Source organism: Podarcis gaigeae, assembly GCF_964106915.1.
Source record: "Podarcis gaigeae genome assembly, chromosome: 14".
In the NCBI taxonomy this organism is placed as follows: Eukaryota; Metazoa; Chordata; class Lepidosauria; order Squamata; family Lacertidae; genus Podarcis; species Podarcis gaigeae.
In genome coordinates this window covers 50,822,891-50,883,838 of record NC_139690.1, presented here as the reverse complement: position 1 = coordinate 50,883,838, position 60,948 = coordinate 50,822,891, and the positions used below count along the sequence as shown (strand labels likewise).

Here is a 60,948-nt window from a genome sequence, read left to right as displayed (position 1 = left end):
CACCCCAACTTGCCACAAGAGGTGATGGCTAGAAGGAAGAGCCTAAATCTCAGGGAGCACACACGTCCGGGCATCACAGCAGCATTGCATGCTTCCACACAGCGGTGGAGCTAGCCACTCGGGCACCCAGCCATGCACCCAGGGGGTGGCGCGATTGGTATCCAGGGGGACGATGGGTGCGGCAATAGGCGTCAAGGGCAGTGATTGGCGCCCAGGGGCACGAGGCGGTGATCCGCCTAGGGGTATTTTGTCACCTGCCCTCAGGGATGACAGCCCGCCCACCTTCCTACACCCCTGCACCCACATATTATACCATGGGTAGGCAAACTAAGGCCCGGGGGCCAGATCCGGCCCAATCACCTTCCCAGTCCGGCCCGCGGATGGACCAGGAATCAGCATGCTCTTACATTAGAAGGTGTGCTTTTATTTAAAATGCATCTCTGGGTTATTTGTGGGGCATAGGAATTCGTTCATTTCCCCCCAAAAAAATATAGTCCGGCCCCCCACAAGGTCTGAGGGACAGTCGACCGGCCCCCTGCTGAAAAAGTTTGCTGACCCCTGTATTATACAGACAAGTGTCGCAGAAAAACCAGGACATCCTATTTCTCCCTGCGAGAGCATGGCAGCCGTTTTGCACATTATGGTCTTGCGCAATTATGTGCTATCTCAACCTTTTGGGACCCACAATCTTGCACGGTGCCCCAAAACACACAGTTTTGATCACTGCAACAGCATGGCCTCGAGAAAAGCACGTCTTTTGGGCTCCATGCGGGTCACATGGTTTTGTTACTCAACATGTTGGAGGGAATGTTCTTTGAACAGCATGGGTAACCCAGAGCCCACTGAAATCGTTTTAGGGCTGGATTTGGGCACCACACTTGCCCACCCATGCTTTAAAACCATGCTTTGCCTACCAACCTCCAACTGCAACTCCAATTGGTCCAAGCCAACTTAGTGGGAGCTGTAACCCCAAACTTGTGGAGGGACCAGGCTGGGGGAAGGATCCTTGAAAACATTTGTAGAGTAAGAGCATAGGAAAAGCCTGCTGGGTCAGGACCACAGCACATCTAATCCAGCATCCTGTTCTCACAGTGGCCCACAGCGCCAGATTTACGTATAAGCTAAACAAGCTATAGCTTAGGGCCCCACTCTCTTGGGGACCCCCCAAAAAAAATTAAAGGAAAAAACTGGATGTACATTTCCAAAATATAAGATAAAAAACAAACAAAATCTACATACAGCAACAGTGTTTTGTGTTGTGTAGGCTCCTCTGATGTAAGTCATGAGCCCCGCCTGCTAGCCTGCTCCCTCAAATATTGCTCCTTTCTATATATAGGCTGCCTACATTCTGCATTGACTGGTTGTGTTTCAGTTCAACAATTACTTTGATACAATACATATTTTATGTGCAAATGGCTTTGGATACCTATTAGGTCCAGAAATTACCATACAGTATATATTCAACACAAAAAACCAGCGACAATTTGTTGTTGACAAAGGACAGCTGGACATCTAAAGGGTTAATAATAATAATAAATTTTATTTATATCCCGCCCTCCCCGGCCAAAGCCAGGCTCAGGGCGGTTAACAACACTAAAACAGTGCAACATTATAAAACCATTATAAAAATTAATTAAAATCAAAATTGATGGCAACCATAAACTAAAGTTTTGTAAAGATTGCCAAGGAGGCAGTCAGGCTGCGCCCTGACCAAAGATCTGGTGGAACAGCTCTGTCTTGCAGGCCCTGCGGAAAGATGTCAAGTCCTGCAGGGCCCTTGTCTCTTGTGACAGAGCGTTCCACCAGGTTGGAGCCGCAGCTGAGAAGGCCCTGGCTCTAGTTGAGGCCAGCCTAACCTCCCTGTGGCCTGGGACCTTCAAGATGTTTTTATTTGAAGACCGTAAGTTCCTCTGTGGGGCATACCAGGAGAGGCGGTCCCGTAGGTACGAGGGTCCTAGGCCGTATAGGGCCTAGGGTTCCGTATAGGGTTCCATTACCTTCAGCAGCTGAGGGCCGCATCAAACCTAAATCTGGCCCTGGTGGCCCACCAGATGCCTGTGGGAAACCTGCCAGTGGGATGGGAGCAACTCTCTTCTCCTGTGGCTTCAAGAACTTCCATTTCTGCCGTGGAGGCAGAGCAAAGCCACCATGGCCAGAAGCCATTGAAGCTGGACGAAGTACCGTATTTTTCGCTCCATAAGATGCACTTTTTTCTTCCTAAAAAGTGAGGGGAAATGTCTGTGTGTCTTATGGAGCAAATGCATGGTCCCTGGAGCCGAATTGCCCAGGGGCTAAAAGCAGATAATGCTTTTTTTAAAAAATGAAATAAAAAAGAGGGAAGTGGGTGTGGAAACAAAGCCGCTAATTGGCAAGCGGTTGGGGAGGGAGGTAAGGAATGCTAGCAATAAAGGAGGCTGCCTGGGAGAGGGGAGGTAAAGACAGCAAACTTGCAAAGGGGGAAATTTAGGAAGACTAAATCAATGAGGAAAGAAAATAGAAGAAAAGGAGGAGCAAAAAAAATCCTCCAGCTAAGGAAAAGACACTAAGGCAAACAAGAGGGAAGGGAGTGTTGAAAGGAAGCAGCTGATCGGTGGGATCTGGAGAGAGATAAGGGACGCTAGCAGAGGCTGCCTGGGAGGGGGGAGGCAAAATCCCATGGATCCTCAGGATTTTTGCATTGGGTCACCCCAAATTCACCATCAGATCACATAGCATGTCCATGGCTACAGCCTGCACCCAAAAAATCATACATCCATTGTTTCGTTCATAATATTTCTTCTTCTTTTCATCCTCTAAAAACTAGGTGCGTCTTATGGTAAGGTGGTACTTCCTTTCCCCTGCCTTGCATCTTCCGACATTCAGCTTCTCTGGCTGTTATGAGAAGGGAGGGGGGAAACTTTTCTTTCTCCATGCCCTGCATAATTTGACAAACTTCCCTAAGGCCTCTCGCTAGCCTTTTCTCCAAACTATGAAGTCCATCTGTTTCCCATCCTTGTGGACCCCGCCATGTTCAAAGGTGCAGAGCCACTGAAGTGCACCGCATCCGGCCATCGCTCACACCTGCTCCCATCCCCACACCTGTCGAGGTTCTCCAGATCCTTCATTTGCATGGTGGGCCTCAACCTTGGCTATGCAAATCGCCGAGCCCAGCTCCTTACTCATTTCCTCTGTGTAACCGGCAAGGGCCTTGTTGCAGAACGTCGATGGGAGAGCCATACATCAGGTTCAAAAACATATTCAGCATCTTTCAAGAATTAATAATTTGAAGAGTAGTTGGAGGTGCCGTGTTCCGAAAGTAAACTAACTGTTTGGCAGCCCTGGCTCGGAATGCTAATGAAGGCGAACAGTCGTTCCTCTAAGAATTATGGAATGGGTGAAGATTAATTGACAAAGGAGCCATGACACACATATTTTAGTATTTATATTCCATCCCCCTTGGGGAGCAGGAAGAAGACTATGTGAGGAAAATGAAAATTAAATGTGGCACACCTGACCTAAATTAATAATGGAAAGAGACTGACGTTGACCCCGGAAGCCTAGCAGGCTTTTACATAATATGCAGCGCATATGAACCAATGTTAGCAGGGTGCATGATGGGAAATTACGCTGGAGCAGAGGGGTTGCAATGTTTCAACTCTGGCGTAATGTTATGCACAGCGCAGGGCAGCCACTCACTTCGTCAGTGGGGCTAAATGAGCGCTTCAAAGTACTTATTGCAACCAGAATATAAGCATGGATATCTTGTCATGTGCTTTTAATTACATTAAGCAGGACCCAGCCAGAGCTAAGCATTTTTAAGTCCCATTGATGCCACTGGGAAAGTCAAACATATGCTTAACTGTCTCTGCCAGAGAAATTAATAGGATGTTCTGAGCATAGACCAATCCTGGCCTGAGCACTGGCTGCCAATTACATATTGCTTAAGGTTCCTGATTTAAGCAAGACATCCAGGAATCATAGAAGCCGTTAAAAGCTTCTGACTGGATCCGGGAACATCCCATCTTTGGGTCCGGCACTTTGGCACGAGTCAGCTGCCTTGCACCAGAGCGCTGAACCCAAAAACGAGCACAATCCAGATAAAACCGTTTCATGGGCATTCCTTTGGGATGAAGGGAAGGGAAACGTCAGCAAGGCTTCTCAGGTCCCCTTTCCCTGCATCAAAGAGCTGCTTGCACCCCTATCCTCTCAGCCACTCAGAGCAAAAACATGCCTCACTTCCTGTTAAGTTGTGGGTGAACATATCAGACAACACAGTGATTCTTCAAACAGCTCTTGTTTATTCACAGGCCAGAACAGAACTGAGCTGAAGGGTTCAGCCAACCTGCTTATATAGAGCTCAACTACAAAGCAACAGTAACAACTTTCTGTAACTATCCAATCACTGAACGTCACTTTCAATTCCTTATTTGCATATGTCGACCTGAGTGAAAACCATCTACAGTATCCCCCTGCTGGCCCAGGGTGAGAACTTCAGTACATAACACTTCCTGTCTCATCAACAACAGCAACAAGAAAAAACTGAGGTTAGATTTCATTCCATGGGGCCAAGAGAATGAGGAGGATAATTGCTACAGCAAAACGAGGCTTCCCCTTTGTTTTGTATTCCGTGGTCTGTGTTTGCCTGAGCTTGAGTCTGCACTAAGGATTCTGAGCCCTTGTATTCTGATTCGATACATGCTATCCAATCACAGAACATTTCAGGATTTGGGCCTCTGCCATTGGCCCTTAAACTCTGACTTACGATTCGCAGCTTGGACGTTTAGACAGCCAATCCCGTTGGGAGTGGAAGTGGCCCAGGCCTTCAGAAATGTATATAAGCAGTTGCTTTGCCCCTGTTGTCCAGTTCTGTTTGTTCAATAAAGGTTCTTACTGTTATCACTGTGTCTTGCCTCGTTGGAACCCATCTACATTTCACCCTTAGCCAGTCAGCCACCTTCCTGTGACAGAGGAAACTCCCTGGACTGTGGGAGCACAGCTCCCGCATTCTCATATGCCCCCACCTGTTCCACTCACCACGTTGCCAGTGCCCAGTGGATGTGCAAACGTGCACAGGGTTTTCTTTTCTTCCGTCTTTCTTTCCCCTTTGGAGATGTTCCCCTTTGCTCTAGCCATGTAGAAGGAAATGGGGTGATCTTTAAAGCACAGTCCTCGCAAGGACCCTGATTTGGATCAGTCAGATGTTGTAATGCAATTAGTTTCTAGGTAAAGGTAAAGGGACCCCTGACCATTAGGTCCAATCGTGACCGACTCTGGGGTTGCGGAGCTCGTCTCGCTTTATTGGCCAAGGGAGCCGGCGTACAGCTTCCGGGTCATGTGACCAGCATGACTAAGCCGCTTCTGGCGAACCAGAGCAGCACACGGAAACACTGTTTACCTTCCCGCTGGAGCGGTACCTATTTATCTACTTGCACTTTGACGTGCTTTCGAACTGCTAGGTTGGCAGGAGCAGGGACCAAGCAACAGGAGCTCACCCCGTCGCGGGGATTCAAACCACCAACCTTCTGATCGGCAAGTCCTAGGCTCTATGGTTTAACCCACAGCGCCACCCGCATCCAATTAGTTTCTAGGCCTGATTCAAAGTCCTGGCTTGGACCTATCAAGTATTTAATGGCTCAAGACTGCAATACCTCAAGGTCTGCCTGTCTCCATATGAATTGAACCAGACCCAGCAATCCTCATGCAAGACCTTTCTTTGTGTGCCTCCTCCACAAGAGGTCTGGAGGGTGGCAACATGAAAACGGGCCTTTTCTGCGATGGCTCCCCATCTGTGGAATGCTCTCCCCAAGTGAAGTTTGTCTGGCATCTTCATTATAAATCTTTAGGTGCCAGATGAAAACATTCCTTTTCAACTAGACCTTGGACTGATTAGTAGTCTATGTCTTTTTAGATGTGTTTGTGGAAGAGGTGGGGTTTGTTGGGTTGGTTTGTTCTTCTTTTTATTATGTATTTTGTATTTTTATTTTGCATTTTTGTGATGATAATTTGAAAAGCATTTAATTTGGGCTCAATTTCATTTATTAATAGATTTGGAAACCAGGTCTCTCATGCCTAATGGCCGCTATACATATAGCACGATCCTATGTATGTTTACTTGGAAGTAAGGACAGGTGCAGGGATTTTGAAATGGCAGATGCTCCCACCTTGGATCACCCAGTGCTGCCAAGGTCATGTGCCCAGTCAGCAACCCAACTGCTGGGTGAGAGGAGAAGGGTGTAGGATAAGGTTGCCAGATGTTTTTCAATGAATCCGGTGACACTTTTCAATTTCAGTAGGAAGGATAGGATTTTGTAAATCCAGGGGCTCTCCCCGGGAAACGGGGACGTCTGGTAACATTAGTTGTTGTTGTTTAGTCGTTTAGTCATGTCCGACTCTTCATGACCCCCTGAACCAGAGCACGCCAGGCACTCCTGTCTTCCACTGCCTCCTGCAGTTTAGTCAAACTCATGCTGGGAGCTTTGAGAACACTGTCCAACCATCTTGTCCTCTGTCGTCCCCTTCTCCTTGTGCCCTCCATCTTTCCCAACATCAGGGTCTTTTCCAGGGAGTCTTCTCTTCTCATGAGGGGGCCAAAGTATTGGAGTCTCAGCTTCATGATCTGTCCTTGCAGTGAGCACTTAGGGCTGATTTCCTTCAGAATGGATAGGTTTGATCTTCTTGCAGTCCATGGGACTCTCAAGAGTCTCCTCCAGCACCGGAATTCAAAAGCATCCATTCTTCGGCGATCAGCCTTCTTTATGGTCCAGCTCTCACTTCCATACATCACTACTGGGAAAACCATAGCTTTAACTCTACGGACCTTTAGCTTTAACTCTTTAGCTTTAACTATGCTAGATCTGGCCAAAGGCCAGTCTAAACCATTATTCTGAAGCCAGCCAGCTGCTTCAGACACAGCCAGCCTCCGACAATGGAGGCAGAGCCCAGACATTGTGGTCAGCAGCCACTGATGAGGTTTGTTTTCATCTATAATAAACAGGTGTAATAGAACGACCAAAAGCATTGGCAACAAGAAATCAGGGGATGCAGAATGGGAATGAGTACTTTAAAAATTGGAGAGCAGTGTCACCTAGCGGCTTTGGGCTGTCACTACCCACCCGAAGAAGTCATGAGGAAACAATTGGTGGTTAATGATCAGGGGTCAGTAAACCTTTTCAGCAGAGAGCCGGTCCACTGTTCCTCAGACCTTGTGGGGGGCGGGCTATATTTGGGGGGGAATGAATGAATTTCTATGCCCCACAAATAACCCAGAGATGCATTTTAAATAAAAGCACACATTCTACTTGTGTAAAAACACGCTGATTCCTGGACCGTCCACTGGCCGGATTTTGAAGGCGATTGGGCCTGATCCGGCCCTTGGGCCTTAGTTTGCCTACCTATGTTATTGATGAAGCCTACAGAAACATTACCGTTTCGTATACAGGACTGGTCATGTGTGAAGAGACATGAATGCAGGATGTTTGAATTTTTTAAAAAAATGAGTTGTCCCTAGCAAAGAAGGGAGGCAGCATTTGAGCTGCTCTTTAGGTAGCAAATATATATTGGGCTCACATTCTTCATACAGGATTTTTATTTTTATATATATATATATTTGGCATGTTGTTACAACAGGCATCTTACCAAGCAGAAAGGGTGGATCTAAATGGTCTGCATCTTCCAGGCGTGCCTGGAGTTGTTCAGCGACCACCCGCTCAATTACTTTGCCCAAGAATGGAAGATTTGAGACTGGGTGATAACTGGCCATAATGGTCAGGTCCAAAGATGTTCTTTAAGAAGCGGTTTAATAATCACTTCTTTAAGGGAGTCTGGGAAGGCTCCCTCACAGAGGGAAGCATCCACCACCCCACAAAGCCCTTTGCCCAAGCCCTACCTGGATCGCTTTTATGAGCCAGGATGGGCAAGGATCAAGAAGACAGGTAGTCGGTTTCACTCATACAAGCAGCCTGTCCACATCCTCAGAGGTAACAGGTTGGAATTGACCCCATACAACCTAGCTAGGCAGAGCTCTGACACTTGCCCAGTCCAGCCCTGCCCCCACAGTGGAGTTTACCTTCTTCCAAAGCTGAGCTATTTTATCTGCAAAGAACTTTGTAAAGTCATTACAGGAGATTTTGGAGTCCTCACCAGACTATGAACCACCTGAAAGAGTCTCCTGGTACTGTTTGAAAGAGATTTACCTAGAAATCTTGTGCTGCTGGGCACTGCCACCACATATGGTGATAGCTTCCTCTTCTCTTACATCCGCTCCATCTGGCATTTAAACAATACAATTTGGCAGGTGTATAATCTATATTTGAAATTTAATGCCATCTCTCTATTTTTGAAGGAGATCGTTTTCCTTGGGGGCTTAGACTATAACAAAATCCATCTATTTTCAGAGATTTCATCATCTCGTTACTTTTGCATAAAAATTCATTCAGCTCGAAGATGGTTGGAGACACAAGGGCTGTAGAAACCTTCAGCTACCAAAGAAGAGGGGTGAAGGAATGGAATAATTATAAAAGAAAAATAGAAGGATTCACAGTATTGTAAGACACAGCCCCCAGTTTTTCTGGGTATTTAACCCCCTACAGTTCCAACAATCCTCTCTTCTCTCTCTCTCTCTCTCTCTCTCTCTCTCTCTCTCTCTCTCTTGGCTAAACCAAAGTGTAGCATCACACAATGTGTAATCTGCCTATGGAATCCATTGCCACAAGATGCAGAGTGGCCATCTCTGTGTCTCATGCCAATGGATTCCACAGATGAATCACACGCCATGTGAATAATAGCTTTTGTTTGTCTGCCCAAATCTACTGTTAATAAGTTTCACTGGGTGAGCTTCAGTTCTGGAATCACGAGAGGATGAAATATGTCCCTCTGCTTCTTGTGTTTATTTCTACCTATTTCGTGCCCCACTTGGTTGCTTCTCCCCCCCCCCAAAAAAAAACCCCTTAAAAGTCTCAAATGTTTCAGCCTTTATTTTCAGGGAAGATCCTTGAATCCTCTGGGCATTTGGGCTGCTCTTTTTTGAACAGAGTGATGGCACAACTTCAATATATTTGCTCATTATACAGGTTTACCAGGTTCTCTGTGCAGAGATCTTTCATTACACTAGCACTAGTGCGAAAGAACTTTTCCATATATAAAATGCTGCTTTGGAGTGCTCTTTGCTCCTGGATATAAGGGTGTATTTTGTTTCCAGATGTCTTCATCTTTTTTTTTTCCTACAGAAATTGTGGCACCTGACAGATGAGATGGTAGATTTCTAGGGATACTGGAGGAGGCAGCATGCATTGTACATGACCACAAAGGGAGACTGCCTTGAAAGAGTTTATTGTGTGTTAAAGAGACAGAAAGCTTTCTGCATGCCATTTTTGGAGCACATTTCTCTTCCTGCATGGAGATTCCCTGTTCGGGGTGGGGGTGGGGGGGACTTACATAGAAAGCAACACACCGTGGTTGACAAAATACTACCTGCTCTTCAAGCAGGCATCAAAATATCACACTCCATTATTCTGGATTAGCTAATCAGGGGGTGAATATGTTCCTTAGCCCCATATTCATAACCACCAACATGGATTAGAACATATTTATTGTTTGTTGAATTTCTATGCCAAACCCAGATGAAGACAAAAGGGTCTGATTAACTTGGCTGGGAAACAGGGAACTGAATATATCTCTTTTGTTACACTTGATGGGTGTTTGGTGGAGGGCAAGGGGAGGAATGTGGCAGGGTCCAAGATGCTCAGATTACTGCCACCAGACCTCCCCTTTCATGATGTAACCATGATGTATTAGTGATGTAGTTTGGGGAGGTGTGACATGGGAATTAGCAGCTAATGAAATTTTGGGTTCACTTTTGTACGGGGCTTCTATCTTGTCCCACCTTGTGGCAGGCGGGAGTCCTGTCGTGACAGTCTTCAGTAAAGACCAAGCGTACTGGCTGCTGTTTTGCTCTGGTATTCTTGGCTGGTGCCCTTCTTTCCTGTCCAAGGGAGCCCTCAGATTTATCCATTAACAAAGTGGAGATTTGAACCCAGGCCTTCGGTTTTCCCAGTAGTAATGTATGGAAGTGAGAGCTGGACCATAAAGAAGCTGATTGCCGAAGAATTGATGCTTTTGAATTCTGGTGCTGAAGGAGACTCTTGAGAGTCCCATGGACTGCAAGAAGATCAAACCTATCCATTCTGAAGGAAATCAGCCCTGAGTGCTCACTGGAAGGACAGATCCTGAAGCTGAGGCTCCAAGACTTTGGCCACCTCCTGAGAAGAGAAGACTCCCTGGAAAAGACCCTGATGTTGGGGAAGATGGAGGGCACAAGGAGAAGGGGACGACAGAGGACGAGATGGTTGGATAGTGTTCTCGAAGCTACCAACATGAGTTTGACCAAACTGTGGGAGGCAATGGAAGACAGGAGTGCCTGGTGTGGTCTCGTCCATGGGGTCATGAAGAGTCGGACACGACTAAACGACTAAACAACAACTTCCAGCTGATAGCGCAGCACTCTAACCATTACACCACACAGGCTCCCTTGGACTACAGCTCACAGGAACCCTAGCTGTAGCCCGAAACATCTGGAAGGGCAGCAGGTGTTGAAGGCGGCCCTGTAGATTTGGATGCTTCCTATATCATTGCTGTGTTCATTTATAACCTGTCTTTTTCCCTGAAAGGGGCTCAAGGCATCTTACAGCTAAAATAGAAACAGATATAATAAAACATTTGGGGGTGGGGGACGTGGCAGTCATCACCACCTGTCAGGGATGCTTTAGTAGTCATTCCAGGGGGTTGGACCAGATGGCCCTTGGTATGCCTCTACAATTCTAGGATTAAAAAGCAAGGAAACATTGGTACAATGTGTGTGTGTGTGATTTATTATTCTTATTTATTAAATTTGTATGTCGCCCTTTATCCATAGATCTCAAGGTAGTTCACATCATAAAAACACAATATAAAAAAACACGTGCTTATATAGGCATGAGATTTATTAAAACATACAGATCATTACAACTTCATGCCCTATATTCCAGAAGACGCCGGACAGACATCTCTAGAGGCTGCCCTTGCTCTGCATTTCCTGTCTCTTAGCAAAGGGTTGCTATCCCCGCCCCCTCGAACCCATCTCTCTACGAGCACCGCCCTCTTCCTCTTTTCCCATTCATGATTTCCCCGACTGACGTCACTCCAACGCCCCATCCAATGAGCGAAGCCGTCAGCCTCCCTGCCATTCTCAGCATGGGAAAACTCCTCCCACTACCTCTCCCTTGAAGGGGCGGAGCTCCTCCTCCTGTCTCCTCTTTTTTTTTTTAACCCCTCCTGGACTAATCCCCTTCCCCCTCACTTCCCTCGCCACGGCTCTTATTGGTCGGCGGGGGCGTCTAACCCCGCCTCTTCCCCCCCCACATAAATCTCTCAGGGTTTTTCTTTACAAAGTCCCCGCCCCGCAGTCCAGAGCGAGCTCACTCGACAGGGGTAAAAAAAAAAAAAAAAACCACCGACCGGCTTGGAGCGACATACGTCTCTCCCAATGAGAGGCTACTTTGCGAGAGATGCTTCTCTCCCATTGAGCTGAGAGAGGGCGTCCGCCCGCCCCCCCCCCCGCTGCCTGGCCCCGCCCCTCCGCCTGGTGGGCGTGCGGAAGAAAGTGGGCGGGGCGGGCGAGAGTCTGCGGCGGCGGCTAGTCGGGCGGTGGGAGCGAAGGCAGAGCGAGTCGCCCCGCTGTTTGCCCCCCCCGCCCCTCCCTCCTGAGGGAAGACCAACGGCCGGAAAGTGACGGTTGAGGGTTCAGGGGCGCGCGAGGGGCTCCTTTTCCCGCCCTTTTCTGACGGGTGGGGGGGGGAGGGGAAAGAAGCCTTTTTCTGAGGGGAATCGCTGAGGCGGCGGCGGCGGCGGCGGCCGGTTCCTCCCTCCGCCAACCGCGGCGGGCCGCGCCCTCAGCTCCGCCGCCGGGTGAGGAGGGGCGATGGGCGGGCCGGTGGTCTCCTAGCTCCGCCGCCGCCGTCGTGGCCCGCCGCCCGCTCCGAGGCCCGAGAGCGGCCCCCGCGGCTCCCCTGCCTGACGCCTCCTCAGCCCGCCGCCCTCTGTCGTCGTCGTCCTCCTCTCTCCGCGGCCTGCCATGTCCGGGGTGGTGCGGACCCTGAGCCGCTGCCTCCTGTCGGCCGACGCGGCGTCGGGCCGGGGCGAGAGGCCGCCGCCGCCGGGCGAAGCGGGGAAGGAAGGCGGGCGGGACGCGGAGCGCGAGGCCCGGCGCCGCAGCCGCGAGATCGACGCGATGCTGGCCCGCGAGCGGCGCTCGGTGCGGCGCCTGGTCAAGATCCTGCTGCTGGGCGCCGGCGAGAGCGGCAAGTCCACCTTCCTCAAGCAGATGCGCATCATCCACGGCCGCGAGTTCGACCAGAAGGCGCTGCTGGAGTTCAGGGCCACCATCTACGAGAACGCCCTCAAGGTGAGCGGGCGAAGGAGGAGAAAGATTTAAAAAGGGGGGGGGGGTAAGCTTCAAAAAATGGCATATGCTTAGGAGGGAGTGGCTTTGCTTTTCCTCATCCCTCCTCGCCCCCTTTTTCCTTTCATGATGTGTCTTGAGCCTTCAGGGCAAGGGGGTCCCTTTCGAAACCGCTGGGCTGGTTTGCTTGCTGGCTTGCCTGCCCCCTCTGTATCCCAGCTTCCCTCTCAATGGGGTGTGCAGGGTCCCCTCAAAAGAACCCCCGGAAGTAGGTTTAGGTTGACAGGAAGACGATGACAGGGCCGAGATCACCCAGCGTGCTTCACAGCCGAGTCAGGATTTGAACCCTGGCCTCCCACGTCCTGGTTGTTACACTGCCGGACGTTGGGAGAGTCGGGTCAAATTCTTCATGTGACGCATTGGCAGCCTACAGAACTCACCCCCACTGCAGCCAGAGATGGCCACCAATTTGCCTGGCTTTAAAAGTGGTTTAGACAAATCAGTGGAGGAGGAAAGGGCTGTCAGTGGCTCCTGGCCATGATGGCTATGCTTTGGCTGCACAGTCCTTGAGGGAGCAGAGCTTATGAATACCAGTTTCTGGAAAACACAGGAGGGGAGTGGGCTCTTGTGCTCAGGTTCTGCTTGCATGTTTGCCATCGGGGCATCTGGTTGGCTGCTGGGAGAAGAGGATCCTGGACTAGCTGGGCCCTTGGCCTGATGTTGATGATGATTCGATTTTCAGCAAGGCTTTTCTAATGCCAGCATGGGCAATAGGTATGGATGATAAGAGTTGGAGTCCAGCAACATCTGGAGGTCCAAAGGTTTGCATTGACTTAGGAATGCTGTTTTGAGTGGTGTACAGAATGCCCTGAATAAGTAGGTTGAAATAAAATGGGAGTGTAAGGCATACTGAAGCAGATGACTGGGGAAAACAGTGCCAGCACTTCTCATACAATTGTATAAACCCTACTACAACCCTGTGAGATGGAGCCAGACGATGGGTGGAATGAGTGTGGTGAGGCTGTTATGCATTCTGTTTAGTGTGCATTGATTCTGGGGGAAAGTAGTGTGTTTTGTATTCCCTCAGTTACAGTGTATAACACTGTAAGGTAGGAGATGAGAAGCAAGCAGCTGGCGGTGGAATTGTGTGTTGCTTTGAATGGTTTGATTAATAACTAGAAACTGTGCTGTAAGTATATTTAATAAAATAAACTGGAGGAATATATGGAAGGCAGCCTGTCAAGTCATAATAATAAAATGATTATTACAGTGGTACCTCGGGTTACATACGTTTCGGGTTACAGATTCCACTAACCCAGAAATAGTGCTTCAGGTTTAGTACTTTGCTTCAGGATAAAAACAGAAATCGGGTTCCGGTGGTGCGGCGGCAGCAGGAGGCCCCATTAGTTAAAGTAGTACTTCAGGTTAAGAACAGTTTCAGGTTAAGAACGGACCTCCAGAACGAATTAAGTACTTAACCCGAGGTACCACTGTGTGCTACTTTCCCTCACACGTCCATGTATGTGCTTCATATACATCCAGTTCAACTTTACAATGATCCTGTAAGGTAGGAGAGCTAGGCAATGGGTGGAGTTGTGTAAGGGGGAGGTGATACCAGAGATGGGCTGTCAGTGTTATGCTAGGTGGCATCATCTTGCTTTTCCTAAGTAGTCTGTTTTCTATAATTTATTTGAATTATTCTTGGAACAGTATTCTTGCTACCACTGTACTTGGAATCATAGAATTATAGAGTTAGAAGGGACCCAAAGAGTAATCTAGTCCATCCCCTGCAATGCTTCATACAACTTTGTACCCATTGGGTTGGTTGACACAAAAGGATAAGCCGAACCATATCTTACCAGGACTGCATAAACATATGGACTCCCAGGGAGAAGCTCACAGCTGCTTTACTCCTCACAGAGCTAAGCATGTCATCCAAACCGGGACTTATGGTTAAGCTCTCTCATTGCTAGCCATGGTTTATTGTTGGCTGCAGCTCATGGTTAGTGAGAAAGAGAGCATAACCATAAGTCCCGGTTTGGATAACATGGTAAACCAAACCATTACTTAGTTCAGAGTAGGAACAAAAAAGGACTGGGGAAGGAGCAAAGAAAAACTGCAAGGTCTCTGAAAGGCCATGTATTTGTGCGGTCCCAGTGAGCCACAGTTTAGCTTACTGTGTTGTGCAAACCGTTCTTGAAATAGTCCTGTAAGACCAATATTTGGAAGCCAACTGAAGACTGTACCTCAGACAATATAGATGATCTCACAAAATTCATACTACTTAAATGTTGAAAGCCAGGATAAGGAAATGTATCTCCCGCAAATGGCTATATAATGACAATCCTTGGCATACCTCTATGGGGAAGGAGTTGCATATTTTAGGAGTTGTGACAGTCAGTGTCCTCTTCCAGCATCCGTGTTTCCAAGAGTGACAGAATGTGGAATATTGGCTGCTTTCTTATTCTTTGCTTTGTCATTGACATGGATCAAAATCCACAGGTCACCATTAATGTACGTGTTGAAATGAAATAGATGAAAATTCCCCATCTCTGTTTAGAGTTGAATGAAAATGCACGTGTGTGGCTAAAGTGAGCTAAGGAGTTATTAATCTGGGCAGAGTTACACCTGTGCCTGTCCAGTTTTTAACCATGGGAAAGTAAGCTTATTTATCTCTCCTCTTATGTGAGAACTCCCTCTCCCTTCTATTTTTTGAGCTTAGCTCTGCTTAGAATTGTATATGTACCAGACTTCTTGCTGATTGTGCAATGCTCTAAATTACAGTTTGCAAACCTGGTTAGAAGGGTCACTGAAGTTGACCTTGGTAATTGCAATGTATTAAAATGACATCTAGAATAACAGGTGTTGAACCTATGGTATGTGGACTCAGTATGTCCACACTGGCCACCTCAGAACAAATTCAACTCAACTCAAATCTAGCCATTTGCACATATTGCTGTCTTAGAATATATACTAGTAAGTAAAGAGGGTAGGTGCAGAGTTGGAGGAACAAGGAACTCAGCAAGATATGCACACCCTGCCAACTGCACAGACTTGTTTTTAGATATTGCTCCCCAGCCTTCAGGGTTAAAAACTTTCCTTTAAAAATACCAGGAATCCACATTTTCTGTTGTACAAACAATATAAACCTGAATATTGCAAGCAGGTTCTAGGCTATTGGTTTTGACAACTATACTGTAATGCTTCCGAAGAGATGCATTATTTGTTAGGTTCATTTAAAAAAGCTCTGCTGCCGTACACAACCAATTCTTTATAGTATGAGCTTTCATTGCCAAGAACCTCCTTTATCAGATGTTCTTCTCTACAAACTAATACAATAATAAACATGTTAGTTTTTATGGTGTTACAGAAGTTGGTTTTCTTCTTCTTTGCCACAATATTACTAGTATGTTTGTGGTAATGCTCACAGTGTTCTTGAATGTTACACAGCCCTTGAAAAACAAGCCCCTACTTGGAAATAAGGATATAAATTTGCTCTGAGAAATGTGTTCATAATCTTATTGTGGGCAAATTGTATCTGAAACCAAGTAATCACAATAAGCTGCATAATGGGTGGTTCATTGACTGAAGGAGGTTATAAAGGAGGTTATAAATGGGAAGAAGACCTTATGAAGGACTGGCATAAACTAGAAATAATACTCAGCTTTTTAAAACCCATCAACATAGTTTAGCTGTAAGAAATAAGAGGATGAGGACTGAACAGTTGAAGAGGAAACAGGGAAAAGGTAAAATGAAAGAAGGTGCATTCATGCTCAGATATAGCAGTGGACTGAAGGGTAGCTTTAAATGAGTGGATTTAGAAACCCTTCAGTAGGACAAGGAGGGAGAAGTTGTCATCCTGGAGTTAATGAAGGCGGTACCCTTTGGTACAGGCACATCTTGATCTTCTCACATCACCTTGTATTATTGTCTGCTTGTGACTTAGGCACAGAAATGTGAGGAGCTGTGGATGTGGCACTGAATTTCTGCTGGTAACATGCAAGTGGATAGGAGTATAGTATCTTTCCACAAGACAATTTGTGTTAATGAAGTCATGTGCAAGAGCATTATCAGGTTGTGAGCTATTGTATTGGTATTATAAAAGCAAAAATTGTGTATTCTGACTTGGTGTGATGTAGTGTTTGCCTTTTAAGACTGTGCTGATGACAATGAACATTGGAGTTCTGTAGTTTCATATGAGAATTGTTATTTTTTATAAGACCACTGGCTCAAGTGGCAAGTGTGATACATTTTTCAGTTGCTCTTAGAACATACAAGTGTGTGCTGACTAATGGGATTTGGATGTGTTCACTGTCCTAAGCGAACATGTAACTGAGCATTTATTGTTATTTTTTAATGGCTCTTTTTAAAAGAAAAGAAAAAACCTATGTGGTTCTGTTGCTGACACTCTGCATTTTTACTGAATTCACTGAACTATTAATCAATATTGTCCCTAACATTAAACCCTAGAAGAGAACCTGTGATGTATTTCACTTTAGCAAGCAGTACAGTAGCATTTAGGCCTTCTAGGGAAATTTCATTTTCATTTACCTCATTAAGATTAATTACTCAATTATTTATTGTGATATTTTAATGACTTTGTGTAAAGAAGATAGGTGTTTGTATTATGCTCTTCAGGGTTTGAAAATAGTTGCTGTTTCTGTTATAAAAATGCAGCCTTTTTGAATTGAATGGCCATCTGTCATTTTCAAAGAAAATATTGCTGTTCTAGTACTTTCACAGATTTTATATGTGCTTCCATTTGACAGCCAAGAAGAGGGTTTGTAATCTTGAGGTTAGGAAAAGTGATGAAATGTGTATCCATATAGAGAAAACATAACTTAAAAGTGAGTGGATGGATTGATTTAAATCACAAAAAGAAAAAACCCAGTTTAAATCCAGTTGCCCACTTATAAATTCACACTTCCCTAACAAGCATATGTTTTGCCTGGTTACTGTAACAATTAGACTGTATTAGTTTTTAGCCAAATAGAGCCATTATGTAACCCTTCAGCAAAATTCTTATGTACTATAGAATTATGTTTGCTTACAGATAAGGTGTATGCACATGAAAGAATTCTAAGCAAGAATGCTTACTTGAAAGCTAAGTTTTGAATCCTGTGCATTCTTATTTGGCAACCAGTCCCACCAAACAAATTAGAACTCCCTTCCAGGAAAATATGCATAAAATAGGGCGGTAACATGTCTTAGGTGTTAAATACAGATTATAGAAATGCATTCATACACCAAGGTAATACTTGTTGTAGAAGGGAGTGGTGATGGATATGGAACAAAACAGTGTTATTCCACTTTATGGTAAATTAATGTCCATACTACATATAGTTTCAGAATTGAACACAACACAGAGCTCAGGTAACTGGGCACAAAACAGAAATGCAAGATAATTTGCATGAACTCAGTGGATGATCCTGGTGAGATAGAAGATATCGTCACCTGAATTCTAGTGCTTAAAATGACTTGCTAATTGATGCACAGTATCAAACCATAATATATGAACTCTTGTACTGTACTTGTACCCATGTAATGACTAGTAGCACCTTAGAGACCAACTAAGTTTGTTCTTGGTTTTGTTTTGTTTTTTGTATTTTTTTATATATTTCGACTGTTTCATGCCAACACGGCTACCAACCTAAACTTGTAATGACTGATGAAGATGTTTTCTTCCTCATTCTTTCTCTTCAAAGAAAAGCACTATTTCATGAAGGGATCATAAATTCAGTTTCATGACATTATAAAATTGAATTTAAGTTCATATTAAACCAGGTTTCTTTTTAGAAGAGAAACATATTAAGCTAAGCTTAAAAATTAAATCAAATTCAATTTTTTATGTTACCATTTTAGAACATCATTTTTTATCATGAGTAACCAATTATTGAAACCTTCCCTATTTCTTAGGTGTTAAATACAGATTATAGAAATGCATTCATACGCCAAGGTAATACTTGCAATTGGTAAACAATGGAAATACTTGCATATCATTTAGATTATTTTTGTTTTTGAAACTCTTCTGGTATCATCCTGTCTTTTTAAAATCTTTCTATTACAGAGAAGACACACAGTTAACAAAATGCTGAATGTAAGCCCCTAATCCAAAATTTACTTTTCCATTTAGCGCAGGCAATGGTTTAGAGTCGTAGCTTTTCCTAGCATTTTATGGGGCAGGCTTCCCAAACATCAGTTTTGCTTTGGCTTAAGTAAATAGTCATTGGTTAATGATGGTTTTGCTTGTTAACCAAGGCTAAGCTTCAGGGCAGTTTTTTATGAGAAGCACTAGTGTTGGGAATACACAGACTCTATTAGTTCAGTATATCCACCTGGAATAGAAAAGTATATAAAACACCTAAATTAGCACATCTGACAATCACATGACTCATGCAGTACTATTGTATAAATGGTTAGTTGGAAGTAAATCCCTCTGTGTTCAATGGACCTTACTCTCCAGTGCAGTTTTAAAGTTGACTTTAATTTAACTTGCTAGATCAAAGTCATCAGCAAATGCAGCCTTTGGACTAACAAAAGTCAGCTGCTGTTGCTTTGGTGGTCAGCTGGCAGTGTGTAACCTTAGGAGCTGAAATCTGGTTTATTTCCATATGGGTTTATCATCATGTGTGTAGTGTTCTTGGTAAGGACTGCACTGTTCCTCTGAAATGCCTGAACTTGTAGAGCCATAAATTTCCACAAGAATTGCCACAGTCTGAAGAATTCCTCAACTACTTCTGCATACCCAAGAGCCAAGACAATCCTTCTCTATTTTCCTTAGTAGCCCCTTCCTTTCCACCCCCACCCTATCCTGCATAATAGTTAGCTTTGAATAATTTCAGTAATTTCCAAATGGTTTGTCATGAAACATGAGGAACTTCCCTTTTGAAGAGAAAACAGTCAAACCTCACTGTGTGAACATGAGTCATTATTATTATTATTATTATTATTATTATTACTATTCTATTAAAACACAAAATGCATTATGACATATGCTAATGAATACAATCACCATTTAGTAATAAATAATTCTTTCTTCATAGTAAAATAGCAATATGTATAAAACATAGTTCTTAGCATTCATAAGACTGTAAGACTTAACTATTGTTACAAAACACTCCTTGAAGATACACAATGGGTCTTGATGTCTTCCAGATGAACTCTTGCTTTTAAAAAATTGACTCTTTCCTTGGTAGAGCGATGGTTGTGAGATGATGCTTAATAATGCTTTCCTCTGATGTTCTGGGATAGAGGCTAGGCTGGAAAACCTGTAAGATCCTGACTTGTTCCTCGCATCCTTTCTTTAAAAAAGATGCTACCTTGGCAGGTACAGTCTTCTAGAAATCTGGTAATGAGGTTGATGTTTTTGCAGGTTATAGCTCTCTTAGTTAACTAGAATTGATTTTTTAATTGCAAATTTATTAAAGAAAGGGGGGACAAAAGAAGAAAAAACAGCTCACATTCACAATACAACAAACATCAATACATCCATCTTAATCTATACTTGCAGATTGATATATGTCCAAATAGGTATCCCAATGTTAATGTTTGTAGAAAAGTTTCCCACCCCTGCTGCCAGGTGTTTAAGAGTAAGAAGTGTAACTCTAACCTGGGAAAGTTTAATATGCTTTGGAAGCTAAATATTCAGTGTTTTTTCTCTCTTAAAGTAAGGCATTTCTAAGGTCTTTTCTAGTCCTGCAATTTCAGTCTGAACACTTTAACAACTATTGCACAAATTCTGTGTTGGATCTATTCAGTTGTAATACAATGTAATATTGATTATAATCCTGATCATGGATGTTTGGGGGACTCCCAATAAGTAGCTCTAATCAGTTTGCATCTCCCAGAGTCCAACCATCATTTTTTTGTTTGCATTAAGACAACTCTCAAAATCCCTTCTCCCTTTCATTGGATTTACTTGGAGACAGAGAGTCGTATTATAGTTTACAGACATAACTGCAGTTACAAATACAAAGATTGGGTTGTTAAGTTCCTGTAGCCTAAGTAAAGGGCATTGTATTTTGTTCATGTGTTTAGTCTTTTAACTCTGTATACAAATCTTGATGTTTACACTACTCACCTGGGGAATAGCAGCATTTGAATGAATGATGAAATATATAGAAATATTTAAGATTCTTTGCTTTGATTTTGTGTTTGCAAGACACATAAAGGCCGGATGATGTATGTTTGAAGTGTGTTGGACAGGTTTCCTCAGGCAGCAAAATGGAACCATTTTAGTTACTTTTCTCCCATGCCAATAAGGTTAAGAATTTCTACTAGCCTCCTAAAAATCATAGTAGAACATGCATCTTGGATGCTGCGATATGACAATATTTTCATTAACGATATTAATGCATCCAGGCTGCTGCCCAGCACTAAATATAGGGTTTGTAATATATAAACACTATATTCTCCCGTGTTCCAAATCTCTAGGCTCTTCTTCCCATAATCTTGTCAAATGTGATGCAAATGTTTAGGAGAAACTGTTAGCATATCTTAAAAGGTCTGTATTTTTAAAATATTCATGTTATTTTATTAATATTTAGTGCTGAAGTTGGTGGTGACTTTGGAGCTCAAGAGTAGCACATGAAATAATCTGCCATGAGAGTATTATGCTGATAAAATGCATGTTTTTAGAGAAGCAGTTGGGTGGGTTTTTTCTATAATACCTGCAGTTGGCATCTGTCTTAAGAGATAATGGAAGAGTGTGCCATCAGGGGTAAAGTCAAACCACTGAAGAGTTACAGCACCTGCTGCAGCTGTAGAGACCAATATAGATGAGACATGCTTTATTGCAGCTGGGGCAGATGAAGGTACAGTAGAACCTCTACTTACAACCGCCTCAGTTTACAAACGCTTCAGGTTACTCCGCTAACCTGGAAGAGTTACTTCGAGTTGAGAACTTTGCCCCAGGATAAGAACAAAAATCGTGCACCGGTGGCGTAGCAGCAGCAAGAAGCCCCATTAGCGAAAGCACGCCTCTAGTTAAGAACAGTTTCAGGTTAAGAATGAACCTCCAGAACAAATTAAGTTCGTATCCAGTTTCATTGGTACAGATGCACCATGGGATTTCTTCACTCCTCCCAATGGTCATTTCTCCACTGGTCATTGCTGTGGATACACAACCTGACTGACTTGTCTCCAGGCACTGTGGTTGTCTGCAATGGACTCCCACATGGCGGGATTAATGTTGCCAGCCTTCATGTCAAGTTTGCAGACATCTTCTTAATACAAAGTTTGCAGATATTTTCTTAATACGTACCTAGTTACTAGTTCTTTTTTCTGCCTATTCCAAAGGTCAGGTTGAGTTATGGAATCTTACCCTATTTTTAATCCCCATACTGGCTCTGAAGCATGAGAGTCAGAGAAAGTGGTTTGCTTTTAAATGAGCAGAAATTCTAACTAAAATTGGTCACTGTACACATATATCAGTTTACTGTGTTTATTATTATTTACTAAAAAAAAATTGCTGCTGTTCAGTCAAGGATCACATCCAAGCATATTTACAATATAAAAACACAAAAATGTATACACAACATAGTAACAAACACACACCCTAGTTTAAAATACTGTTGGTTGATTGTTTAATTAGCCAAAGGCCTGAGACAGAAGGAATATTTGCCTGGAGCCTAAAGATATGTAACAAAGGCATCAGGCAAGCATTCCAAAAATGGGGAGCCATGACAGAAAAGGCCAGTTCTCTTGTTTTCACTCTCCAGACCTTTTGTGGAGGTTCAGGGCAGCCAAAGTTGTTGAGCTTCTTTGAGGGGAGCCAGTGATCTACCATTCACCTTAAACTGGATTTGCTTGTCATTCCCCTTGTGGTACATGACCATAAGCACCACAGAGTATGCATCAACAGAAGAACAACGTATTATATATATTTCTATATCCTGCCTTTCTGTCTGATAGCAGACTGACCCCAAGACAACTTACAGTAAGGGAAAAATAAATAAATAATATTTTTTAAAAAAGACACTGATGACTTACAAATGTTATGGGTAGCAGAATGAGAAACGTTAGCCACTGTCCAGTCCTTATGTTTATGTGAATGTGATTGTTAATCTACTGTATATTTAGAAAGTGGTTTGTATGTCTGTCTGTTCTATACATTTGGACACCTCAGGAGATACCTTTGCCAAACACAGCATTAGGGGTTTTTTTGGGTGGGAGCAGCAGTCTTCAGTGATGTTTGGATGCCAGGTGCCATTTTGAATCAAGTTGGCAGACCAAAACATAACACTAGATTCCCCAGTTTTTGGCATAACAGGTCCAAAGTCACAGATTCCACTTTTTAAAATTTTAATACAAAAGCTTTATTTTTGTTTCTATAAATACCTAGACACTGCTGGGCACTCCCCATTAGTACTATATCAAACTTTAAAATCTGCCAGTACAGATTTGTGTAGGCAAGTTGTGAACAAGTTGCCAGAATACTAGCAGTGGTTGCTCAGGAAAGCTTTGATTTAGGGACTAGGATTAGTTTTGTGTGAAATGTAAGGCAACAAGTAGGTGTTGAATGCACGTCATCCTTTTGTTCTGTGTACACATTCATAAAATTTAGGAATTGCTGATTGATGGACACTGGATTTAAATCCCCAAAGTAATATTGTAACTCTTAGAAGCACTATTTATAGCATTGTACTTAAATAAGTCAAAATACCATTATTCCCTATTGGTCGTAAAATGACTACCTGGGAGTTATACTTCTCTTTACCACTTATTGGAAATAATTTTGAAGAGGGGTGAAATAAAAAAGAGCAGCCACTCCATGAGAACAAGCACCACAGAAGAAGAGAACGAGTATGGTTCTGATAGGAAACTATTATGATCTCATTCCCCAGTGTAGGAAATCTTTCAGGCAAGGGCTGCAGCTGTGCAATGGTAACCATTTGAAAGCTGCTGGAGTGAAACAAGACTGCATCTAGATGAGTTTAAAGAACTTTAGAACACTGGAGCCTTAGCAGGTGAAAGGTCAGAGCTAGCTTGTATGGGCAGGGATGACGCATACATATTTGCAACCCAATTTAAGAGGCAAGTGGAAGATAATAGGCTGTAGCAAGCACAATATGGCTACAATATTAATAGCTTTCTTGCAATTGTTCTATTGTTTTACATACCATTCTACAAACTGGATACAAATGTATGTAATGCAAAATATCTTCAGATACTCATTTGTACTGTTCATTAACGTTGTAGCAAAGAATGCTCTGGAAGAGTAAAATGGGAGTTTCATAGCTTGATTAGCCTTTTAACATTTCTTTTAAATCTCTTTCATTCTGGTAATGCATCTTACCCATAATAGAAACTTCTATGCGGTGGGCATTGGGATAAGGTTTAACTCCTTAAAATGACCTCACAATTTAAAATTGCTTTTTGTCTGTATCATTTCACCTTTGATTTATTCTTAAATGGAAAACCCCAGCTAAAGCAGTAAACGTTGTTGGCAAACCAAATACTTGAGAATGGGAGCAGGTTTTTTAAACTCTTAGTTGCAGTTCAGTGAAAAAGAATGTTAACTGCATTCCTTGAGTTCATAGCTTCCTTTTTACAGGCTTTTAATAATTGTACTATGCTTTGTGTTGAATGCATGCTCTTTGAACAGTTTATCTGAAGGATTAAATTGTATGGAGATGAAGTAATAGTCATTCAGGGTGGCTCAGTGTTTACATTAGAGAAACTGCATTAGAAAGAGTCCAACCTGATAATGGATAGTTGAAAAATTTTAATTAGCTGCCCTTTTGCTGGAATACTGGAGAAGCTGCAACTCTCCTACATTGCTAAATCTAGCAGCCTTGAACCTGCTTCTTCATGATATTTTACTGCTAAATCTTGCACTGAAGCTTGTTTCTTACCCTTGATCTTCAGCATTAAAGTTCTTGGGTATACTCCTTAACTGTAGGAATAAATTCTGAGGTTGATGCTTGGCAGGTAGGATAAAAGAGCTCCTGAATAAGTATCATCATGTAAAATTTTAAAAAGTAAATATGGGTAGGGCAATGCTTACTGTTATAATCCTTGTGTGGTTACAGCAGACAAGCCTACATTTTAGAAAATGACATTAGTCATAATGAACAGAAGTTGCAACTAAGGATTCTATAGTTGGGCTTCCTTTGTCTCCCTGCTTTCCAAAAGCAAAGAAATGGGAGAAAATTAATGCCTGTGAAGCTTGGATAAAAAGAAAATATTTAGTTAAAGCTTTCTAATCAGCCCCCTTATTCAATCTTCTTTAGAAGATTGAAGTCTGGTATGGATGTTTGAAATCTGAGGTTAAATGTGCTTAATGCAAGTCTTCTATAGATAGAAGGCAACAAAACAAATTTTGATGTTAACTGATCATATCAACTCAGATCTGTGATAAGTACTGTGCTCTTTGACTAAGGGTCCATAATGAGAGTATTTTTAAGGAATTGCACAGTATGAAAGAATTGCATTGTTTCTAGGGGATACTAAATGAGGATGCTTTGCCTCTGTATACAAAATTGTTCATTGCATGTTCTAGCAAGTTGGCAGTGTTTCTCATGGTTTTTATTTTCATGGCTTGATCTATTACAAGGAGAAATAGATTGGTTTCGGGACTTGTGAACTCTTACTGCTTGGAATGCTGTTACTGTATGTGATCCAAATACATTTTATTGGGGGTTGCATTTGTGGTAACTAGTAAAGAAGAAAACCTTATTGAAGTGACTGGTCAGAAATCACATAACTGCACACTGCTAGAAGATTCCATAATTCAGACCTTTCCTGAAGCTTGCCAGAACACCACAGAGGCCTCTTCCCTCTATCCTCAGCAAAAGCTAAGGTCTTGGTTAGAGTCCTGACTCAAGAGTTCGTATAACCTATGTAAGGGGCCGTTTACTTTTCACAAAATTCTGGCACCTAATGTGAGTGTGCACAGAGTTTTTCCTTTTCAGGGATGCCAATAGTTGAAAAATGGCTAGTAGGACAGGCTAGGGTGTGTAGATAAACTGGAAAAGAGGGTAGAAGCTGAAGGTGAAGCAGATAGAGATGCTTCTAAATGTTCCTGACTCCTCCTGCAAGATGAGCAGGTAAGGAGCCCTCACTTCTGCCATTACTATTAGCTAATGTGATGTTACAGCACAAAGACAGACTGCCACTTAAATAAAGGTGTTTTAACTTCATCTCATATTTTATCACAGCCAGATATATATATTTTTAAAAAATGATTGGTTTTAAGTGTCATTTCAATTCTTCATTTTATATAGTTCTTTCCTTCAATGTAATAGTTTTTTCTTTGGTCACTAAGTGTATTTATCTGTTCCTCTAGGGCTGCAGGGTTCTAGTCGATGCACGGGACAAACTAGGGATCCCTTGGCAGTATACAGAGAATGAGAAGCATGGAATGTTTCTAATGGCCTTTGAAAATAAAGCTGGGGTGCCCATTGAGCCTTCTACGTTCCAGTTGTATGTACCTGCCCTGACTTGCCTGTGGAAGGATGCGGGGATCAAGGAGGCGTTTAGCCGTCGAAGTGAATATCAGCTGGTGAGTATGCCAAACAGAACTTTGTTACCAGTTCATGGTGAAAGTGGGCTAAAGTATTATTGCCACCATCCATTTTCAACTCTCAGCTCCACCCAACATGACAATTGATATGGATTCATTTGTATCATATAGCATGAGCATAATTTGGCCATAAAGCAGTGGTAGTAGCCTAGTGAGTATCTTTAGTTTTAAAGGGCTTTCTAGAATTTTATGTAGCAAATATTCGGTAGAATGGTAGGTTTGACTCAGAGCAAGTTTTAAGTTTATCTAAAGCAGTGGTTTTCAAACTTTTTTCTCTGCACCACAGAATAAAAATTTGCTCACACCACACCATTTTTAAAATAAGAAATACATTAGAAAACAAAAAGAAACACCACCTAACAGTGGTTGATTTAGAACATAGAACACAACTACTTCATAATATGATCATGGGACATCCAGAAACTATAAAACTATGTAGCCACATAAGAACAGGAATCATTCTCAAAATATAATATTGTCTGTCACTGAATCTTCCCACCACACATGCCATCCTCTCCTGCCACAGGTGTTTTAGTTACTCTGCCAAAGATGACACAGACCTGACAATGTAGCTGATATACACAATGAAGCTTTTGTCACCCTTTTAAGAACCACTGGTCTAAAGGTAAGAATTGAAGCACAGGTTATTTAACCAAAGGCATAGTTCACACATCCCAGTAAGCTCTAGTTAATAGTTTACTGTGGTCACAGCTTTATGGTCTGTTTCACTGTTCTCCCCTAGCCGGAGGATGAGACAAATGCAATCTCTGCCTTTGTGTTGTGTCTCATCCATGGATTCTGGTTTGTTTGGCTCACAACAAACTACAGTTTGTAGCCAAGGTTTGCTCTTGGCTTACTGGTTGGGGCTTTTTGGAGTGAAGCAAATTGCAATCCCTTGTTCTAATATAATGCTAAATTGGGGGTTGTGAACTTGTGTGTGCTAATGATAGGGAAACAAACAGCTCAGGAGGCACATCATGGCAGCCATGAATTATGGTTTACTGTGACTTGTGAATTGAGGCAAAGTGCAAAGTTTCATTAACAGCATCAAGTTTATGGTGACAGTACATTGCTCTCTCAGAACCTCCTCCTAATCCAAATTGGGAAGTATCCTGGCAATAATATGAATTAGTATGACTTTATTGAATTGAATTAATGGTTTTGATGAATTTGTAGTTTTCCTTATATGCTATTGTGTTTGATATAGTGATTGCAATATTTGTTGTTTTTTAATGCTACTGTGATTATTGTGAGCTACTTTGAGCTCAACATTTTTGTTGTTGGAAAAGCGGGATGCAAATATTAAACAAATCAAATTGCCTAATGGAAAGAGTCTAGGACCACAGGAGCGCTGTCTAAGCGCTTGAGGCACTCTACTTTTATAGACAGTGCATCAAGTTTCTGGCTGTGAATCCTTGCCTGGGACCTTGAGCCTTTAGCACTGTGTGGGTGGATAGTACAAAAGCGGTATTTTCTCTGCTTCCCTCTTTCTCCCTTAAAGCACACTAAGTAGCTTCCTCCCATCTGTGTCTCATGGTAAGTCCCACTGTCTGTATTATGGAAGCAAGTCTTTGGGTGACAAAAGCTTCATTGTGTATATCAGCCACATTGTCAGGTCTGTGTCATATTTGGCAGAGTAACTATAGAATAAGAATTCTTTGATAATTGGTATGTGCCCCCCCCTTGGATATGAAAGGAATATATTGCTTTCTCTGCAGATCCTGTAATTTCTACTTTCTTTGGCATTTTTTGTATCAACCCAAATGGTAGAGGCTTAGGAGTAGAGGGTTTGTAAGAAGTTGGGACCAAATTTCATGTTTGTTAGTACTGCTAATAGTTACCGGTATTTCCATTCTAAGCAATCAAAAGCTTTGAGGATGTCTAGGGACGTAATTGTCAGTGGGAGTTTAGTTGCCTTGTGGTGTTCAATCAGATTCAGTAGTTCCTGATGGGATCTGTTATATTGCGACCAGGGTATGAAGCCAGTCTGGTCTGGGGCTAATAATTTGTGTAGAAAAAAATTTAGGTGGTTAGTCAAGATTGATGTGAATATCTTGTAGTCTTGGTTTATTAATGAGATTGGGTGGTATGATTCTACTTTGAGGCTGTCTTTGAGTGGTTTTGGGATAGAGACTATCTTGGAGGAGGTCCAGGTTTTAGGAATGGTGCCCCCTTTTATGATGTCATTCAATAGGCAGGTGATGTAGGGCATTAGGGGTTCTTTGAATTTCTTGTAGAATTCTGCTGTAAAGCCGTCTGGGCCTGGGGCTTTGTGTGGTTTCAGGTTTTTGAGGATCGTATCTATTTCTTCCAGGGTGATAGGACTGTCCATTAATTCCTGTTCCTCATCTTGTAGGTGTTTTCTGGTATAGTAGGTCATTTCCCTATTGTGCAGATAAATGAGAGCATTAGTGCATGAACACAACTCTGCTTCCCTAAAAAGTGGTATTGTTCAGGCTGGCAAGAAAGCAGTTTATAAACCACCTCAGTAATATTTTCTGGGACAAGTGTGACGTTTATTCAAGGGGGGGTCATAGTTAGTTGTTGAAGTGTAGCGCTGGGGGGAGAAATGAAGGGGTTGGGGGAGAGAGACCCAAGCCTTAAAAAACGCTTCGACATCAGCATCAACTGTTCAGCTCCCCAGGCAGTCAAAATCTACAAATTTTTCACTCTGTTGAGTCCCAAACTTCTAACTCCAGTAACCAAACCAGGGAAACCTTCTTATCTAAACTCTGAAGAGCCACTGTTCTGTTGAAGGTGACAGAAGATGGACCACTGATGTGAATCGGTGCATGTGAAACTTCAGTCTTTTTCAGTTAAAGGGAAAAAAGGCTTTATGTGAAAATGTCTATAGTCACAAGTTTCACAACTAAAAAATCTACAGCTATGAATCCATTTTTTCACCTAGACTGTGTATTATAAAAGGAAGATAATTTCTTTTTTCTAGTTGGCAGTTATGTTTAAAGTAAAGAGGCTGTGTGAAGTAGCTGACTTGACTGTTTTAATGTGTCTCTCTCCTCCTTCCATAAAAAAAAGTTTCTGGAAACAATCTTCAAGGTGTTCTTTTTGAGAATATGGAATGTGTTGCTTTGAGTAGTAATTTACTGACACCTTTCAAATGTTTTCTCTGTTTCAAACATTGACTTCTGCAGTTCAGACTATGGCAGACTTGTGCTTCATTTGGCTTGACTCCTGAACAAACTTCAGGCATGTGTCCTGAGAGGGTAACTTGCCCTACCACATCACTAAAAGAAGCTGCTTAACTGAGCTCTATTTATTCATTTAAGTCAGACAAAAAAGCTTAGAAAACGTCTACCAGGAAGAAATGGTTTTTAATAGATTGCCATTGCTTTATGTAACATGTTTTGTGCTGGAATGCTAATGATTTGCATCCCTCTTCAGTAATTCTAACAGTAGCATCCCAGTCCAAGGAATGCTGCAGCTTGGGTGCTGGTGTTTTGCCAGTCTTCAGTGCCATTTTTTAAAGGGACATCTTGCGTTGCATTGTCTGGACAGCTGTACTATTTTGATGGGTGAGTATTTTCCTGCTGCAAGTCTCTAAGCTGCAAAACAGTGTAGCCTTCAAGCCTGTGAGCCTTCAAGCTTGTCTAGCTCCCAGTATTCCAGCTGAGGTGGCCTCTCACTTCCACAGTGGAGGACTGTCTTGCTCATAGGGGAAAGGGGAAGGCAGAGCAGCCTGAAGAGCTGCCAATCTCATTCATATATATATATATATTCAAATATATATATATTTGGGGGGGGGGAATCCCCTTTGTGTGGCTTATTCTAGTTTTTTCATGGTGCTGTTTTACCTGATGCTTATTATTTTAAAAACTATTTGTATGTGAAACATTCTGGGAGGTTCACCTGAAAACAATATGTTAGTTAATGAATAAACAATAAACAAACAAACAAACATTGGAACTGTCTTCACATCATGACCCTCAATATATTTTCTTGGTAGGTCATCCTCAGTTCATACCCCATTAGTGTACATGCGGTTAAGGTTTTCCTCCCGATGTGCATCACTTCACAAATTCTTACATTGCATAGTCTTTGCCATTTTAATGCTCTTTCATCCGGTTTGAGGGATATTTTTGGAGCTTTTTGCCATCGCTTTGTGTTTTCACTGCTCTAAACTATCTGATGTCATCAGCTAACTTGCTGATCACACTGATCACTTGCAAGTTCAGGTCATTTATGAATAAATTTAAAAGCATCAGGCCCAATATCATTCATTGGAAGATCCCATTTCCTACAACTTTATGTTGTGAGAATTGTCCCAATCTCTTTTTCCTGTTCTTTAACCATATCCTGTTTTAATAAATAACAAGATTATAGATATAGATAGTCCAAAAAGAACTCCCTTAAGAGAATCAAGTCTTTTGTCTTAAGACAGTCTTTAAAAGAATCTTTAAAAAAAAAATCCAGTAGCACCTAGAATCATAGAATCATAGAGTTGGAAGAGACCCCAAGGGCCATCGAGTCCAACCCCCTGCCAAGCAGGAAACACCATCAGAGCACTCCTGACATATGGTTGTCAAGCCTCTGCTTAAAGACCTCCAAAGAAGGAGACTCCACCACACTCCGTGGCAGCAAATTCCACTGTCGAACAGCTCTTACTGTCAGGAAGTTCTTCCTAATGTTTAGGTGGAATCTTCTTTCTTGTAGTTTGGATCCATTGCTCCGTGTCTGCTTCTCTGGAGCAGCAGAAAACAACCTTTCTCCCTCCTCTATGTGACATCCTTTTATATATTTGAACATGGCTATCATATCACCCCTTAACCTCCTCTTCTTCAGGCTAAACATGTACAGCTCCCTTAGCCGTTCCTCATAAGGCATCGTTTCCAGGCCTTTGACCATTTTGGTTGCCCTCCTCTGGACATGTTCCAGTTTGTCAGTGTCCTTCTTGAACTGTGGTGCCCAGAACTGGACACAGTACTCCAGGTGAGGTCTGACCAGAGCAGAATACAGTGGCACTATTACTTCTCTTGATCTAGATGCTATACTCCTATTGATGCAGCCCAGAATTGCATTGGCTTTTTTAGCTGCCGCGTCACACTGTTGGCTCATGTCAAGTTTGTGGTCAACCAAGACTCCTAGATCCTTTTCACATGTACTGCTCTCAGGCCAGGTGTCACCCATCTTGTATTTGTGCCTCTCATTTTTTTTTTGCCCAAGTGCAATACTTTACATTTCTCCCTGTTAAAATTCATCCTGTTTGTTTTGGCCCAGTTCTCTAATCTGTCAAGGTCCTTTTGAAGTGTGATCCTGTCCTCTGGGGTATTAGCCACCCCATAAACACCAACTAAGTATAAACTTTCTAGGTATGAGCTTTCGTGTGTATACACACTTCTTCAGAATACTGTTTCTTCATATACTGTTTCGTTAACTTGATTGTGGTGTTTTTAGTTGTCACCTAGAGACATTTGCCTAGAGTGGCAAATGGAATAATAGGATATATTTCTTGTCCCATGATTAGTTCTGATATATTGTGATTATTGAATCACTATAGTCCAGTGCAGTACCATATTTCTGATGTCCGTTGTATCTCTTGTTGAACAATCTCTTCTGAGACATTCCAGTTACCTGTATATCTGTGAGACAGGCAAATGAGCTTTGAACTTAGTAGATGTGTGTGTGTGTGTTTTCTGTGTAGCTAAGATGTGGTCTGTTCAGCTCCTGCCACTAGTGATGGAAAAGGATTAGTTTACTGGTTTTAGCACTTCTACTGAAACAGCAACCTCTCAGCAACCTTTTAAATCTCTGATATAGATCCATTGGAGAACCTGCAAGAAGAGTCTTTTGTTGGATGCTTTTAGTTCAACTAAGAGAAATGGGTTCATGGGTTTATCAGCCAAAATGTTCCCTTCTTTATTTTGAAAATATCTCAACTGAATAAAAATGTTAAAATGCTGAGAAATAACTAATTCCAGAGGATTATCTCTTTTCCCACAAGAACAGCAATTATCAAGCTTATTTTTACCTTTGATTTCTAGGCACACCTTATGCATCAAGGTTGGCTACACTATGTGTTAACATTGTGACAGCTTATCTTACTTATGGCTTGGCTGCTCAAAATACTACTTCAGAGCTATAAGTAGTAGAAGTCTAAAATGAATTTTACAGCATTATTATTATTATTATTTATTCAAATTATATACCATGCTTTACATCAATGATAAAAACAAAAATATAGCAAAAGGCATACTGACAGACAATACCAATAGCATGCAATTTTTTGAGTACTCCAGAACTCTTAATCAGATTTGATGAAGACATTAGATGAACACAAAAATGGGAGGGACTTGGCTGGTGGTAATGCCATGAAAAAGCATATAGTCTGCCAGATCTAAGAATGTACTATGAGGCGGCCTGTCCCACCTGGTTAAAGGAGTGGTGCACACTCAAAAATCCAGAATTGTTGGACCTGGAGGCGTACAACAACAGATTCGGCTGACATGCATACCTGGGCTATGGAAAGGTTAAAGTTCATAAGAATTTTTTGAATCATGTCATCAGGTGCGCACCGACCCCCCTCGCTCTCCAGGCTTCAGCGAAAGCCTGCATTCACCCCATAGGACGCACACACATTTCCCCTTCATTTTTGAAGGGGAAAAAGTGTGTCCTATAGGGCGAAAAATACGGCATAACAATAGCTAACAGAGGCAAAATCTGAAGCTATATACAGTTAAGGTATTCCAAGGTTTGGTTGTTACCTTAGTGGTACAAATTATTCAGTATACAGTACTCCTGACTTTTAGGGAAAGCTCTAGGTGAAAGCTTTTAGCCTTCTGAGAACAGGGCTATTGTTCTCAGTCCTAGAGACTATAACTGCAGTCCTAGACTAATCCATATGTGATTGTGCAGTTCAGTATCTAAGTCATAGAGTAATAGCTGTATTATGTGGCTTAGTTGCATGCTAGGGCTTTATTTTGAAGGCTGTCCTTTTATCTCAGTTAATGATGTTAGGGGCCCCAGAACAAGTTGTTTACTATTCTATTAACTTCAACTTGTCCTAGCCTGTTTCCATTACGTCCCATTGGCTCTTTCAGTACCTGTACATGGATGTAGTCATCAAAATTTAGCAACATATCATTGAAGTGAATTAAACAAGTTCATACACCTAAACCATTATGTATGACCACTTGTGAATTTATCTTACGTTTTTGGTAGAGTATTTGAAGAGAAAAATGCACTACTTCACTGAACTGCATTGATGCTACTAGGATTGTCATTCTAGCAAAATGATGTTTGCCTTATTTTCCTTTTTTAAAGATGTCATTGCTACATTAATAAAATTCTAGCTCCTTTTACAAATGTGCTATCAGTTATAAACTGTTATAAAGTTTCCTGGCCTTCTATTCATCTGTATACACTAATCCCGACTACTTTTCAGAGGCATTGAGACAGTTTAAAGTTTGTATTTCCATTATTGTGCAGAGGTTTCTAGATTAGTACTTCCACTAAAATATCACTTAACACATATGAAGCATACTGTGTTAACTACTTGGTTTTTAATGTGAGTGTTAATACTGTGAATCTTATGAGACAACAGTGTGAAACGGATGTTATATCTTCTTAACTCTACACTTACAAATTTGTAAGAATCGGCTTAATTATCTGATGCAACCCAAACTTAAAACATTGCAGATCAATGTCTCCTTTGGGGGGGAAATGAACTGAACGTAGAATTTATACTCTTGCCCAACTTGTGGAACTGGATGGGGAATATTTGCTTTTATCTGAGTTACAAATATTGCCAGTGGACTGTAATTCACAGGCTGTATCTGTAACAGGGGTTGGGAATCTATGCCCCACCCCTGATGTTGCTGGGCTACAACTCTCATCATTACTGGCCATGCTGGCTAGGGCTACTGGAAATTGGAGTCCAACAGTTCTAGAGAATCACAGGTTCCATGCCCCTGGTTTTACAATTATAAAACTTTAATATCAATCTATGCCTGTCACTACAGTGGTACCTCGGGTTAAGAATTTAATTCGTTCCAGAGGTCTGTTCTTAACCTGAGGCGTGCTTTCGCTAATGGGGCCTCCTGCTGCTGCTGCTGCATCGCTGGCGAGCGATTTCCGTTCTCATCCTGGGGCAAACTTCTTAACCTGGAGCAACCACTTCCTGGTTAGCGGAGTTTGTAACCTGAAGCATTTGTAACCCAAGGTACCACTGTACTTAGTGTTTCAAAACACCCTAAATCTTGAAATACTTGCTCACCTTATGACATGTTATTATATCCACACTTTGTTTATATAATAAATGATTGCTTGGCAACATTAAACTTATTAGAGATAACTTGAAATTGGAGCACCTCATATATAAACAGTGGAGTTCACTCATACATTGTTTCACTTGACTAGAAATTAATTCAACAATAGTTATTGCTTTGAAGATATTGGACACTCATCTCTCACTTGTCCTAGGTGCTAGTGCTGTGGTATTGATTTTGTGTCACTGTCATTTATATTACGGGCATATCATTTGTGTCAGGAGCGAGGAATCTCCAGTCTTGGGCCACATTTGGCCCATCAGGCCTCCCCATTTGTAAGGGAGGAGGTTTTCCAAAATCCACATCCACTTGTTGGCATATGTGGCATCAGATGTGCAGCAGATAGAGTTGCAGCTGGTTGTACAGCAGATCACTGCAGAAAGCAGGATTAAACTCCCCAGGTAATATGTGGGGAGTGGAGTTCTGATCTGGCCCATTGGATCAAAAAGGTTCCCCATCTCTGCTTTAGGTAGAGGTCTGCCTGCATATTAAATTTGATTTAGCAGCATTGGTGTTGAGAGTCCACATACATGGTACCTTGTGTTACGTACTGCCCCCCTTATGAATGCTTCCGGTTACGCACGCCACTAACCTGGAGGTAGATGCCCCTTATTGCGAACTTTGCCCCAGGGTGCGAGCAGAAGACGTGCTCCGGCAGCACAGCAGCAGCGGGAGGCGCCATTAGCAAAAGTGTGCCTCATGTTACGAGCAGTTTCCGGTTACGAACAGACCTCCGGAACAGATTTAGTATGTAACACAAGGTACCACTGTACCCATAAGCCAGTGGCTCTGAAAGGATGGCACTTGAAGATAGCAAGTATGGCAGAAATATTCAAGAAACATTTAAACATTTCAGTGTAGTATAATGTAGTATAGCTTACTAGCAAAATATTTTAATTTGCAGAATATGGAAAAATATCAATCAATGTTAGGTGTTGTTTCTTTTTGTTTTCCAGTGTTTTTCTTATCAACAAAAAAATGGGGTGTGGTGCAAGCAAATTTTTATTCTGAAAGTGTGGTGCAGAGAAAAAGACAGTTGAGGACCACTGTCATAAACTATATTTCTGTACTTTGGGAACTGTGAGGCAGCCAGTGAAAATGAAGCTCTTGTTCCTGTAAGATTAGAAAGAAAATATCCCACTGTCACAGCTAACACAGCGGTTTGACTTCACCCCTGGAGGCACTTCAGACAGAAGGATGCTTTAAAAATTGTTGGTTTTAGCTTATATTTTTGTACTAATGGATATTATTTATATATTGTATATATATTGTAGACTACTTAGAGATTTTTTTAAAAAGATGGAGTGGTTAGAAATGCTTTTTTAAATAAAATACATGTATCTGGAACTTTTACAGATGCTCTTTTTTGTAACTCCTGGTCTGGATTTAACCTTAAACTGTGAACTAAATTTAGGAACTGGGCTTCATAGAACCATAATCAGGAAGACTAAATTAATCCTTTGTCCTGGGAAAAGCAAAAGGTTAATGGGCTAGCAAATGTAGACCAAATGATCTAATTTCTTATCTAATTTCTTATTTCTAGAATAAATTAACTAGAGGGAAGCTTTTAGATTACTTGTAGAAAAATATCAGAACTGTTAACACTTTTTTTTTAAAAAAAAAAAGAAGGTTGCTGAACACCTAGCTAAAGCTTCAAGTGTGAAATTTCTGCAGTTTGTGCCTGTGCTTCATCTGACAACAACAAATTAAGTTGGCTTTGTCCCTGGGAGACCTCATATGGAGTTCATATCTCATGAGTGCTAAATCCATGAAGAAACGAAGTCCTACGGCTGCCAATTTCTTTATACACAACTAAAAATTGTGTATACATTACATCAGAGCTTTCCAAACTTTTCATGTTGGTGACACATTACACAGTAATTCAGTTTTACTATCAAATTAAGGAGCATTTGTGCAACACACATATACACTGCAGCCGACTCACAAATGTGTCATGACACACAGTTTGGTAAGCCCTGTATCGTATCATGTCTTAACATCTTATGTCTTAACACCAAACAAGTTGTTGTCTAGGTGCTTTTGCGTGAAGACTCTTTCCAAAGTGGCTGCTCCAAATGTCAATGCACTAAGCAAGGCCCTCTGTTTCTTGTTAACTTGTTAAGTGTCACAAATGAAAATGACACAGGAGTCCCCACAGTCCTCTCTTTTAAGACCAAAGCAGGAAGAAGCTCTACAATATAAGCCAGAAATATCCAAAGAACAAGATACGAAGCTCAAAGTAATGTTGAAATGTGGGACCTGGCCTATTTCAGGCCCTGCTGCTCATAGTTTTGGATTTTCCAATTCCCAGTTGTGCAGTGACTCATGGCTGCTGCTCAACAATGGGAACAGCACCTCCTATGTGGTCCCAGTTGGCAAGATTGAGTCAAAGGATATACAGCATAGGATATACAGCAGTGCAAAAAGTAATCACCCAACCTTTTGTGTTTAACTCTTTGGGTAGGAGGAACAGGAATATTAATGAGAATTTAATATTGTGTACCACAAAGCAAACACTATTGATAATTGAGCAGCTTAATTCTTTAAAATAGAATAATAAAAATTAAGTTTTGGGGACTTTAAAAAAAAAAGACTGCTGAACTAGGGCTTCCTTTCTCTCTAGCATTCATTGCTGCTATTAGCTTAGAATCAGAAACATTTTGTATCTCAAGGGTGAAAGGAAACTTGCTAGATTGTCCAAGTCCCAGTTGCTCTGAAGCAGCAGGTTTTGACATGCCATCCCTGTTCTTACTCTTCCTGTATGGTTGCTTCAGAGTAATCTGGAAGGTATTTCCTGGAGAACCTGCTTCTGGACATGAAGGAAGTAGATCAGGATTTTCAGGTGCATGTGATGGCCTTAACTGGTAACCATGTAAAGGCTGTATACCCTTTTCAGATTGGAAATGACTGGACTGAGCTATATTTTGTTGGAAGGCTATGCTACTTGGCATTATGTGTTTCCATATGCTAGTCTTTTCAAACTTGTTTTCAAAGATTATCAAGGATAATACAATATATTGCTTCTGTACAGTGAAGGTTTCCCCCCCCCCCTCTTTAAACATGGTTTTGGCTTTGTAAACCCCAGTTCCAGAAATTAGCTGCAAATGTCCTCTTCTCTCAACAGGGTGAATCGGTGAAATATTTTCTGGATAATTTGGACCGGATTGGCCAATTGGTGAGATTTACTTTTTCTTTGCCCCATTCTGTCCTCCAGTACTTAATGCATTGTGCCTTTTTATGTTCTTTGTCTGATATGCTCAAACCATATGGCCTTGAAGAAAACCAAAAACTATACAAATGCACAGTGTAGAAAATACAGAACTAAATGGAGAATCACCGAGCAGAACTAAACTCTGCTTACTGTCTTCCTCAACCACCCTTTAACTCAGTGGTTCCCAAATTTCCCTCACCCCAGGACGATTTGAAAATTGCAGGTGTTTGTGAACTACCGGTACTTAATTATTTTTCTGCCTGTGGTAGCAAATTAATTCCATAAAATTCAAATAGTAATACAGTAAAATAAATAAAAATGCAATTTAAAATAATATGAATATTCAGTGCAATTGATGTGCCATCTCCCATTTCAACCACAAATCTAGATAACTGAATGGAGCTTGCCTAACACTGGTAAATTCACTGACCAAAGTTTGGGAACAGTCACTTTCCAGTTTTATCTACTCTGTGGTGAAAGGCAACTGTTCCTAAGTGAATAAAGTTTACACCCCACCCCCTAAAAAAGAATATTGTACATAAAGTAGTTAGTACAATTCATATCCCATTTGGGAATTATGCAATTGCTTATATTCATATACTGTCGCACAAACAACCTTTTTTTCTTAATACTTTCAATATGAAGTATTAAGACAAAAAGGTTGTTTGTGTGACAGTATGTGAATATAGGCAACTGAATAATTCCCAAATGGGATATGAATTGTATGGAACTGTCAGCAAGTCAGACTTACATTAAAGTACACCCAGCACTCTTAATGCACATGGGCACGAGGTGGAGCCTTTGTCTGGCAAAATGTGATTCTAACAATTTCTTAGATAATAATGACCTCCGCAGTATCATTTCTTTTTCAGGGAAGAGGGATGCTTCCCTCTACCCATTGTTCATATCAGAGGTGCCAACTTGAATAAAATATTTGGGGCAGGTAAGCCCCGCTCTCCCTGATCAGTCCCATGGTGCAGTGCAGGGGGGCCAACATGACCTTGGCCCCTAGGAATTGGCTCTATGTTTGAGACAGAGAGAGGTGGAACAAAGATAGGTCTGCATTGTTGCTCAATTCGTTGCAAAATTGTTAAACATACCACATAATTTTACTTTGGATGTAGTGGCAGTGAGACTTGGCCAGGGCCAGCAACAGTGAAACTTGCATGTTGTAGGCTGTCAGAAACCCCAGTTTTTATTGCATATGTTGTAAGGATGGTACACAGAATTTCAAAGGACACGTTCATGATACTGAGGAGTCTTGTAAACTATTCAGTTTGTTACTTCAAATTGAATTGGTTTACAGCCAGTTCATACAACCAAGCAGACATAACGAAAATAGCTTAAGTGAAGGTGAGCTGTTCGTGTAGCAGAGTGGCCTTGTGATTCACTTACAGAACTTGACTCAACTCACATTTTCAGCTGAGCAGGTTGTTTAAGATTGATCTTTAGTTTCTTCTCTCCTTCCTTTACCCCTCTGGTCACTACCCTGATTCAGTGTATCTGTACCCTCTTTCAATGGAAGCAGCTGTTGATCCATTTTGATATTTTCCCTGCCTCCGTGTCTCTTTCTGCAGAACTATTTTCCCAGTAAGCAAGACATCTTGCTGGCTAGAAAAGCTACCAAGGGGATTGTGGAGCATGACTTTATCATCAAGAAGATTCCTTTCAAAATGGTCGATGTGGGTGGACAGCGGTCTCAACGCCAAAAATGGTTTCAGTGTTTTGATGGGATAACATCTATACTATTCATGGTCTCCTCAAGTGAATATGATCAGGTCCTTATGGAAGATAGACGCACAAATAGACTAGTTGAATCTATGAACATCTTTGAAACCATTGTCAACAACAAGCTCTTTTTTAATGTCTCCATCATTCTCTTCCTTAACAAAATGGACCTACTTGTGGAGAAAGTGAAGAATGTCAGCATTAAGAAGTACTTCTCAGACTTCAGGGGTGATCCTCACCGGCTGGAAGATGTTCAGCGTTACCTGGTACAGTGTTTTGACAGAAAGCGGCGGAATCGCAGTAAACCCCTCTTCCATCATTTCACCACAGCCATAGACACTGAAAACATCCGCTTTGTGTTCCATGCTGTGAAGGATACAATCCTTCAGGAAAACCTTAAGGATATTATGTTGCAGTGAAGGAAAACTGAAGGAAAACTGTCTATTCAAACCTAGCCTAGTTGAAGGCCCAACCTTTATAGCCTATACGATGGATTTTTTAAAAAAAGATCCAGGCTGTTACTTGGCTCAAGGAAGCTGCAAAATAGCCAGTCCCAATGGAGGAGCAACAAGCAGAAGGATTGTGAGAGCTCAAGCTAGCTACTGTATCACTTAACAAACAAACAAAAACTACTGAAAGTAGTAAATTGCAAGTACAGTGCCTTCTTTTGAACTCTGAATAACATTATTGCCTTCTGTCTTTTGAAAAGATAATTCTAAGTTGGAAAAATTACGTAAAGACATTTTGTGTTTTTTAATCCACTGTCATTGTGCAAGAGAGTTGGTTGGTTGTAAAGCCTGTCTGCCTCACTTGCTTTGGGTGCTGAATTAACAAATCCAGTAAGTTCATCGATACTTCTATTTGGAGAATACATTGCAATATGTCAATATCTAGGTTTGGTGTACGCAAAATTGTGTGCCAGTACCCAGACTGTGCTTGCCAAAATGATTATCCAGCTCTTCTTTGAGACTCTCTACAGTTTCCCTCTTGTCGAAGTTTACAACTGTAAATTGAACTTGGCTGGCCACACTAGTGAATTTCATTTTAGCAATTGGCCTGAAAGGGGGCAGAAATCCAAGACCTGGGTTGGTGCAGCACAGGGCTGTACTTTGCACTACATGTTACAGTGTTTATTGCATCATGGAAAATAAGACTTTTATTTTCTTTTTATTTTACTTTTCATATAGCATGAGGCTGGAGCTCACACAGATGCTCTGCTGAGACATTAACTCTGTTTTCAAACCTATAGTTGGAACTATATGAAAACTTTATCTTGACAGAATATTATGTATGAGACATATTATGGGCGTTCTCATAAAAGGGAAGCTAATGCTATTCCTTAGCCAAATGTTTGGTAAGCAGAGGCTGCTCACAGGCTAAAGCCAAATGCTCTTGAGGTTTCCACTTTACAGCTGCACTGAGTTTGGAAAGAAGAGCTCTGCTTTGAACTAATCCTTAATTGTTGCTGTATGAATTTACTAGGTTATATAATATACACTTAAAATATTGTTAACTGTCAAGTTTAAAGTTGCCCCTTTAAGGCTACTACAGAGTACATGTGAATTTGCAGGAGGCTGTGAATAATGTTGATGTGAACTTCCTTTTTAATTCTAAAGTGTTGAATTTAACTATGGGTGCCTATTTTGTGTGTACTGATGTTTCACACTCTGTCTGATATGAGGTATGTATTAACTACACTAAACCCTACATTTTCAGTGCTATAGACTTTATTCAGGGATCTTCTTAAACATAAGAAATGTTTACCATACTTTTGGTACCATACTTGTCATATCAAATTATAAAGGGCTTATTCTTTCCTGTATCATGATATCAGAATGCTGTAGCTTATGCCCCTCGGGGACAATCATGTCTTACACAGTAGGCAAAACTCCAGGTATAAATGCCACCAATAACAGCAAACTAAAACAAATCTCTCATGACTTCTGCTTGGACAAATTCCAGGATTTTTTTTCTCCCTGTGGGGATTACTCACATTTATATAAGCATGTTTTTGTGTGGTGTACCCTACTTTGAACCAGAAATTTTCCACTCTTATAGTGATGTTTGTGCAAAATCAAGCTAAGTTTTGGAAATTAAGAAAGAGTTTGTCTCCTACTTTTTATCTAAAACTAAAATTTCAGTAAGACAACAACCACATAGTGACTGCAGACATTTCAACCTTTTGAGATGAAATTACATTTGGAGACTTTCTAGTGACACTTGTCTTACTTTATAGGACCAATTATTTTACTATTTTCATATCTGCTTCTAGAAAAGAAAACAATATTGCAATTTTGCCATGAGTACGCTAAAGTGTTGAATAATTTTGCAGGCTATGAATGGCTATTCAAGGGTTAAGGGGAATGCATCTCAGCTATGATTGCCGATTTCTATTCATTGGGTTTCTTCATTGATGTCTCTTTTGAAAATTGAAATTCCACATGCCTAAAAAGATGTTTGATTTGTGTTTCTCAAATAGCTATCTTGACATGAGAAGTTTCAAGAACGGTTTGTGATGTGGAATATGCACCTGCTTTTAAAGGAGAAAATTCCCATTAGACATGTTCACAACCCATGGCATTCATAAGTAGCTCTTATGTATTCTGGTCACAGTATTTTAATTTGCTTCCTTAGCAGTAATATACAATCTAGAAGGAGCCTTGACTATTCAATTAAAAAATTGAACTTTATGTATTTTCTACCCAAAAGTGCCTTGGTTTTACCTATTAACTTTTCTTTGCCCTTAAGTGGCAGGGAGTAGCACAAACCCATTTATAACAATCTGAACTATGCCACCACTTGCGTTTTAAAATAAAAACTTAGAAATAATATGCTGCAGTTCTCAAATTGTTCTTTTTCTTACAACTCTGCCTAGTCGTGTACTGTATTTCTTTTTCTGTATGGCTACTGTAGTATTTGCATGTAAAATGTATTATATTACTGTGTTCCTTTGGTATCAGATAGTTATCTTTTGGTATGATGGAAGCCCCTTGCTGGGGCAAACGTACCGTAAGGATTTTGGTAGCCAGATTAAGGCTGCAATCCTAAACTATGTCTACCTAGCAGTAAACCCAATTGAATTCAGTGGGACTTGCTTCCCGGTAAATGGAGATTAGGATTGCAGTCAAAATCAAGTTCAACCTAATCCATTTTTCAGCCAATTTATTTTGCCATTTAAGATGCTGTTAGCTCTAGTTCTCCAGTTTCTCATCCCTTCAGCTGCACGCCTTGGTCATGATCACACACTGATATAATTCTTGTGATTAACATTGTAGTAGAAGCTTAGCATCTAACAGGCAGGATGTTTTAATAATTTCAGGATTACAGTGCAGTCTGGTTTAAATAACTAGTTGGAATCCTAAAAGTATCTTTTAACAGTATAGCTTCACACAGATTAGTGAAACCTCTTTTCTAATCATAGCACTGCTCATATACTGTGCTTCAATAGTTTGCTTTGAATTCAAAATCTTTTTTTGCAATCCAGTACAGTAGTATTGGGTGCTCTGCAACCATTGAATTACCCGTTCTTTCTTCCTCTTGCCAAAGCCACAAGACATTTGCCTTTAATTGTAACCCTTGAGAACATTTTGTCCTAAGTACAATTAGCAGGGAGAGGAAAGATTTGTTGTTGGAATACTTGATGTAATGATACTTTTAAGCTGGGAAATGGGTTACACATCAGACAGTCTATTACAGGCCTTGAACTTATGCTTTGGCATATTACATACCAAACAGGCTTCAGCTTCTCATTTGTCAGATGAAGTTTTGCTGTAAATAATGTATATTGTGCATTTGGTGTTTTTAGCCATGGACAAAGAGGATCACCCCCTCATGTCTTTAACAGGGTGTGTGCGCATATATATGTATTTACATGCATATGCACACATAGGTGGAAGTAGACTTTCCGCTGAAAATCTGCTTGTTTTTGTATAAACTCTCCAGGAGCAAGGACTTGCCGGGGATGGGCGGTAAATCATTTTTCATGAAATGGAAGCTGCAAGTTGGCATGAGTTCACAGTTCCTATGTTATGCTATGCGCACACTGCATATTCAAGTGGGCTGTGCACATGAGCAGAATTTACCATGTTAGCATAACAGAATATTGTTGAAACTGACTCTTGAGTTTATCAACTTAGCAGCTGTGTTATCCAAAATAACGAGTAGCATTCTGCCATCCACAAAAATTTATAAGGCATGAACAGAGATTACCATACTTGGCAAGTTTGAGGCCCATTAAAAAAGACTTTCTGTGGCCTCTGGGATAGTGACTAAAATACCGCCACTGCTGTGGATATGGTAGGTGTTTCTACTTCTGCCACCAATTCATTTCACTGATTTAAAGAACCCTTATCAATGAGCCAGCAAGTTACCTAGGATTTAGCAAACCTCCCATAGTTTTATACCGACTCTCGAGGGTTGGGGTTTTTTTGATGAGCTCTTTTTTGATGGGTTTTTTTGTTGGGAGGGAGAGATTTGGAGAGGGATCTAGTTTCTAGACTTTCAAACAGTGCTGCTTAAGCATTAACGGTGTGCGTATTGCAACAAAATGCATTGAAACAAAAGCCACCAATGAAGAGCCTGTATGCTTTCCCCCAGAGTAAGGTTTTGGCAGCATATTAAAACAACCTATTGGCACTACTGTAGCTATTGGCACACACATAAATCTTTTTTTTTTCCTAGCCTGCCTGTTTGTTTATAACGGGGACATGCAAATTCAAGTTTCTTGCAGTGTGCTCTTGAGAGGCTTTGGCTATGCAGAAGGTCTGATAAATGTTCTAAAAGGCAAGCAAGTATCCTCTTCAAAACCAACAAAATCAAGCCTTTAGCATTTGGGGCCCTCATACCTTAAAAGACTGTTCCTTATTTTACTCCATTGTGTACTTTCAGATCAACCAAGACTGTTCTCATGATTTATGTGCCAAATTCAAACTGCAAAGACACACAGAATGGTATTTTCAGTGGTTGTTCCACAATGGTAAAATTCCATTCCCTTGTCAAAATACAACCTGAATACTTTCTTGGAAGCATTCAAAAATATAGGTAGCTGTGTTTGTACACTAGGTTAAGAAACAACACCACAGAAGCAACAGTATGACAAAACCCTTATTAGGACCAACCTAAACATTACAAAATCTACTTTCTAGAAGCACTGTAAGAGCTGAAACAGATGCATAGTTTGTACTACTGGGGAATGTGGGTAATCAAATGTTTGAATGATTTCCACATAAAAGTCTACCTGCACACACAAACCTAACATGCTGGAGAGGGGAGGAAGGCTGGTCCTGGCTTGCTTGATTAGTACTTCCAGGATCTCTCATGTGGGCCCAAACATCTGTTCTACCAACCCGGATGATTTAGCCCAGCAACAACTACATCACAAGGGAGTTCTTCCCCAGACTACCTCAAGAGTTCTCCAAAGATTTTCCTTAGCACACCTGGCCCATAGCATGTTATTGGGTTCTTATTGGTAGAGATTATACATAAGAGCAATACAGAGTGGCCATGCTGCAACTGATCTGCTTGGGGACAATTTCATCTGGTTCCTTTCCCTGGTTGGTGGCTGAAGAAAGCAGCATAAATCCAAGTTTGTGTTTGTTTTCTGTTCACTATCTTGGGGGCTTTAGGTCAAAAGTTGGGAGCAGAATAATTGAAAAAAATAAATAGGGAACTGACAAAAATGCTGCCTAGTGTTGACATTATACCTGAAAAGTGATTTCAGAAATCTCTTCCTTTTCAAGTGGTGCTTCATCTATATTCCACATATTTGCACGAGTAGGCTAGTTTTATACCCATATTGCAGACATAGTAGTGGTTTGCCTACAGCTACTAGTGAAGCACAACTGACATGATGAATGCTTGGTTTCTTGCTCACAATTGGCCACTGCACCATACCAGCTCTAGGGCAGTATTCCATGCTCGGTGGCGCATATAGAATATTGCCCTAGAGCTTGTATAGTGTAGTGAATCATCAGAAAATTGAGCATTGTGGACAGAAAAGGCCTGTGCTTGCCTTAATCTTTAACTTGAGCAAAAAAAACTTAATTATTGTTGAAAGGTGACAAATTTTAAAATAAGTTGTGATGAAAGTGCCATAATTCATACTGGTAATATTTTTTAATTGTGTGCTTAAAAACAACCCTGGTCTTTTGTAAGCACTAAAAGAGTATAATTCTTTGTGACCTATTTTGCTGTGATAGCATCAGCTTATGAAAGCTGTGTATTAGATTTTTAAAATGTGGTGTAAAAATGTGTATTATAGCTTTGAATTAGCTTACTGTTTTGTATATATGAATTTTGTAAATCTATTAAAATGTGACTTGTTACTGTACTTTCTAGTGAAGTGTCTGTAAAATAATTTAAGTTCTGTTAGAGAACAGCAGTGGTCATGTACGCTATAATACGGGGTCAGCAACCAGCAGTCCCTGAGCCGCATCTTACTTCCACAGAAACTGGCAGGCAACACTGCGTCTAAGACACCTCATTTTACTAGAAGCAAATGTGTGAGGCAGCCAAAAAATAAAGTGGGTTCAGGGGGGAAGAGGAAGGATGATGCCATTTAGGCAATGGTTAAAGGAGGTTTGGCTTAGCTGGTTATTTTTGAGGAAGTGGAAGAGCTGGCCTGTTGCTACGGCTGTGTTACTGTTGGCTCCTTCATAAATCTAGTTGCTGCTTTAAAGAATTCCAGAAGAGCAACAGTTCATTACAGCAGTAACTTTCTGTATATGGCATCTCAAAGTTTAATATGTTGTGGTATGAGATTTTGTAGCAATAGTCTCCTTCATCAGATGCAATAAATAGGCAGTGAGTTCTTGGAATTATATACAGACAACTCTCAACGCTGGAGTTACTAGCGCATAAGGCCAAACTTATGTATAACCAAACATACTATGATCAGTGGTGGGTGGGATTGGTTGGCATCCATCTGTCTTGGGAGACAATGGGAGTGTGCGCCTTCAGGAGGAAGTCAAAAAAATTGGAGCGTTACAGTGCCTGCTGTGGCTGTAGAGAAAGATACAGGAGAGATGTATCTGGGGCAGGTGAGGGGCATCCCATTGTGCTACTGCGGGTGTACCACAATGGGATGCCCATTGGTCTTCCCAGTGGTCATTCCCAGAGGGTGGGATTACCAAAGTCTTCTTTCCTAGATGTCCACCCCCTTTTCACCACCTTTAATAAAATTTAATGTTTGTTGCTAAGTGCATAAAGCTGAATACACACAAGTTAAATGAGTGCAGGTTGTGAGTTACCTGCACACTTATTCATCTTTCGGAGGCAAAATGTTGTTTTCAAAGCGCATATTTTAAAAATGAAATGCAGAGATACTGTTGTATGTCACTGGTATTCAACAGGGGTTCCAGGAGCTCATTGAAGGTGTGCTACAGCCATGACACTTTCTCTTAAAAATAGAGAAGGTAAAAGACTTTGACATGTGCAGGAAATTGGGACTCCCTTTTGGGCTTGGTTTGGAGAGGCACATTTAGAAATCTAAAATGGTTGTGGGTACCACAAAATATCCATTACATGTGTAAAGAAGTTGTTGGTACTCGTGGTCTCCGCAAAAGACAAAGCACCACCCAAATACACAGAACCAGACAAAACACTCCCTAAAACAACAGCAACAACAAAGTTTAAGCACTTTTAAAAACTAGTGAGTGGACAGGGAACCTCAGCAGATGCAAGTAGGGTAGCCAGAAGCCCTTCCTCTTGAGAGGCATTTCATGCTGCGCCATGGATTCAAGGCTGCAGTTGCACTTAGTTGATGGCACCTGTTAAGTCATTTCTCTTCTGCTGCACAGCATCCAATAATAGCAACATGATTTACATCTGCCTCCCTTTCCTTGATGTCAGTCATGGCTTTTCACTGTACACTGTACAGTTCTTCATACATTACTCCTTGCTCTGTTCATGACACTTTTGTGGAGGAAAATGTACGGAAATTGTAGAATCTTAAAGTTGGAAGGGACCCAAGAAAACTCAGCTAAAGCAGCTAAAAACGTCTTCCAAATGAGTAGCTAGAATTTTCACAAGTTACCTGTTGCACATCTTGGGGAGGGGGGAAATCACTTGATGGTGACATGAACACAGTAGTGCAGATTCTACCTTATTCTACCGCCTGAGTTTTCCCCACCGTCAACAAGCTGTACCATCCAATTGCAGGGTGAGTAGGTTCCTCGTGTACAGCTGAATGTATTCACTGGGGTCCTAAAGGACCAGTGGCGTAGCATGGGTTGTCAGCACCCAGGGCAAGGCAACTAATTTGCACCCCCTAACCCGTGGATTTGCGCCCCCTAACCCTAACCCCCAGATGTTGCACCCGGTGTGGCCGGCCCCTCCTGCACCCCCCACTCTACGCCACTGTAAAGTACTGGGAGACTTGAGAAACTTTCTACCTTGCCATCTCACTTTCTTTTTCAGTGTTAGCTCTGTGAGTAACCAGAACAAAGTTTGGCTAGGACTGATGCTGCCACATAGAGGATGTAGCACAACCTACTTAACCAAAGTAATGGGAGAGAAAGGGTGAGGAAGCCAGTCAGTCCAGACCAGCAACGTTGGAACAAGATTTCCAGGGTGCTTTAGGCCTCTACTCAGCAACTAGCATTAAAACAAGGGTGGCTCTCCAAATGTTACTAGATTACAACTCTCATTATCCCTGGCTATTGGGCATGCTGAGGAGAGTCTATTCTTTTGGGGGGATATTCTGCCTTTCTGATTCCAAAATATCAAGAAATAGGAAAATCAGATAATCCAGCAGCAATGTATCTCTTACCAGGCAGAGGGTCTTCTCAGTGGTGGCACCCACCCTGTCGAACGCCCTCCCATCACATGTCAAAGAAATAAACAACCATCTGACGTTTAGAAGACATCTGAAGGCAGCCCTGTTTAGGGAAGTTTTTTAATGACTGATGTTTTAATGTATATTTAATCTTTTGTTGGAAGCTGCCCAGAGTGGCTGGGGAAACCCAACCAGATGGGCAGGGTATAAATAAATTATTATTATTATTATTATTATTATTATTATTATTATTATTAAAATTAAGCCTGGGGAAATGGATAAATCTAACATGATGCCTAAGAACAGACAGTGTGGGGATCAGCTGGATCTTTAAGGACAGGGACTTACAGATCCAATGTGCCACAAAAGAGAAGCCCTGTTGTGCATTGTGGCACCATGAGTTGCAGATGTTGATAGAGCTGTGACCAGAGCCTCTCCTGCAGATCTTAAGGTGTGCAGGGTGGCAGGTAATGGGAGAGGGGAACCTTCAGATACTTGAGACCTAGGCCAGGTAGAACTAGGAGAGCCAAAACTAGGAGACCCTGTATTAAGAGCAGGCCACTAAACTCTACCACTGCAGCCATTACGCCTCTTCTCAATTTTCACTTGGCCCTTGTGTGCCAGCTGGTGGCACTTGGGTCAGATGTGGCTTCCAGTTGTCGTTCCATTTTAGACAATGACCTGAAAAGCAGGAACAGAGCAATTTCTGCAACCCACTTGCTGAATGCTTCCTGTCAGCCTTCACACTCTCCATGTAGCTGTTTTGAGAGCCTACAAATGGTTGCACAGAGTGGATTATTGTGAAGCACCTCATTTCCCAATGCTTGAAATTGTCAAAAGCCATCTGCAGCAGGGATGCCAGCAGAATGAGCTTTGCCTGGCAAGGACTGGATTGCTGCCACTGATGTATAACTCTTAGTTGTCTGGTTCTTGGATTCAAGGCTGCTGAGGGGCAAGTGGACCTTTTTCACTTTGAAGTCATTTACAAAGTGCCCCCCCCCCCCCGAGTAGGCTGTGACTGCCATAATTCAGCAGGCAGGCTCCCAATTCAGGATGGAGGGCCTCTTCTCTATTATGCTGAATAACAATAGACCCCTGTGTGTGCACAGCTTGTATTTCTAAGTGGCCCAACCAGTGAAACAACTGGAACTCTTTCCTGCTCCCAGCATGCAATGTAGCCTAGCATTTGGTATTCACCTCATGCTTCCTTGCAAATGGACTCAGCTGTTTGACTCAGGAACCTGAACTCTAAATAAATAAAAGAAAACTAAAGCCAGAAAACTTTACCATGTAATGCAGAGGGTTTGTTTCCCAAACACACACATCCCTTCAGGTTCATGAGTTTAAAAGTTGTGATGTGCAGAGACTGCAGCCATATAGTTATCAAAGTGAAGCGGCTGTGATGTTTGCACTTCACAGATGACTCTGGGGTCCTCCTCAACTTACTTTGTAGTGCAAGGTCCCAAGTTCGATTCCCAGGTAGGGCTGGGAGGGAATATTCTGTGACTGAAAGCCTGGCGAGAGGCTGCGACTCCTCCTCACAGATAAGGCCACAGCTGTCTGAACATCTTGCCCTCTGTCTAACCTTTTGCTGTCTCAGTAGTCTGCGGTGTCCTGTCTGTAACCTTTGTCTCTGAGACCTTTGTCTACTTCATCATACACTGTGCAACGGGAAAATGATGCGGTGGAAACAGGTGCCAAAATAACTTTGTACCACCCCACGATCTCGGGACTGGAAGATGTGTAAAGGTCGCAGCCCAAAATGTATCTGCCTGGGTTTGCATTTTGTGTCAATAAAAGGAGCCTCCACAGAGCTGGCTGGCAGCTTGCTTGCAGCTCACCTGCATTATCAACTCCTGCCTCATGTCCTTCACTTCAGACAATACTGAGTTGGGTCAGGCCAATGTCCAAGTGTCAGGCCTCTTCCTATGTTCATAAACAAAAGTCACTGAGAACCTGAGACACCCGCTCTTTGCCCCTTTACAACCCTCTGTTGTCTTGTAAAGACCCTTATTGTCGCTTCTTCCTAATTGCCATCCTAGTCTTCCTTCTGTGTTGCCCCTTTGACCTGATGGTGGGCTTTAGGCAAATTCATGGGGAATAAGGCTCTCAGTGGCTACATACTTATGGCTATGTACACCCACCCACACCCAGTGTTGGAGGCAGTAGGCCTCTAAATGCTAATTGCTGGGAATCAGAAGTGGGGAACGCTGTCCCACTCCGGTCCTACTTGTGGCATCTGGTAGACCTCTGTGAGATGCTGGATGAGACGGGCCTCTGGTCTGAACTATCAGCCACTCTCATCTTATGTCCTTATGGCTACAACAGGGTCATGTTCAGTGACACTTCTCCTATCCATTATAAAGCTAACTGCTGTCTATTAGAAAGTTAACACCTAAGGGAGAAAAGGCCTTGTCCCGTCTGCTCACAAGTGATACAGTTCCCAACAAAGTCACATCATGTGGGGTTGTTAACCCTGTGTGTTTTGCTTCACTCTTCAGAGCTGACCTGCAGTGGGTATAGGAAAAACACATTGGCTCTTAATACGCAATAGGCTCTTGATACAGACAGCACCGGCCCTACCATTACATGGAGTGAGGCATCTGCTTCAGACAGGAGATGCTAAGCGGCAGGGAGCACGTGGCCTGCCCTGTGCCCAAACTAGCCTTGTACTCTTACGTTCAGTGGAGGAACTGTCCTGTTGAAGTAAGATTCAACTGCCAACCCGAGCATCTCCTGTATATGAAAGGATTGGAGGAACCACCTTGCCCTTGACACAGCAAAATGTCCTGCGCTTGCCTGGGATACAAACTCTCCTGTTCTTCCTTCATTTGTATTGAATCCACAGATTGCTTGAGCAATGGGGAAAATTTCCAGTGTGCCAAGTTAAGCCCTGGGATAACATGGTGTGAAATTATGCTATTCAGCCTAAGTTTTACTCAAGATTAGACCCAGTGAAATTAAAGAATGTGGCTAAGTTACATCGACTCTGCGTGAAACTGAGTTGAATACCACCCATACACACAGAGAGATCACACACACACACACACACACACACACACACACACACAATATTGCACGCTCTCCAACACTCCTGCATACCACTTCTTGCTTAAAGAGGTGCTAGATAGATTCTCTCAGCCTGGTGAAGCAGTTGTCATAGCAACAGCAAGAGCGCTGCAAACACTTTTGCTGGCTGACGGAGGAGATGCAGACACATCTTTGCTTTTGCTTCTCGTTTATCACTTGCTGATAAAAATGAAAGAATCTAATCTAAATGTTTACTTTGAAACATTCCCTGCCTCCCTCCCTCCCTCTCCCTGTCCTTCTCCCCCCCCCCACCTCCCTTAGTGACGTTCCCATTTTTTACATACAGTTGCTGTTTTATTTTTAAGTGCCAAAAAGGAATATATAATGTTTATGTTTTGAGTGGCTGTTTTCCACAAACCAGAACGGATATTTCCCGAGCATTGAAACAGCAATATTTAAGCAACCAGCAGGTGGCAGCAACTTGGTTTACTCTCAATGCACCATTTTCAGATGTGAATTTTTTTTGGTGGGGAGGGATTGTTTTCACCCAGTAACCATAGCACTCGCTGTCCTGTGTTCACACACCACTGGATTCCATATTTTCCTTTTGAGCAATTCATTTTTCTTTTAACGTCTACTATGATTACACAATCTGAATGTAGAAAACACTATTACTCAGCCCTTGGTTTTGTCTTGGTCTAATGTGCTAAGATGCACATTATCACAGCAGTGACATTTCAACCGTGTTCTAGCAAGCGCTCCACTTATTTGGACGATTCACAGCAGTCCTAAGAACATCAGAAAGGGTCCTGCTGGATGAGACCCAAGGCCCATTGAGTCTAGCATCCCATTCTCACAGTGGCCGGCCAGATAGCTGTAGGGAGCCCCTAAGCAGAGCCTAAGCGCAACAGCACTCTCCCAATTTGTAATTCCCTGAAGCTACAGAAAAGGCCAATAAAAATGGCCGAATAGCTACCTCAAAAGAGAGCTTGCCTACCCCCACTGATCTTAAGGTCCTATGGGACCGCCTCTCCTGGTATGTCCCACAGAGGACCTTAAGGTCTACAAATGACAACACTTTGGAGGTCCCAAGTTGCAAGGTGGTTAGATTGGTCTCAGCTAGGGCCAGGGCCTTTTCAGTACTGGCCCCGACTTGGTGGAACGCTTTGTCCCAAGAGATTAGGGCGCTGCGGGACTTGACATCTTTCCGCAGGGCCTGCAAAACAGAGCTGTTCCGCCTGGCCTTTGGTTTGGACTTAGTCTGACCCTTATGTTTCCCCCCGCTTATGGTTTTGATCTATGGGCTACTATTAAAATGAGGCTGCATTTTAAATTGTATTTTTAACCTGTATTTTAAATTGGGTCCCCCCCCATTATGTTTTTATTGTAATTTTACTGGTGCTAGCTGCCCTGACCCCAGCTCTGGCCAGGGAGGGCGGGGTATAAATAAATAATAATAATAATAATAATAATTATTATTATTATTATTATTATTATTATTAATCTTACACTGCAATGTGTGGAGAGGTTGCCAGAGAGTGCTGGCTGTGCTCAAAGTCATGTTCTCTCAGTTCCGCCAGCCTGTGTCTTGCATGTCCTGAAGATCATAACAACATCTTCCAGAATCATCTGCATGTGCTGGGACCATGGTGCAAGAAGTTAGCACAACAGCTGAGATTTAGCATGGTTGCAAGAAGTTCTTTTTTTCTGGTATAACAACTTCATGGTGAGTACCAGCACTTTTTCTTAATTTTTTTTAAAAAGCAGTGCTTGCAATAATATGGTTTTTTAAATTTTAAATTGCATTTGTTTGGAAGAACTACATCCTGGCTTCCTGTTTCTAAAGGAACACTTGCAGATGCTTTTAAAACTTTGGGTACGTTGGAGGGACAATTTCCACACTGACAATTTCCACACCCGCTCCTCTTCTCCTTGGTTGAAAAGGCCCAAGTGTCTCTAGAGATTGCCAGGAAAGCATGCATTCCTCTCAATTGCTTTATTATGCAGCAAAGGAGCTCAAGTTATTTATAGCTGGATCCTTAAAAAGGTGACATTATTTGGGGGGGGGTGTCAATGGTTTAGCCTTGGAATTTGAGTGCAGCTATATAGAACAAAGTTCATGACTTGATGGGAGGTGGGAGAGAGGACAGTGTGCTTGTCTTAAAATACATTTAACTCTCAAAACCCTAAAAGAAAAATGCTAATTTTGGACCAAATAGTCTACCTGGGTTGATTTTCAGGCCCAATTTAAAGTACTGGTTAAAACTTTTAAAGCCCTATATGACTTACAACGGTTACCTGAAAGACTCTTCTGATCATATTTGCACATTTGGATACAACAAACCAAAGACTTGCTTCAGGAAGGACAAGGAAATACTTCAGTAGAAGATTTTTTTTTAATTGCACTAGGAGAGTTCTTGATTCTTTCTCTGATAAATCAACGAGAACTTGCAGTGGAAAGGGCGAGAGGCATAACGAGAAGAAAGGGAACTAACAAAACCCACAATTAATGAATATGAGAAACAGGCAGTGTGTCTCCGTGGGGCTAGCTGTCCTCCCATCTCCAGTGACAAGGGGAAGATTCACCCCTGGCTGCTTTCCTGGAGCTCAGTTTCCTTCTCAAGGAGGAGAATTTGTCTCCAAGGACCTTCCGCAGCCCCACAGTGTCACTGGCAAAAGGCAGGTCCCTCCGGACGCTGGGCAGCTCCCCTGTGAACATTTCCCAGCGGGCCAGGGCGTCCACCGCCTTGTCTACTTGCAAGAGATCCTCCTCGGATACGTCCTTTTCGAGAGCGGCGATGCACATCTCCAGCCACAGGGTGTACTCCTTAATTATGTCCGAGGGCTTGGGAGCAGCGCCCAGTCGCTCCTGGCTGGGAGCATCGGCCAGAGAACAGGACGGCTCGTCGAGGTCAAGATCCTGCAAAGTGGAAACCGCCTGGCTGCAAGTATCTGGGGTCAGGGGCTCCGAGAGGGACGTCACCGCTTCGGAATCGTTCTCGCCACCCATCCCAGAGTCAGCGCTGTATGGCAAAACGTCTTCCGACACGGACAAGTCTGCCGGGTCTTGGCTGGGCCAGGTAGACAAAAGAGTTTGCATCCAGGCATAGAGTTTCTGCACCAGAGAACATAAAACGGGTTGACTGCTTCTGTTGCCATTTCAGATCAGGGCACTGATAATCAGGGAACACAGAAACAGAGGGCGCTGCCTTGCTCAAAGTGAAACCCATTGGTCTACCTAGCTCGGGGTTGTCTGCATGGACTTCCAGAAACTCCCCAAGCAGAAGTCCCTACCTAGGAGATACCTACCTAGGACCTTCTCTTAGGCTTGGGCACTCCTGATTTGGGCAGGTTGGAGGATGGATGGCAGGTAACATGAGGTTGAATCCTGACAAGACAGAAGTACTGTCTTGGGGGGACAGGGGGCAGGTGGTTGTGGGGGACTCCGTGGTCCTGAATGGGGTAACTGTGCCCCGAAGGACCAGGTGCGGAGCCTGGGAGTCATTTCGGACTCACAGCTGTCCATGGAAGCGCAGGTCAATTCTGTGTCTATCTACCAGCTCCATCTGGTACACTGGCTGAGACCCTACCTGCCCACAGACTGTCTCGCCAGAATGGTGCATGCACTGGTTATCTCCCGCTTGGGAGCTCTACGTGGGGCTACCTTTGAAGGTGACCCGGAAACTGCAATTAATTCAGAATGTGGCAGCTAGACTGGTGACTGGGAGCAGCCGCCGGGACCATATAACACCAGTCCTGAGAGACCTGCATTGGCTCCCAGTACATTTCCGTGCACAATTCAAAGTGTTGGCGCTGGCCTTTAAAGCCCTAAACGGCCTTGGTCCAGTGTCTGAAGGAGCTTGTCCACCCCCATCATCCAGCCCGGACACTGAGGTCCAGCGCCAAGGGCCTTCTGGCAGTTCCCTCACTACAAGAAGTGAGGTTACATAGAACCTGGCAGAGGGCCTTCTCAGTAGTGGCGCCTGCCCTGTGGAACACCCTCCTATCAGACGTTAAGGAAATAAGCAACTATCCTACTTTCAAAAGACATTTGAAGGCAGCCCTCTTTAGGGAAGTTTTTAATGTTTAATGCTGTATTGTGTTTTTAATATTCGATTGGGAGCCACCTGGAGTGGCTGGGGAAAAAATAATAAATTATTATTATAGGTCTGATTTGCTATTGAAGCATTTGCTTCAGCTCAGATTAAAGCAGCCTTTGTCAGCTAGATCTTTTGGATTACAACTCCTATTGGCCCCAAGAAGCACAAACTGAGGCTGATGGCAACAGCAGTCCAAAGTCTATGGAGAGCTGAACTAAAGCATCAACCATTTCTCTTGAGTGTGGCCACAGATCCTGCAGAGCCCCTACACAAGCTTCAGGAACGAGCACCTGCTCCATGGCCAGTCCCCTCTCAGCCTTATCCTGTGCCTTAGGGGTGCATAACCTGACCAGAATGAGGACCTGTATGAGGAGAGCCACACAGGGACACAGACAGGCTGATCCCTTGCCTTTCCTACACAGCAAATGGCTTGAGACTCTGAGCCGCCTGTAGGTTTCTGCTCTCCAGACAACTTCTCTGCTTCCGTCTCCCTCTGATGGGGATTATAAGATGAGCAGCCTGGAGCTGGTGACCAGACAAACCCCCGCCTTTCAGAAAGGAGGGGAAAGAGCCATCTTGCTCTCTGATTCTCTTACCTTATAGCGCTCGATGAGTTTGAAACCCACCACGTACTGCAGCTTCCGGAGGCATATTGGGCAGGGCTCCAGCGGCCGCAGCAGAACTTCATCCAAACTCAGAGCCCCCTGCATGATGCACTGGAGCCAACGGCAATTCCCCAAGCCAATCAGGTGGCAGATCTCATGGCATGTGACCTTTCATTTGGGGGGGAAACCAAAAGCAGATTAAGCTGAACTTTCACTGTTGAGTTTGCCTTTCCTGCCTTGAACTGGTTCTCCTTTCTTCCACCAGGGCCGGATTTAGGTTTGATGAGGCCCTAAGCTGCTGAAGGTAATGGGGCCCTTTATATGTCCAGCTGTCCTTTGTCAACAACAAATTGTCACTGTTTTTTTGTGTTGAATATATGCTCATAATATATGCTCATACCCTTAATCTACACTGCCTGGTCATCATTCTACAAGCACTCTTTAATATTAGATAACAGCTACAGCAGCTTGACCAACATTCAACTGTGGTGCACTGCAGTCTGCAGCTGCATGCTATATGTTGCCCTGCAACCAGTCCATGCAGAATGTTGGCACCCTATATATAGAAATGAGCAAACCAGTGATATTTGAGGGAACAGGCTAGCAGGCTAGGAACAAAACACTGTTGTTGTTGTTGTTGTTGTTGTATGTAGGTTTAATTTTATCTGTTTTTTAATGTACATCCAGGTGTTTTTTTCCTTTAATTTTTTGGGGGCCCCCAAGAGAGTGTGGCCCTAAGCTACAGCTTCTTTAGCTTATATGTAAATCCAGCACTGTACCAGATCCTTTTGTGTGTGTGTTTAATTGCTGGACACTTAACCTGGGCCCTTCTGCATGCAACGCAGGTGCTCCACTGTTGGGGAAATATTGCACGCCTCACCTTGCAACACTGGAGCATCTCCAGCATGTTGAACAGCAACGCCTGATGTCTGGCGTGTGCCATAACTTCGTCATGAACCTCTTGCCTCCATGGCGCTGGGTTTAATGTGGTGCAACCCATCTGGGGGAAGTCGCCCGTGAACCTGGCAAAGCTGCAGACCCCCACCTCTGCGGAGGCAGGAAACAAGAGGGGAGAGAGAGATCAGTCTCATTTCCTCAAACGCCCAGGCATACCACCCAGATAGGAAAACCACCCTTACACATCTGGGTATAGAGATATCTGTCATATAATGAAGTCTGTTGAAATATATAGAGAAGATGGACAGATGTCAGTCTGATCCCAGCATTGTTTTATCTTCTAAAAATTAAGCATTAAGCAAGAGAGAGATGGAGCAAACCAGTGTTATGCCTATATAGAATAGTCAGGGGTTAAGTACCAATTTATAGGAGGTTTTGTTGCTGGAGAGTGTGTGGTAAACGTGTACTTGAGGAGCCTTGCTGCCTCAGAATGCATTAAGCAAATTGTGCAGAACTTTGCAGGCAGAATAATGCTCAGTAGTATATCTTATTGACTTCTTTTTTAAAAAAATAGTTCATTAAATTTATAAAAGACTGACAAGCAGAAAAATAAAAGTTCATAATTGCTCAATTTTTAATACGCTGCTATATGCAACTTTAATATTCAAATAAATCCATTATAGCAGGAGTTGGGCATCTCTGGCCTCTGGGCCAATCTTGGCCTGCCAGGGTGTCAAGTTTTGCCCACAAGGCCATTTTTCCAAAACCAGGCCCGGCTGTCAATCAACTGACATAACAGCTGACATAAGCTGATGGGTGCGGGAACAGAGTTCAATTCTACACTGGCTGTGCCCACCAGTTCCCCATAGGGAACTTGCACATTCAGCCAAAGTAGTAGCATTTAACTGATGAACAGAGAATTCAGCCCTGCTAGTGATGTATGGAAGTGAGAGCTGGAACATAAAGAAGGCTGATCGTCAAAGAATTGATGCTTTTGAATTATGGTGCTGGAGGAGACTCTTGAGAGTCCCATGGACTGCAAGAAGATCAAACCTATCCTTTCTTAAGGAAATCAGCCCTGAGTGCTCACCGGAAGGACAGATCGTGAAGCTGAGGCTCCAAGACTTTGGCCACCTCATGAGAAGAGAAGACTCCCTGAAAAAGACCCTGATGTTGGGAAAGATGGAGGGCACAAGGAGAAGGGGACAACAGAGGACGAGATGGCTGGACAGTGTTCTCGAAGCTACCAACATGAGTTTGACCACGTTGCGGGAGGCAGTGGAAGACAGGAGTGCCTGGCGTGCTCTGGTCCAGGGGGTCACGAAGAGGCGGACACGACTAAACGACTAGACAACAACAAGATGCTGCTTTGCCACTGTGTTCCCTATGGGGCATAAGAGCCAACTCCGGCACGCTGTGGGTGCTTGGGCACCCACAATAATATTATTGTGGGGGCTGGGCACCCACAAAGTCAATGAGAAAAGCCGGCAGGTAGGCTGTGGTGCTGAGAGAGAAGCAGTTCAGCTCCGCCCTCCACAGCCAACCAGTGATGCACCCTTTTCAGGGGGAGAGCTTGGACACAGAGCCCCTCCATCGTGGAAAAGGGTGCGTCATTGGCTGAGGAAGAAGAGGAGCTGCCGGCCACCACAACTTCCATGTTCCGGCAGTGGGCATCCACAATCCAGAGGGCAAGATGGAATCCCTGCTATGGGAAACATGCTGGTGGAAAAACCCCTCCCTGACCCCCGTGGGTCAACTTTGATGTCATTATAACACCAGATGATTGACAAGTGGGTGGACTCACCTACCTGCCCACGGAGGGACCGAAAGATCAAGCCTGCTGAGCCGCAGAGTTTATACAGCACCACCCAGGCACCTGGCACTTGACTGCACAAGCCAAGAAGATGCTCTGCCACAGGTAGCTTTACCTAGTGTACCCTCACAGGCATTTCGTTAGTAATTATTTTATTATTTCAGATCAATTCCCAAGCAGCTTAAAATATAGAATTCCAGATTACTAAACTGCAATAAAATCTGATTTTAAAAGCAAAAAAACAAGCAGTTGGGAAAGCAGCAGGATTGATAACTGTGCTGCAAAAAAAAAAGCGCTGGTAGAGCTAAATGAATTAAATTACAATTAATCTGGTAGGATCCTTTGATTGTTTTATTTTTGAAGCAAACTGCTTAAGGTCCATCTGGTTGGTTTACCAGGGTTCCTCTATATCAGAAAGTGGAGTGGAGGCTGTCCAACTAATTAACCACCCAAAGAACCTCATTGATATCCTTGCCACATTAAACGCTTGGCAACTATTAATGAAACCGGAACAACAAGTTATAGAAAACTGCAGAATAGCGGAAGAACTGGCGGGATTTCAGGAGGAGAGGACCACAATCGATCATTGTTTCGCTCTTAAATTAATCCAGTCAAAAATATACAGGGAGGGGCAAACGCATTAAGAACTTAAGAAGAACCTGCTGCACCAGACCAGTGGCCCTGCTGGCCCAGCATCCTCTTCTCCCAGCTGCCTGTGAGAAACCAACAAGCAGGATCCGAGCACAAGAGCGGTTTCTAGCAACCAGTATTCAGAAGCACAGAAGAGGGCCAGTGTGGTGTAGGGGTTAAGAGCGGTGGACTCGTAATCTGGTGAACTGGGTTTGCTTCCCAGCTCCTCCACATGCAGCTGCTGGGTGACCTTGGGCTAGTCTCCATAGACAAGGAGAAGGGGGCGGCAGAGGACGAGATGGTTGGACAGTGTTCTCGAAGCTACTAACATGAGTCTGACCAAACTGTGGGAGGCAGTGGAAGAGAGGAGGGCCTGGAATGCTCTGGTCCATGGGGTCACGAAAAGTCAGACACAACTAAATGAAAAAAAACAACAAAAAGGGGAGTGAAAGGCAGGATATCAAGTCCAAACTCTTCTTCTGCTGCTTCTGCTGCCTCCCAACTGTAGAGGCAGAGCAGAGCCATTGTGCCTAGTAGCCACTTATAGCCATGAATTCCCCACCGGTGTGCATCTGGCTTCAGCATCACACCCCGCACTCCAAGGAGCTCACAGTCCCAAATGGGAGTGGTCAACCTGCGACTGCAACTCCTGCCATCCCTGGGATAGCAAACGGAGGTGAGAGCCAAGGGCAACAGGTGATAGATGTGAGCAGATGCAGCCAGAGGTGCTTATTCTGGGAAGGAAGACTGGAGTGTGGATGTTAAGGAAGTGCTTCGTGGAAAAGGTGGGCTTGGGTGTGGCGATTTAAAAGAAGGGCACAGGAACATAGGCAACAAAATCAGACCATCGGTTGGTCCATCTAAATCAGTACTGTCAACACAGATTGGCAGCTCTGCAGGGTTTTAGAGAGGTGTCTCTCAGCCCTGTCAGGAGATGTTGGGGGTTGAACCTGGGACCTTTAGCTTGCAAGTCAGGTGCTGTGCCACTGAACTATGGTCCTTTCCTGTAGAGAGGGAGATGATACAACATCTGTGATGTTAGACTGGTGGGTTCCAGGGACAGAGCCTTTCTACTGGTGGCTCCGCATCTTTGGAGCTCCCTCCCCAGAGGGCATACAGTAGGGTTACCAGACATCCCCGGTTCCTGGGGACAGTCCCCGGTTTTTCAAATCTGTCCCCAGACAAATTCCGTCCCCGGAATGTCCCCAGATTTGCAAATCTGTCCCTGGGAAACATGGCAGTGGCAGCCTCAGCAGCCTGGAGCCAGCCTGGTAGCGCAGTTGGCTCTGGCTGGCTTCAGGAGCTGCTCGCTGCCACCTTCACTGCTGAAGGGGAACCAGGAAAGTCCGGTGGTACAGATCTCCTGCCCCCTTCCCCCTTTGTTTTGACAGATCGGGGGAGGCTCAGGAGTCACGGGCGGGCGGGCATTGCCCAGGAGGAGTGCAAGGCACGTGGTTTCTTTGCCAGGCAAGGTGCAAAGCCCTTCTTTTACACCCTGTGAAACATAAATGTGCAGAGGGTTTTTTTTAAAAAAAAACTGGGAAACAGCCACCCGTCTGTGACTCCCAAGCCTGCCCCAAACATTCAAAACAAAGGAGGAAGGAGGCAGGAGATTGGGGAAGGCTGGGGAGTCACAGGCATGTGGCATGCTGTTGCCCAGTTTTTAAAAACTGTGCATTTATGTTTCACAGGGTGCAAAAGAAGGGCTTTGCACCTTTATACAATATGCATATGTTCTTTTGCCTCACCATCCCCACTACTGACTCCCTGTTGCTTCTCAGCTTCAAAAAAAAAAAGTGTCCCTGGATTCATTGAAAAAAATCTGGTAACCATAGCATACAGCCTCGTCACTACTAGAAGAAGAAGAGTTTGAATTTGATATCCCGCCTTTCACTCCCCTTCAGGAGTCTCAAAGCAGCTCACATTCTCCTTTCCCTTCCTC

The 60,948-nt window shown here is 42.8% G+C and overlaps 2 protein-coding genes across 7 annotated transcripts in view; one reads left to right on the top strand and one right to left on the bottom strand.

Annotated features, from left to right (window-relative positions):
* Positions 1-11,614: 11,614 nt before the first annotated feature.
* Positions 11,615-45,486, top strand: GNA12 (G protein subunit alpha 12). Of its 4 annotated transcripts, none has more exons than XM_083711714.1 (5): positions 11,615-11,846; positions 11,995-12,415; positions 25,701-25,916; positions 37,344-37,394; positions 39,008-45,486. In XM_083711714.1, exons 2-5 carry the CDS (start codon positions 12,086-12,088, stop codon positions 39,575-39,577), a joined length of 1,167 nt encoding a protein of 388 aa, XP_083567840.1. In that variant the 5' UTR covers positions 11,615-11,846; positions 11,995-12,085; the 3' UTR covers positions 39,578-45,486. The 4 variants fall into 4 exon arrangements, with proteins under 4 accessions (XP_083567840.1, XP_083567839.1, XP_083567841.1 ...); XM_083711715.1 differs by having other exon boundaries at positions 11,617-12,123; positions 12,212-12,415; XM_083711716.1 differs by having other exon boundaries at positions 11,631-11,675; positions 12,189-12,415.
* Positions 45,487-53,338: 7,852 nt separating this feature from the next.
* AMZ1 (archaelysin family metallopeptidase 1) overlaps positions 53,339-60,948 on the bottom strand; it is a 17,945-nt gene continuing 10,335 nt past the window's right edge. For all 3 annotated transcript variants that reach the window (XM_083711624.1, XM_083711626.1, XM_083711625.1), the window contains exons 5-7: positions 56,547-56,713; positions 55,658-55,834; positions 53,339-54,076 (exon numbers count right to left, since the gene is read on the bottom strand). In XM_083711624.1, coding sequence (XP_083567750.1) covers positions 53,507-54,076; positions 55,658-55,834; positions 56,547-56,713 — 914 coding nt within the window. In that variant the 3' untranslated portion in view covers positions 53,339-53,506. The remainder of the gene's footprint in view (positions 54,077-55,657; positions 55,835-56,546; positions 56,714-60,948) is intronic.

Bases quoted from the DNA above. Each gene is read 5' to 3' on its own strand.
- GNA12 (XM_083711714.1), top strand. From the start codon at position 12,086: ATGTCCGGGGTGGTGCGGACCCTGAGCCGCTGCCTCCTGTCGGCCGAC. The intron at 12,416-25,700 runs GTGAGCGGGCGA...CTGTTCCTCTAG, and splicing joins TCTACGAGAACGCCCTCAAG to GGCTGCAGGGTTCTAGTCGA. The intron at 25,917-37,343 runs GTGAGTATGCCA...TTCTCTCAACAG, and splicing joins GTCGAAGTGAATATCAGCTG to GGTGAATCGGTGAAATATTT.